Here is a 60948-nt window from a genome sequence, read left to right as displayed (position 1 = left end):
CTCTATTTGTAGAACACACAGCGGGGAGCAGCGCCAAAGGAGATTTTGGGGAATAGGATGGCACGAACTTGGGCCGGCAAACGAAATCCTCCCGCGCGCAACGGATCCTGGTCTCCGGCGCCTCCCCGCAGCGCTTCCTCCAACGGGCGGCAAGTCGTTGCTCCGGCCTGGGAGCACGCGCTCGGCTCGTAGACGAATGAGACACCGAGGCTGCAGTAACTCCACTTGCGCAGGGGTGTTTCTGCAAATTTGCCCTGCATGTCTACGGGTCGGCGTGCTCGTAGGTTTCAGCATCCAATTCATTGCGTGCAGATCAATAATCAGCTTCTCACCGCGGCATAAGGGCGTATACAACAGTGCAGACAGCTGTTGTCTTTTTGTCACAAACAAATAGCTGAACAGACAGCTTGTACAACGAGCTGTCTATTTAGCTGGCTGCAGAATGATTAATTCTTTCTTTAACACACAAACTCATGGTGATCTAGTGCATACTTGATCTTTGTAGCTATTTTGTTACATACATGAGAAAATGCATAATACATTCAAATAATTCGCATGACTCTTACAACAAGCATGTATAATATTGGCCTTCAATTTGTCGCCAATCAAGGCTTCTAGTTTTTCATCCTTGGCAATAAAGTCATCAAATGTATATACCTCCGTTGGATCAATTTCTTCTAGTTTATCGACACAGGCTGCAAATCAGAGGAATGCAAATAAATAATGCAGCCACCGCCACCGTTTCAGTTTACAGCTACAGATTCTCTTAAGTTGTCCGGAAAAGTAAAATAATCAAGAAAAGAAGAATCTTATGGCACATTTATCAACTGGAGTAACTGAAGATCAAACTAAGCCACACTGGGACAGTGTAAACAAGAGCAATAGAAAGGGGTGTCTTACACAGAAATGTTCAGTCTCAGGATTCCATGCTGCCACAGGTAAAATTATGAACAGCCATGCTCATAATGGAACCACCATTTTAGTTCACTAATGCTTGCATCACTATTTTAGTTCAGTTTTCACTAGACAAAATAAAATTTCGGAAAAAAGTGTGATGCTCAGTTTTCAGTTCTCAGTTTTCAGTAATGACATCTTCAGTTTTCAGTCGACAACATCTGATCAACCTCAAAACCTTCAAAGATATTCACCTGATCATGAGACTGGTTATGCTACAATCAGTGCTACACTACAACACGACTGAATTAATCAAGAACAAAATGCTATGCAAGCTAACACAGCCCATGGGGAGAAGAAATCCCTGACACACAATGAAGATACACTCCTATCATGCAGGGTTGTTTGCATCAATCTCCTTTAGGGGACAGCTCGTCGCCCCAAGAATCAGCTCTAGGACACCCTATGGGTTGTACACCCAATCAAAACTTTATAATCTGCTATACATGACATCTGGCTCGTGTCTAAGCTTAGAACCACAGGTCACCTCATCAATGAACTACAGAATTGCAGAGTAGTCTATCTGAATCTCAGACTCAGGATGAACTAATTATCGATAATCTAGGTGGACAGGTTAAATTGAGATTACTGCAGTCAGCAAGTCAATATGCACTAACCTTTGTGTCAATTGTGCGAGGAAATTTTTTTTATCAGAATGTCATCACCAGCAAGGAATTTTATCTGAACTAATCAATAATAACAGACCAGCTGAAATAAAAAAATGGCAGTCTTGATCTTTACTAGAAAATGAAGTTGCCACAACAAACTGAAAATTTGGTTACATGAATTAATTAGAAATATCAGTGGCCACAGCTGTTTGAAAAAAAGATAACTACAGTGAATTAATTAGAAATGTCATCTGAAAAATTGGCTATAGTGGATTATTCAGAAATGTGAGCTCCAATCTAGAGAGCTCATCAATCATCAGAACCGTATGCTAGTCATTTATGTCAGTTTTACTATAACATGCTGAAATATCGAAAGCTAAAGTGTGCTGAAATGAATCAGATCGGAATCAAGTCTGAAGATAACCTTGGATTTCCACACCCTAGTGTGCTGCTTCACGAAATCAAATGGGAAATAGGAAAGCTATCCTGCAACTCCATGATTGCAAAAATCCACAGCCAAAATTCATGTACTATCTGCATAAATCATTGGCACCACCACGAGAAATCAATCAAATTCAAATGAAATCAGACGGCAAAAGGACACAGGGCACCTTCCGCACTGGTGGGGAGAATCAGACATCATCCATTCGAGCTCTTCCCTGTGCCTTCCGCATCGGCGCTGCCGCATCCTTCCGCGATTGCGCCGCAGCTGCCTTGCGCATCCGAGCCTCATCCACCTGCAGTCCGCGGCGGCGCCGAAATCCTTTGCTCCGCCACTCTGCTTGAGCTCGTCTGCTTCTTGGCCACCGCCGTAGATCCCCCTGATGGCGCCGTGAGTCCGTCGATGCAGATGCCCCCGGGGCCTTCCGCGAGTGCGCCGCCGCAGCCTGCCGCTCCCGAGTTGCATCCGCCTTGAGCAAATCTCGCGCCGCCTGATCTGCGCACCGCGACATGGTGGCCGTGAGGAGCTGGATGGGCGGGCGGAGGGAAGGGAGGAGGGGATTTTATCGGGCAAGATGCTTGGCGCGAACTTTTGGCGGCAAAACGAATTCCCACGAGCGCGCGCACAGCGGATCCATGCCCCCGTCGCCGAACTGCAGCAACTCCTACAACGCCTCGGCAACTCGTCGTCTCGCCTCGGACCACGCGCGAGTGCCGTCGACGAACGAGCCGACGGCCGTGCCGTCTCTCCTCTCCGTCGGGGGGTTTTTTGCAAAAAGGAGCTGCATGTCGACGGGAGTCGACGCCCCGTTGTACCTGCCCTAAGTTTCGCATCATCTCAACAGCACGTAATAAAGCAAAAGTTCATGCGCCAGCTATAGTAGGTCGATCGCTTTTATATATATATATATATATATATATATATATATATATATGCGCGCGCGGGGCTTGGCAGCGTCACCAAGGTAAGCATCGGTCGACCGGCCACTACTACAAAAACGTTAATTTGTTTTGGTTGGAAAACCCCTGTTGTCCCGGTTTTCCAATCGGGAATGTCAATCTGGGACAAAAATGGGTGTCATTTTGTTCCGGGTCTGACAAAACAGGGACAAAAGGGTGCGCCAGACCTTTTGTCCCGCTTGGTAACACCAACCGGGACAAAAGATCTTTTTTTTCCTGCTTTACTTTTCTCAATTATTTTTCTATTTCAATTATACTTTTGCATTTCAATTAAACTTATGTATTGGAATTCAGTGTGTATGATCTTCACTAATATATACAAAAATATATAGTTACTTATATAATATTTTTCCTAGAAAGTTTTCATATATGAATTAATTCACTTATATATATATATACACACACATATATATTATTGGAGTGCTTATATATATAATACATACATACTCATAAATAGAAATTTAATACATACACACATATATATTTACATAGGTATATTCGTTCTTAATTACATATATACGCGTATATTATCATATTTGCTGCGATTGTCAATATTAGATAGTCCATCATAGTAGAATTCGCCTTTTGGATCGAGGACTTGCTCAACAATAAATCCAGACATTTGTTCTTGAATCGCCATAATCTTTTCCTCCGGTATGAGTTTATCGCGCATCTCCTCAACCTATGGAAAAAAGGGATAATTAATTTTGACTAATTAAAATACGAGTTCAAATATTAACAAGTTTTTTAATTACTTCCTCCTCCCAATCTGTCCAGCCCTTTGGAGGACCTACCAAACCATGGATGTTCTCGCATACATAGTATGCGCATAATATAGTGCCTTGTTTCTGCCTCATACACTTTAAGAGAGAAGAAATTATCAGGTATTTACATGAATATATAATAAAACTAATAAATCGTGCAACGAATCATCCAAGTGCGTACCGCAAAATCTGTCTTGATCTTCAATTTCTTGTCAAATTTGCCTAGATGATTTTTAGCGAATTTTTTCCAAATCCTGTGCATGATTAGAACAATTATAGTCAAGTAACAAAGTGATTCAAATTATCGGTCATCGACGGAGTAGTGGTAGAATTACTTTTTCATCATATTAAGAAGATTTTCGTATTGTTCTGAAGGTCTCCTCGATGAGTCCATAACCACGAGTAGGCTCTTCTCGGGAATTATGACAATTAGGACCCAGTGTTCACTACAAGATTATACGGAGGCAGTTCTTGGTAGTAAAAGTTTAAACAATTCGATTACAGAATAGAAAGAGTTAGACGGAAATAATCACTCACGCAAAGTTGTAAGGAAACAATATCATTTGCAAACCGGGGGTTCCCGACTAGTACTAATGAGAGATTTTCTAGCAGTGGCAGCTGGGTGCCGCGGAGCCACTCCTATGGCCCGTGCTCGGTGGCGGCGGTGGGAAGTTGGTCGCCGGCGCCGGCGCCGGCCGACGTGCTGCTGCAGGACCAACAACGCGCGGTCTACATCCAGAGGAAGCTCGCCGGCGGCACCCCCCAGGACGACGACGGCAGCGACCTGCCGGAGTCGGACACCAAGAGCGGCCAGCACGCTCCCACCATTGGACCCAACATTGGCCAAGACAGTGACCCCACGTCAGAGGCAAGAACACATTTACATATATATTAATAATTATGTCTCTCTCTGTCTCTCTTTATATATATACCCGTGTCTGATGACTAGCTAAGCTACTGTTCGCTGATGATGCAATGCAATGCAACTAGAACTCCGAGGCGGTGACCATCTTCGAACCTGCGGCGGGCGGCGGGTGCCGGGCGTGAAGCAGACGATGGTGCGGGACACCGCCAGCGACGTGGCCTGGGTGCAGTGCGCCCCCTGCCCCAGGCCCCAGTGCCACCCTCAGACGGACACCCTCTACGACCCCTCGCAGTCGTCGACGTACGCGCCCTTCGCCTGCGGCTCCCCCATCTGCCGGCAGCTCGGCCCCTACGGCAACGGCTGCGCCGGCGGGTCCCGGCAGTGCCAGTACCGCGTCCAGTATCCCGATTCCCGACGGGTGGTCCACCGCGGGCACCTTCATCTCCGACGTGCTCCGGCTCAACCCCACCTCGGTGATCGGCGGGTTCCAGTTCGGGTGCAGCCACGCCGTGCGCGGCCACTTCCCCAACGACACCGCCGGGATCATGGCGCTCGGCGGCGGCGCGCAGTCGCTGGCGTCGCAGACCCGGCTCACCTACGGCGGCGTCTTCTCCTACTGCCTCCCGCGGACGCCGAGCTACAGCGGCTTCTTCGTCCTCGGCGTGCCCGGGGTCGCCGCCTCCCGGTACGCCCTCACGCCCATGTTCGCCGTCCCGCAGGCGCCGATGCTCTACCTCGTCCGCCTCCAGGCCATCGTCGTCGCCGGCCAGGCCCTCGCCGTGCCGCCGGCGGTGTTCGCGCCCGGCTCCGTCGTGGACTCGCGCTCGGTGATCACGCGCCTCCCGCCGACGGCGTACGGGGCGCTGCGCGCCGCCTTCCGGGCCAGGATGGGGATGTACCGCGCGGCGCCGCCCAAGTACCAGCTCGACACCTGCTACGACTTGAGGGGGGTCCGCCGCGTCACGCTGCCAACCATCACGCTGGTGTTCGACCACAGCGCCGCTGTGGAGCTCGACCCGTCGGGGATCCTCTACGACAACTGCCTCGCCTTTGCCCCCGGCAGCGACGACCGGGCGATCGGGGTCATCGGCAACGGCCAGCTGCAGACATACGAGGTGCTGTACAATGTCGCCGGCGCCACCATGGGGTTCCGCCGTGCCGCCTGCTGATGCGATGAGTGCACCACCAATAATTCACCATGAGTCCAATCCACCATCAAGATGACAAGTCCAATCAGTCATAGAGGTGTCAAAGTATAGTGGAAATCCAGAGATAGAATATATTTCAAGAATCCAAATGTTTGCCGGGACGAAATGGACGTTGCACCAGTTAAACCGATGCATCACCATCGGTGCATCCGATGGTTGCCGGATACACCGACGCCCTAGCATCGGTGTAATTGGACGTGCGTACCCAAGTGAGGAAAACTCAGTAGCACCGGTTTAACCGACGGGTCAAAGAGAGGCATCGGTGAAATCAGCATACTATTGTCCAGAGACGATGTCAAGTGCCCAGGAGCCAAGCCTTCAGCACCGGTTTAACCGATGCCCCATCGGAGCATAGCGTCGGTGCAATGACGTCAGCAAGAAAGGAAGAGTGTAACGGCTACATGAAGATCAAGTGTCACCGGAAGAACCAACGCTTAAGCATCGGTTTAACCGATGGTCCCTGGAGTTGCTGCAGCTATGTCAATGAAGCCAACGACTAGTTTCAGTCTGTGAGTGACCGGAAGTACCGATGCTCTTTGCACCGGAAGTTCCGATGCCTACGCAGAAAAGTGTCCAACGGCTCTAAACGGCTAGTTCAAGTTGGAGGCATATATATATATATATATATATATATATATATATATATATATATATGTGTGTGTGTGTGTGTGTGTGTGTGTGTGTTCTCCCGACTATTTGAATCTTGCTGGAGTTCCAAAACATCACACACACACATCCAAGAACACCTCCAAACCATCCAAGAACATAGAGATCAAATCCTTAGTCCTTAGCACAAACTTTGTAAGTGTTAGTTCTAGGTTAGCTCTTGAGTGAGTGATCAAGCAAGGTTTAGATCCTTGTGCTGTGGTTCTAGAGTGAACCAAACTTGTATCTCGGTGCGCCAGCCTCCTTAGAGCATTGGTGGCTCGCCGGCAATTCAATGACCCTCTGGCTTGGTGTGGAAAGGCGTCGACAACATTGTGCGGGGGATGGAGACCCCTCCTTCGTGGGCAATCTCCCTTAGTGGATATCGGGATCAAGGTGACCGTGACTGTGTTCACGGAAGAGACTTGATTGCCGGAAAGCGATACTCTTCGTGAGTGCTTCAACAACGTGGATGTAGGGGCGTCTTTGTGGCAATCCGAACCACGGGATAAATTCTCGCATCAAGAGTTTGCTTCCTCTAATCCCTCTCTTTAAGCTTTCGTATTTCATATTGCAATCTTTGTGCTTTTACTTTCATAGAATAGTTTCTTGATAGGATTGGCTATATGTTGCTAAACTCTTTTGGGATGAGGGTTTCACACTAAGGTAAACTGTAGCTGCACATCTAGATAGCATGTTTTAGTTTAAGTTTTTGTGCAAACTAGTTGGAGCCATAGGTTAAGGTTTTTATAGTGCCTAATTCACCCTCCCCCTCTTAGGTTAGAGCACTCGATCGCTTTTAGAATCTAATGAACCTAATTAGGCTGTGAATAGACACTAAATTGCTACAGTAAATCTACAGTAAACATGCTCTAATGATGGATTAATTAGACTCATTAGATTCGTCTCGTAGTTTACAGACGAGTTCTGTAATTAGTTTTATGATTAGTCTATGTTTAATACTTCAAATATGAAAAGATTCTCTTTCAAAATTCAAAATGAATGGAACTAAACACGGCCTATATATGTTGGCTGTTTTGTTAATTGTATATAATGTGGCATTTGCATTTAGCCAGCAGCAGATTAAATCATAAACCTTACTCTCAGAACTAAAGCATTTAAGATAGTATTTTTTTAGGGCGAAAAAGTTGCGGCGCGGTGTTCAAAGCTCAAACTGAATGACCTTCTCATGAATGCATTTCCTTGTCGGAGTCAGAAAATTTATGAAATCCCACGTTGAATTAGATGATCCATCTGGCGTCACAATCCAGTAGCATGTGCGGTGCACTACTGGAGTTGGGAAGCAACCATGTAACAAACGCCTGTCGTGGCTGAAGGGAGATGGATGAACGGAGATGGATGGATAGGGGCTCAGCGTGGAGTCCGAAATCCAGTTCTCCAGGATGAACGGAGATGGATGGATAGGGGCTCAGGGTGGAGTCCGGAATCCGGTTGCAACGATGTCAGGGGCTAGGTGGAGTCCGGATTAGACCCTCAATCAATAGTTGAATCACACTCGGATTCAGAGCGGCACGAAGAGGACCAATGCATGGGGAAAACGGTCTCACCTGTCAACCACATAAGATGGACCAAACTAAAATTTTGGGTGGAAACCTTACTCCGGCGGATTCGCATCTATGTCTCTTTGAGAAGAATGCCTTGACAAGTCAATAATCAATCACTAGATTTAGGATCACAAGCCGATGCTTCACGTCGAAATGGGTATACATAGGAAAATTTCGTTCTACACTTGCAGCTACTCCCACATATATATCTCATGATGTACAACGTATCTTACCCAATGAAGAATAGGTACATAAAGTATGTGATGGTATATACATTGGGTATGTGACCGTTTTTTTTAGAAAATGGAAACGAGTTCCAAACTCTACAAAGTCTATATGGCCAAAAGATTATTACAAAACAAAACCGTCCATTGGCTAATTGGGAGGAAAATAAAGGAAAAATGATCTAAACCAATCCATAGGTTATGCTTCCACCCCCGATTGGCTATTTCCAAGGCGACGGTCTCCAAAGCAAGACTTGCCCTTCGGAATAGCACCTTCGTCATATCTTCATGCTATAGGTGCGCCCACATGTGCAACTAGTAGGTCCCCCTGAAAACAGCCAGCATAAATGAAGAATACTTGATTTTGTTAAAAATAATATCATTACGACATCTCCAAATAGCCCAACACAATGCAGTTGCCCCCACCAACATGACACACCTCTCCTTGTCACCAAAATTTGAGAGCCAATTCCCTAGCATATGGGAAATCGATCTTAGCAGGGTTAACCCTGTAGCTAAATAGACTATCCTCCAAATCTCCTTTCTATGGTGACAGTCAAAGCGGAGATGTGTAATCGATTCATTACAATTACAGCAGCAACACTTCAAACTCACATTCCAATTTTTTCTCACTAGATTATATTTTGTTAGGATAACTCCTCTTTGGAGATACCAAAAGAAAATCTTTATCTTGAGAGAGATTTTTAGTTTCCAAATTAATTTGTGGCAAAAGGGAGTATGCTGGTTCATCTTGTGGAGGCACATAGATCTAACAGTAAAGATCCCATATTTATTTAAATGCCATTTGAAGTGATCTCTCCCGTCAACTAAATTGATGTTGGTTATCTTAGCTACCAGGTCAAGCCATTCTTGGAGTTTTTCATCCACCAATGCCCTTCTAAACGAAATGTTTAGGGGTTCTGAACTTAACACACTCGCTACTGATGCATGTGGTTGGCGAGCTATGTTGTAAATTGTTGGATACTAATATTTGAATGGCCTTTGGCCCACCCAAGTATCCTCCCAAAATCTCGTTTGTTTCTCATCTTTAATCTCAAAGGATCTATAGGCCAAGACCTCTTCTGTAATCTTTATTAACCCTCTCCAAAAATGAGTCGTTTGGTTTAGCTTGCACTTGTAGAGATTTTGAGCTCAAATATTTGTTTCTGAGCATAGATTGCCATGTGCCTTCTCTGTTAAGCAGGTTAACTATCCATTTGCTTAGAAGGCACTTATTCTGAACCTTGAGATCAATGACTCCAAGGCCACCTTGATCTTTAGGGCAGCAGAGAATGTCCCATTTAGCTAAGCGGTATTTTTTCTTATCTGAGCCACCTTGCCAAAAGAAACTCGATCTGTATTGATTAAGTTTCTTAAGAACCCCTTTGGGTATCTCAAAAAAGGACAACATGAACATGGGTATGCTGCTAAGCACTGAGTTTGGAAGAACTAATCTAGCTCCATATGACAAATGCTTAGCTTTCCAACGTGTTAACTTCTTTTCAAAACGATCTTCGACTTTCCTCCAATCAATATTACAGAGCTGTCGATGATGCATTGGAATACCCAAATATCTGAAAGGATACTCCCCAGCATTGCATCCAAAGAGTTCGATATACTCATCTTCAAACTTTTTCGCTCACTTTTGTGAAAGTTTATCTTAAGACCAGACATCTGTTCGAAAACACTTAGCAGAAGTTTCATATTTTTTGCTTGTTCGATGTCATGGTCCAGGAAAATGATGGTATCATCTGCATATTGCAAAATCGACAAGCCATCATCCACTAGGTGTGGTATAACACCACTGATTTGTCCATCATCCTTAGCTCTTTTAATCACAATTGCTAGCATATCTGCAACTATATTGAATAGGACAGGAGACATAGGGTCGTCTTGTCTAAGCCCCCTCTTAGTTTGGAAGTAATGACCAATGTCACCATTGACCTTAACCCCAACACTACCCCCCTTAACCATTCCTTCAACCCAGCTACACCATTTGAGTGAGAACCCTTTCATACTTAGTGTTTGTTGAAGGAACGACTATTTAACTTTATCATAGGCTTTTGCAAAGTCAATTTTGAAAATGACCCCATCTCGCTTCTTATTGTGTAGCTCGTGAATGGTTTCGTGGAGTATAACTACCCCCTCCATGATATTTCTACCTGGCATAAAGGCAATTTGGGAGGGACTAACCACTGTTTGAGCTACCTTATTCAACCTGTTGGTGCCAACTTTTGTGAAAATATTGAAGCTGACATTAAGAACATAGATTGGCCTATATTGTTGTATTTGTTTCGCATCCACTGTCTTTGGAAGTAGTGTAATCACTCCAAAGTTGAGACTATAAAGAGGTAGGCGTTCTTCATGGAAATCTTTGAAGAGTACCATAAGGTCCTCCTTTATTATTTCCCAGAATACTTGAAATTTTTCTGCTAGAAAACCATCAGGGTTAGGGGCTTTATTGTGTTCCATTTGAAACACCCCCTCCTTCACCTCTATCTCAGTGAAAGCAGAAATCAGGATCTCATTCTCTGTTTCTGTTACTTGAGGAATGTCATCTATTCGACTTTCCACAAGTGAGATGTCATTCTCATCTGGTTGACCAAACAAGTTCTTGTAATAATTTGTGATATACTTTTTGAGTTCAATGTTTCCCACAATTATGCCATCTTCTTGTTCTAATCTGAAGATGTGTTGTTTGCGGTGCTTGCCATTGGCCACTAGATGAAAGAAGCGAGTGTTGTCATCTCCATGAAGAAGGGTTTTCACCTTCGCCCTCTCATACCATTTAATCTCTTCTTCTCTCAGAAGGAAAATTAATCTCTCCTTTATATGATGCTTTAAATTGATCTCATTATCTGTCAGGATGTTGGTTTCTGCCTTTTTATCTAACTTGTCTAACCAAGCGATAAGTCTTTTCTTTTCTTTTTTATACACTCCAGCTGTATGCCTGGCCCACCCTCTTAGGTATTGCCTGAGGCGCCTAATCTTATTTTGCCATCTTTGTAGCGACGTGGTGCCATGGCATTCCTGTCTCAAATTTGAAGGACAATTGCCCATTCTGGTGAGTAGAAGAGTCAGTGTTTAAGACAAGGGGAGTGTGATTAGAAATGTTTCTATCCCTAGCCTCAACCGTTGATAAAGGGTATTTATCCTCCCATTCAGTACTAACAAGTACTCTATCAAATTTCTCAAAAGTCAGCTCATCTCCTGGACCAGCCCAAGTGTATTGACGACCCGACATAATGATCTCTTTGAGGTCCAGGGTTTCGATTACCGCATTAAAGATGTTGGGCCATTTACTATCAAAGTTATCTGTGCTCTTGTCATCTGGATGTCTCATAATATTAAAGTCCCCACCTATGATATAAGGTAGAGACTCCCGCGAGCAGGTGTGAGTCATCTCCACTAAAAAGGCCTCTTTATTATTAAGTTGAGCCGGTCCATAGACAACATATAGTGCAAACTTGAAGCCATCAGACTTATCTCGAAGGATGAACTTAACATAAAAGTCACCCTCGTCGATGGCACCAATGTCAAAATAGTTCAGGTCAGCCCCCAAAAGGATGCGCTTGAACGACCGTGTGGGGCCAAACTATGTCAAATAAAATCTCAGCCCCCACAAAAGTTTTTCAAAGTAGCATCTGAGAAGTCATCGCTACCTGTCTCTGAAAGAGCAATAAAATTAATTTGCTCCTCTTTGACCATCTCTGATAAATATATGTGTTTAGCCAAGTCTGCAAGACATCTGCTGTTCCAGAAGACTCCTTTCATTGGAGACGAAGCTTAGAAGGGGTTCTTGGCTTTTTGGGAGGCTTGCCATTTTCAATCTTAGTGGCAGAGTTAGACTTTTTCTTTCTAGGAACAGGATTGAGATCACTAAATACGTGGTCAAAATTCTGCTCAAGCGAGTCCTCATTTATATCTCCACAAACGTGGTTAAGGACCGCCTCAAGTCTCTCCTCCCCCTCATCATCACTGAAATCTGTGATGTTGGAGGTACTGTTTTTTTAACATTTCTCTTATTTTTATTCTCTACTTTCTTCTTAGCAGCCACTACTAGCCTATCAATTTCTATGTTTTTTATAGCTATGGTGGAAGATTTAATGACATTATCATCTCTACCCAAAGAAACGCCTAGCTTATCTAAGTTAGAAGAAATGCGAGAATCGGAAAAAGACGCAAAGGATTGGTTACCTTCTAGGTTACGTATCTCTGCCAAGCGGGCGGTCTTTTTTAGTGTGTGTTCATCATTTCTTGCCTGCCCACGGTTGCTGCACCTCAGGGTTGTATTTGTAGCATGCACAAGCTTCTTTATCTTCTCTGACGTCTTGGACATGCCTGTGTTGATCTTAGTTGCAGGGAGCTGGGACCCTGCTGCTTCTGTAGCCAGAGAGGCAGCGAGTACTCCCTGCTCGAGTTGACTCCCCGCCTCGGTCGCTAGCGCGACCCCTTCAGCTTCTACAGGTGGCGAGGCAGCGAACACTTCCTACTCGAGCTGCCTCTCTCGGTTCCAGTGCTCGCCTCGGTCGTGGCGACATCACCTGCCACGTCTATAGAGCCCATCTTGGTCTCAGCGGTAGCGCCCACCACGGGCTTGGTGATAGCGTCCATCTCGGCCATGGCGGCATCGCCCATCTCGGCCAAGGTGACAGTGCCCGTCCCAGCAGCAGGTGAAAGTATAGGCACCACCTCGCCCCTAAGGTCGACTTCCAGTAAGGAGCCCTCAAATGCTCCTTCCGTCGAAATGGGTGCGCCATCATCCGCTTCGTTCATAATCTTGAAGCTGGCCTCCTCAATCACTTGTGCACACGCAATGTCAAGAATTTCTTTTAACAATGCAGCCTGCTTGTGAGGTAGCATCGTGCTGGACTCAAGTGTAGTATGAGGCTCCTGTGCATCTCTCTTTGGCTTGTCACCTCCTTTATCACCAGAATCATCGGCCTCTTCCATCTCTTGATCCCCAGCACGGTCATCCTCATCGTCCAGAAGGTCATCATCATCTTGGTTAAAATCCTCCTCATCTCTTAAGACCTCATCCACCTTGAAGAAGATCCTATACATGCATGTTTCTGTTCACCACAATATCTGCATCGGTTGGCACAGCAGTGCCATCTAGCACAGCCACCAACAGCCTCACCACACAAGTCCTCCTCAGGTAAGTAATATCTACCTTTTGAGTAGCCCCAAGTATGGTCCCAACTCCCAACTGCCCACAATGGGAGGAAGGATCTGATCTCATATCCCCAAACACACGTACCCAAACTTGTTTTAGTTTCCTCGTTGGTTTAATCTCAGTGTTGTATTCCTCAAACAGCAAGACCTCTTCCTTATGCTTTGTTATGATTGACCCGATTGCCACCATCCGATCCAACTCGACTTTGCACGGAAAAGGGACAACAAATGCCTTGTCCCCATCTTCATGGACCTCCCAATCCCACTTCACTGGTAGGATTCTAGCTAGCTCAGATTTTAGCAACTCAATACAGACATCGCCTTCCAAAATGGTGACCAAGGTTGTTGCGGACACATGATCTGGACCTCCCAATCCCACATGATGTGGATGAAATCTGCCTAGTACAAGGTTATGTGAAACTTAATTTTGAATTTTGGAGGTAATATGTATCATGATCATAATTAGGTCGTGCAAACTTTTATCAGTTTATATCTAAGTGTCTCTGAATTCCTATGCACAAATTGTTCTTGTGATTTGTGAAGCATTCAAATACTCTTTTAAAGAATTTATGGCTTCTAGCACTACTACAAAAATGATTTGTAAGAATGCCGCAATTTTTTTAGGGGCGGATCGAAATTTCACCCTTTCCTACAAGTGGAGCAGATGTACTGTAGCAATTGACGTACCCAAAATAAATTTGTAGGGACGGGTCACCTTCACACGGCTCTAAAGATAGCTGTGAAAAGCTCATGCAAATTTCCTTACTTCAAGTCTTCTTCCGCATGCAAATAATGCACACAATCCATAGGGGAAGCACATGCAAATTAATTGGAAAAAAAAGTGACCGTTGCCACTCCAAAGGTTCACGGTTTGTCACTATTCTTAAAAGTGGATCCGAACGCAACTAAGACTCGTCAGTAAATAATTATATTAGTTTCAAATTTGGACGTGAGCAAGATACTAGCGCAGTCAGTGCCACACTACTTAAATAACTTGTGTGACGATGTGACTTTAAAATTTACTCCCTCCATCCTCAAATATAAGGTATTTTGTTTTGTTCTAAATTAAAATAGTTTAAGTTTGATCAAATTTATAGAGAAAAATATTAGCATCTGAAACATCAAATAAGTAAATTATGAAATTATATTTCATAATAGATCTATTTATTATCAAAATTCAAATATTATTATTCTGTTCTATAAACTTGGTCAAACTTTGGACAGTATGATTTAGAGCAAACCAAAATATCTTACATTTCAGACAAGTTGTAGGTACACTACTATAGAACTGGTCATAGCAAACGAGCTATTACCAACGGTTCGAAACGAACCGGCGGTGATGCCTCATCACCGCCGAGTCCAAAGTTGGTGGCTGTAGTGGCCGTTGGAACCGGCGGTGATGTCCATCATCACCGCCGTTTGGTAACACGGACCGGCAGTGATGAGGTCGCCTATCATCACCGTCGATTCCATCCACGAGTCGGCGGTGATCAAGAACATTACCGCCAGTTCTTGTTACGAACCGACGAAAATGAAGCTATACAGTACAAAACCCCAACTCCTCCTTCCTTCCACCGGTCTTCTTCTGCAACCCGACGACCACACCTCTTTCCTTTTTCCCCAGCCCATGTTTTCCTTTTTCGCCAGCCCGCGCATGCCCAAATCCCCGACTGCCAAGCTCGTCCAGTCCATTCCCCCGCGCGCCCCAATCCCCGGTGCCGCCGTCCCCGAGGTCCGGCCGCCGCACCTGCTTGCGCCGTCCCCCCGCCCCGGGCTCCAGACGCGGCGCCGTCCCCGAGCCCCGGCCGCCGCCCCTGCTTGCGCCATCCCCCGCCCCAGCGGCCAGCGCTCGCGGCGCTCGAGCGCGGCCAGGCGAACGGGTGGCCAATCGCGGTGCCCAGCGCGGGGAATAGGTGCGCACGCCGCGTGCTCGCGGCTGAGCACGCAGCGCCGCAGCAGGCCTGGGCCAGCAACGGCACTCAGCCCAAGGCGACCAGAAGCTTGGGGGTGCTGCGGCCAGGCCGGCGGTGCGAGCAGGAGCAGGTCAGCAGCAGCAGCTGGGCCAATTCGGTTTGAATCCTCTCTTTGCACTTGCCAATTAATTCCTGCTCATTTATTTAAGCTAATTGACGGCCACAAGCTGCAAGGTCTGAGGATCGACTACTGCACAATTTGTGGTTTGGAAAGATACAGGACATAGATGGGAGAGGGCTTATGAAGGTATACATACATGTCTTTCTCACGCGCAGGACATGATGCAAGAGTATAGAATTGGTGCAAGAGTATTGAAATGATGCAGGACATGATCTCTAATCTTGTCGTTCTTTATGCTTAATGCTCACTTTTTTAATAGGACATGATGCAAGAGTATAGAAATAGATCATGGGATGAAACCTGCAAATTAACGGCATACAACACATACTATCTGACATTGTTGACATCTTATCGTATTCTATGATTTATGATTTCTAAATCTTTTTTTTACTTTCATTATCAATTTATCATGCTCCGTTGTTTAGGCCTTTTGATTTTACGACTCATAGCCTAGCGCCGTGCGTCCTCCTGGTCAACTTGTTCCAGCGCTGATGGTGTCCAGCTCCTCCCCGAGCTTCCCATTCTCCTTCTGCAGCGTGGAGACCTTCAGCTGCAGGTGCTGCTCCTCATGACAGAAGAGGGAGGCAGCTCATCTAAGAACCTGACATTGTTTTGACAATCTGGTAGGAAACCAATTTATTAGTGCACAAAACAATATGGTCATGAAGAAGCAGAGGATAGCAAAAATTATGAATTCCTAATCTGTGTCTTTAAGATTTTAGCTGCGGCCATCAGCACTAAAGGTATCATTAGAGTTCACTTCCCTGTCAGGTTTCATTGTTTGTGATAGTGTATTCAGAGCACGTCGAGGGCTCTATCTGTTGATGCAGTGAGTACTGTGGGCAGAATATGTGCAGAAGTATGCACATCAAAGTAGGATAGAGCAGCAGGTTATAGCTAATTGACCTGGGAATGAACCAACGCCCTAAAGCACTCTGTTGCTCTGTAGGAAAATAACTACCACCACTGTCAGCTATAATTACTCAAAAGTCTAATTATTGATACTGAAAATGGAAATTATATGACAAGAAAATGCAAAACCTAGAGGAATTGTTCTAACCATGGTTTTAAAGCGGCAAGGCGAGGCGAGGCGACACGCCACCGCTCAGCCGCCTTGGCGCTTAAGGCGCGAGGCGAGGCGACGCCTTACATACTAACTAATCTAGACTTTTTATTTTTAAATTTTACAAATAACTATGCAAATATTCAAGTTTACATCCATAAAGCATGCAACAAGCAAATAATCACTAATCAGTATAGTGAAATACTGAAAACAACCCATGGAACAGCCCAGCCCATGAAACAGCCCAGCCCATGTAAGCCCAACTTCTCCCCTCTCTCTCTCTCCCCCCTTATCTCTTCCGCTGGCGTGCGTGCTCTGCACCGAGTCCCAGCCTCCCAATCCCCTCTCTCCTGACGCCCCATCTCTCTTCCCCCTCGGATGGAAAAGCCGGTGCGCGCAGGGCGGAGGACGGCGGCCGGAGGCCAGCACACGGTCGAGGACGGCGGCCGGCGCGGGAGGAGGCGGTGACGCCGGCACGAGCGCGGCGGAGGACGGCGGCCGGCGCAGGAGGAGGCGGTGACGCCGGCGCGGGCCCAGCGTCTCTCCCTTCCCTCTCTCCCCTCCAGGTGAGCTATTGCCACCCGCAGCTTCCTCTATGCCGCTTCCCCTCCCTTCCCTCTCTGCTCTGCGGGCTCAAATCGACCCCATCGATGTCCAAGGCGGATGCTGGTTAAGCGACCCCGATGCCTAGCTTTTTCTACCGCCTGGACGCCTAGGCGACGCCTTGAAAACAGAGGTTCTAACCTAACAGATGCATGCTCTGAACTAATTCTTGTTGCCCCTCTGCTACTCGTGATCAGTTTATTTTTTCAGGATATGGACAAGAGCTATCTGATGTGCTGCCGATTTAAAAGAAGCCTAAGGTTGAGGGTACACATTTGAGTTGATCAGGTTTTGGAGAAGAAAAAGCTTCAGGTAAAGTTTTTTCTGGTTTCTGCTTGATCGAGATAGAAGATGGTAGCAGTAAGCAGTATGCTACTAGATAAGAACAGAGCCAAGCAAAGAGCCAAGTTGCTTCTTGCTGTGTGCGTTGCTTGAGAGAGTTCCTAAGTTGCCAGCAATGCCCATGTGTTGCCCCGACACTGAATTTTGGCTAATTTATGCATGTGGTTGTGTAATCAACATAATAACTGTCCTTTGTGTGAAACAAATATTTCTCAGTTTGGACTATGGATCATGTGTTGTTTGATGTACATCTGAAATTTACCCGTGGCGTTAGCACGGGCACCTTACTAGTCTAGGTGTAATGCATAGATCATATCGTTCTTGTCAAGCATTGTAATATATTTGGTGTATGGACTAGATGTTCTTAAACTTGATGTGTGGACTCTATGTTTTTAATTAGGATGTATGAACTCTTTCATTTAATTTCAATGTATAATATCTTATGGTTCAATTCTGCTGCAATAGTTATCTATATGGGACTGTCTACGTATCTGTCGACAGATTTCCTCTGACTGCATCTGTCAATTTTTTGGTCCAATAAAAAATAGGCACATCAGCAATAAAAAATTGACAGATTTACAGACAACAAATCTGTCAGATTTTTGCTAACGGAGATAACAAGTATTAACGGGTATTGAAACAACCCAAAATCTGCTAAGAATAAATTCTGCTGTCAACACAATCTGCACATACTTTTCTATTCTCATTTTCTTCAAATTGTCAAAGGACAGCTCTGTCGTAATATCATTAGGAAGAACACAGATAACATAAATGTCAAAAGCAACACAAATGACAATAGAACTTTGACCATCAACAAATTCCTTTGAGTACATCTTTGATTTGTTTGCGGAATAGATGGAGACAGCAAGCAGTGTGACAAATATAAACAACAGAACTGTGCTCTGCAGGTAACGAACTGTATAAATACAACAGAAAAGAAGAACGTATAACCAAATCGCATAAAAAAATTAGTTCAAGGACAGAGACAAAAAATATTCCAGGAAGAAAGCTCGGATCTGAGTGGAAAATCAATGGGTAAGTTCGACTAGCGGCTAACACGGCTGCGTAGCTTGGGGAAAGGAGGGAGACGTGAGTGACAACTGAGAATGAACCAGAGATTTCTCGAGTTACAGGTAGAGGAGAGAAACTGGGAGCCTGGGAGGTGCAGAGTCGTGGGTTTAGCCGTGCGAAGATGAGACCCGTTGAGCACAACGCATCCGAGGGGACTACTAAAACAGGACGAATCCCGAAAACATCCGGTGTACAGAAATCTGACAGATTTTTTTCTAAAAAATTGACGACAGATATCTAGCAAAACTCTATATTATATATGCTATACAAATACTGCAATAATAATAAATGGATATATTTTTTTAATGGGAAAAAAGTCATCACCATCGGTTCGAAACAACAGTTTTCGAACCGGCGGTGATGCACCCCCATCACCGCCGGTCGGTGGTGATAGCCCCTCCCATCACCATCGACATAAATTCAACGCTCCCTCCCTCCCGAATCGTTGGTGATGCTCATTTCGAACCGGCGGTGATGGGGGGCGCCGGAGTAGTGGTAGTAGTACTGCATGAAAAATTGTTTCCGATGGCTAATAATCTGCTGGTTTGTTCTATATATGCACAAGGAAAGAAGCAACAACGGGAGAAGAAAAGGAAAACAAATGAGCATTCAGAAACAACTGGTTTGTGACGTGAGTGAGAATATATCAGTCATGGCCACAAGAAAAATCGAATCATTTTGTATTGTACATCTTGCATTGGTGGATGCATGCACGGAATTGGCGACCATGCCCAGAACGGCGACCATCGCTCGTGCGCGGTTTGCAACGAATCCGCAGCGCTATTTAATTTTTTTTTACTAGGCGCAATGCTAAAGTCGTCGCGTCCAAACTCCAACCACGACATCATGATCATCATCATCATCTTTTTTTAGAAGGATCATCATCATCATCTCATCACCCAAATAAACAACGCGCGTATGGTATAGTCGCCCGCACAAACCAACGAACTCTTCTTCCTCCTCCAGACTATCTTACGGCCAGCCGTTATTATGCACTTCCGTACGGCCTATCTATATTAGGAAAAAAATCTGAACTGGCTAATTCCTGTTTTGTCGCCAGCAACAAACGTTTGGTCCGCGTCTCTCTGTAGCCCAAACCAAATCAACACAGGCCCACATACCTTTGTGCGGCCCATTTTCTCTACCCCTGTCGTGTGCTAAGTTGCTTAGAACTTCCTCATCCCCTTTCGCCGGCGCCGACCAAACTGCCCGCCGCCAGCAAAAAAAGAAGCAAGAAATAAAAAGAAGTGCCTCTCGCCTGATGAAGGCAACAACAACAAGAATCAGAATTGCTCAAGTGCCTTGAGTGCTGCATCAACATCACAGAAAGGTATGTGTTGCCTTGAGATCTGTATGAACATTATTCAGCAGATTCACCCAGAAAAGTTTGGTTTAGGGTTGCCCCCCAGGTAGATCTGAATTATCTCCAAATCGAGGGGTAGCTATCATGTTTTAGTCCATTCACAAACTAAAAAAGGACTGCATGGTTCTAAATTGCCTCTCCAGCCTGCATCCATCATCAGTTTGCAGTGCTGCTCATGCCTTCTCTTTACCTGTAGGAAAAACAATGAATCTTTTTAGTTTTTTGTGGTTGAAAAGTTGCCATACAAAAGTAGTCTATTATGCATTTTTGTTATGACTTTGTTGCCTGATGTTTTACAAAAAAAATGCATTTGTAGGGGAAAAAGACCATGGATTTGAATCAGTTTCCTTCAGAAGTTGATTTTGATTTCCTGGATGCTGTTAATACAAGTCCTTCCTACTGCACTCAAGTACCTTTGGTTGATGCAAGTTTAGAAGGTGATGAGCACAATGGCGTTGACAATCCATCAAATGCTGACGCTACAACCCAAAATGCAGATGGTTGTCCGCTTAACAACCAAGAATCTACTGTTGTTACAGAAGAGGTTGTGGAAGATATTTGGTTGACACCACCAGTGCCATACATAGGGCAAGCATTTTCCACTAAACAGGAAGCAAGAGAGTTCTACAATTCATATGCAAAGAGGATTGGTTTTTCTGTTCATACTAGTACTACACGGCTATCAGGGGTGACCAGAGAGCAGAACAAGGTTCAGTTCGTCTGCAACAAAGAGGGGCGATAGAGGAAAACGAAGGAAGAGCAACCAGTTGCTGAAACTGATGATAGCAATTTTGATGAAGATTCAGATCCTAATGATTGCGATGAGGGAGCAGAAAAGAAGAAGAAGTTGGATGGCGGCAAAAAGAGAAAGAGGGAAAAGATGATGCATACAGACTGTAAAGCCAAAATGGTTGTCAAACTGATTGCTGGCAAATGGCATGTGATAAACTTTGTGCCAGATCACAACCATGACCTTGTTTTGAAGCCATCACTGAAAAAGTTCCTAAGGTCTCACAAGGGGATACCTAAAGAGAAGGATTTCATTGCATTGTTGCATGGGTCCAACTTGCCCACTGGTCGTATAATGCAACTTATGAACGAGTTTTATGGCTCTGCGCCGCTAGTTCCGTATGAAGAAAAAGATGTTAGCAACTTTCGTTCCACCATTAGGAAAGCTGAAAAGTACAAAGATGTTCAGGATACCTTGGACTAATTTAAGGAGCTAGAAGATCAAGATGCTGAATTCTTTTACAAGATAAAGCTTGACGAAGATAACAGAGTTGAATGCCTGTTTTGGGTTGATGGAGCTGTAAGGCGTGCCTACATTGAATTGTACAATGATTTGGTGTCTTTTGATGCTACCTATATGACAAACATGTATGATATGCCCTTTGCTCCATTTATTGGGATCAACAAGCATGGGCAGTCGTTCCTGATGGGGTGTGGCTTCATAAGAGATGAAAAAACCCCTAGCTATGTGTGGCTGTTTGAAACATTCCTAGAAGCAATGCAGGGCAAAGTGCCTGTGAGCATAATAACTAACCAAGATGGTGCTATGAGGTGTGCAATCGCGCAGACATTTCCAAATACAAATCACAGGAACTGTCGGTGGCACATAATGGACAAATTTACTGGAACAATAGGCCCTATCCTTGATAAAGATGAAAAACTGGAAGATGACTTCAAGGAATGCATGAACTACACTGTTAGTCCAGATGAATTTGAAGCAAAGTGGTCTGCTATGATCAGCAAATATAATTTGCAAGAGAATGTTCATTTCCAAAGTCTTTATGCAATCCGGAGCAGTTTTGTCCCAGCTTACTACATGCATTGTTTTTACCTGTTCTTGCAATCGACTCAGAGGAGTGAGGGGTTTAATGCTGTGCTGAAAAGTATGTGAACCCAAACATGTCGATTCTGCACTTTGTTAGGCAGTACCAAAAGATTCAAGACAAGTGTTTGGTGGCTCAAGATGGGCAGGACTTCAGAACTGATGATAAGGAGAGGAGAAGGTGGTCTAGATACCCAATTGAGAAACACGCGTCAACTGTGTACACTAAGAACCTATTCTACAGATTCTCAAAAGAATTTGAGAAAACTGCTGAATATGATGTGACGCATGAAGGCCAGTTCCAATATTTGCTTGTGCCGAACAACAATTTTGTCTACGGCTATGGAAAAAGGACATATCTTGTGACAACCGTGGTGGTGGAAGAAAGTTACTACTGTGAGTGCAGCAAGTTTGATAGGGATGGGATGCTTTGTTGCCATATAATGAAGATCTTAACAAGATTGGGAGTGAAGAATATACCACAGCGCTACATATTGAAGAGATGGACGCAAGAAGCAATTCAAGGGGGTAAGAATGCTGAGCCTAATGCACATGTGCCTGCTGAATTCATAGCCCGTGGCATGCCCCTCAACACCAAAAGGACTTTGTGGTTCACCAATCTATCTACAGCTTTTGCAAGTTTAGCAGTTGAGGGGTGTGTTTCGAAGGAGACCTACACTGTTATGGACAATCACATAAAGTTGATGCAAGCTGAAATTGCTGAGATCAAATAGAGGAAAAAAAGCAATGCTCGAAAGGTACGGGGCGCTAATCGAGCAAGGTCTATCAATGCAGATGGGTCTAATGGTGCTGCTAATATGGGTATAATTGGTTCAACTGATACACAAGTTGTGTTTGATCCTATGGTGCAAAATATTTCAACGCACCATGAAGCAGGTGTGACTGAAGACACAGGTGGTTTGGCCCCTCTCCCAGCAGGTGCATTTTTTGCTGCAGCAAAAAAGACATTTTTTATGTCTGCTATCCTGTTAAAAAGGGGAGTTTATATCTGTTAATGGAAACCTTGTTTTTATTTTCAGGTGATGCCCCTGTTACCATCTATGGTGATTTCAATGGCGCTAGTGCAATGACTACAGGTGTCGGCAACCCCCCAAGATCAAAAGTCAAAGGGCGCAAGAAGGAGAAAAGGTTTAAAAAAGGGATGAATGCTGGATCAAAAAGAAAGAACAAGTGCAGCCTTTGCAAAAGCACTAACCATAATGCTGCAAAGTGCCCAACAAAAGAGGGAAAAGGTGTGGTGTTAGGATCTGTTGCTGTGGAATAGGCTTTTTTTTTAAGAGAATGGAATCAAACAATAGCTTGGTGGTGCCTAAAATAGTTGCTTAAAATATGGCTTCAGTACAGCCCTGATACTATTACGGCATTATGTATTTTTTTCATATGCTAAAAAAGGACTGGGGGAATGTGTTCAATTGCCTAGTGCTTACAACTGAAATGCTATTGATAATGTGAGAAACTGCATACATACCCTTGAGTGTCATTTCCAGGTTTAGCATCTCTTCCCAGTCTGTGTCGTTTTCATCATAGGTCACCCACTTGTGTGTCAAAATCTTTCGAATCCTGGGCATGTCACCCTCTTGGATATTGCACACTGTGCGCCCATCACAATACTCTGCGTTCATCAGCATGTGGAACCCGCAGTCGTGGCTGAGTGTTGTCGTCAAAAAAAATGACAAGAGGGAGCATGTAAGTTTTGCGTGTGTTGGGAGGGGGGTGTGGGGTACATGTACAACAGGCATGAAAAGGAGAAAAAAAGAGTTGCTTACTTGTTTGTCTGTTTTGGGATTGGAATATCCACAATTTCGTATTTGTCGATTGGGTTTTTTGTGTCAGGATAATATATCTTTCACAGAGATTTTATTGCATTGGTGATCTTGTTACAACATTCAGCCAGCTTCCCGTTTTCCAGATTCCTCATAGAGTCCAACACTTCAAACCTTTTATTGCGCAAATTAAGCACAATCAGAAAGTAATGCCCGGAATGTTCATCAGACTGTACTAGCTTTTGTAGAACTGGGAAGAGAATCTGTAAAAAAAATGTGTCCAGCATCATGCAGAAAATTCACCATTGCAGAGAAGGGAAGGTGTGGCAAAAAAAGGAAATAATGTGTAGAAAAAAGCAAAACACATAGATGATTTAGCTAAACACATAGATAATAGTGTGCAGTGTTATATATCAGTTGTCTGTGGTCCAGGTGGTTTGTCTCCTTCTTAAACACTTGTGTTACGGCTGCCATCCCACTTTGGTTGTGCTGCAGAAATGTCTGCATTGGCATGTGATATTGCAAATAAGTTGACTTCCTAGAGAAACAAAAATGCCTTCAGAACATTACTAAATTACTCGGGTGGGAGGGGGGGCTCACTGAAACGTGAAGTGGTAGAACCTGTCTTGTGGCTCCCCTTTTCTTCTTGCCATTAATGACATAGATGCCGATCTCTGCGATAGTATTCTTTAGTTTCCCACCTGGTTTAACTGAGTCCGCAAGATGGCCCAATGAAGCGAAGTTGAAAATGTAGTTTATTATGGGTTGCCTGTAAAAAAAATGTTGTAGATCATATTTTGTGGGCTATAAAAACTCTGTAAATAGGGATCAGAAAGGGGAGTTTACATACTCGCTGCTCTTAGACCTGGTGGACCTTCTAGCAAACATGCAAACAGCATCATATACCTTGCACACTTCCTTGCTGCACTTGAAGGGCATTCTCCTTGGCTCAATCAGAATGTACGGGGATTGCAATGCTGCACCCAGTTTGAATGCTCTTCTCGGTGGAGGAACACACAAAGGTGTGATAGAAGAATCACCCTCTACTGATGCAGCAGCAGTTATCCCCGTTGCTTGTGGGGTTGGTGCTGCATGCATTGTTAGCTTGTTGCTTGGTGCTGAAATTGGATTGTAGCACTTGTTGTTTGTAGGGTCTTCTATGCTTTGTGAGTTTGATGTTGAGCCTTTGTGTTGCTTTGGTTTTGCTTGTTCATGAACCCGAATAGCTTCCGCTTCCCATAATAAATATTCCTCGTTAGGTAAGCCGTCCAGTGTCCATCTAGAATCTGAAAAACAAATAAAAAAGGGAGGGCAAAATATGTTAGCTGTGTTACAACATTGTTGCCTACTAACTTTAATTAGTTTATCTACATATATAATCACAATAATTGCCCCCCACCCGACCAAACAAGTGTTAATCATTTTGCTTTCCTCCAATGTTTCCTACGGTGTCTCTACTCTTATTTGCAGGCAACTTAAACTAATCTAACAAGCAAATTGGTCAGTTAGGTTCAGCATTTTTGTGTTTAAACTTTAGCAATAACAGTATGAGGATCCATCAAAAAATGGGAATTCATCATGCTACTTAGTGCATTTATCGAGGCGATAATGTGTTAAGAACATGGCAAATTCAGTGTATTTGTCTAGATAAATTTTTTGAATTTTCAAATATGCAACTCAATATGTATTAACAGTCCATAAAAAATTGAGTGTGTTGCTTGACCAGAACTTACCGGTCTTGCCGGTAGGAGGTGTGGGTGGGCAAGTCTCAAGGGGTGTGGCCTCTTCAATTGACTTCATGATATCAAACTCAGGGACGTCGATAGGGAAGTCCCAGGGGCGGACCTTGGAGTTGCTTGCTGACTCTAGTACAACATTAGCTCTCGCTTTATCCATCCCAGGTGTGCTGCTGGATTGTTTTGTGGTGTTATTGTTCTTGTCATCTTGAACTGCATTAGTTCTTGGAGTGGCAATGTGATGCTTGCTGACTGTTGGCACACTCTCCTTGGAGTTGCAACCTTTGTCAGTTGCAACATTGTTCTTGTCAGCTTTAGCTGCACTAGTTGGGATGTCTAGCAGCTTTAGTCTTGCATGTCTGGCATCAATGTTGCCTAGTTTCTGCACTACTGGAGACTTCTCTGGTGGTAAACATTCATCTATTCCTTGAGGTGCTGCTGCAGAACTTCCTTGTACATTTTTTGTTGCAATGGACTGAAACCTTTTTAGCCTTGTGCTGAGTGGAACGAGATCTTCATTTTCTTCTATATATGGGGCATCCCTAGGTGCATCTACACCAGCAGGTTCATCCTCAGGGGGCGGTCCTGTGCTTCCATCATCGCTGTTGTCCTCCATACCATCTTCTTCACTGTAGTATGAATCCTCAGATTCTTCCTCTGTCTCATCTTCTTTGTAGTCTGGATCCTCAGATTCTTCTTCTTCATCATCGTGTTTCAATACCCTCATGCGCTTGGGTCTACTAGTACTTGCTCTAGCAGTTTCTTCTGCGGCACACAAATCTTGGATGAATGTGCCTAGAATCTCTGTGACACCGCTGAGGGCTTTGCTTACAGCTTCGCAGATTTTCCTTTTCTTCTGCAAAAAAAGAAAAGGTTGGATGAAATCATCAAGCTGCGTTCCCGTGCTGCATTAACCTACATAGACCATGAGCTTGGGGGTGTGGGGATGCTGCATTCCATTCTAAAATAATTGCTTCACTTGTAGCATTAACCTACATAGACCTTGACATGTAACAAAAAATAGATAGATATTGGCTTGTCACACATACCGCTGCTGCTAGCTGTCTTGGCACTTTTGAAGTTACAAATCTGCTAATGTCATCCATCTGCAGACTGAAACCTGCCCCCACTGAATGATGAGATTGTTTCAACTGAACAAGAAAAGAAAAGGTGATTATTCAGTTTGGCACGTAATGCAGTGGTGTGTGTGGAAAAAAAGAGTGATGGAAGGCCGCCCAATATTGCTGTTATTCTTTTGGTATACCTTCAGTTTGCCGAAAGAGCCATTGCGATTTCTGTACAGCTTGATGACCTAATCAATAAGTGTCCTCGTCCAAACAGAGACCCTTGGAGTACCAGTGGGGACTTATATATTAGGAAGATCTAGTGAGTCTGCATACAAAATCTGAAAGAGAAAAAGAAAAAAAATAGATACAATGAGACTGCGTGCATGTATTAACTACAATAAATCTAGTGAATCAGGGAAACACGTATTACTGCAGGTGGAAAACAAAGTGAAACTTACAACAAGTAGAAGAATGCAACCCCTCACAGAATTTTTTTTGTTGATCTTTATAGCTGCATCCTTCAGCTGATTCACCACGAACTCACACCAGTTCAATTTCTTCACAGCTGAGAGGTCGACTAAGGCAGGGTAGCATCGAGGGCTTATTCCCAAGCTGGTCGGTGGGCACAAGAATGCTGAAATAGCTATCATCAGCCAGCCTCTCATGTAATCTTCGTCTGCAGTCTTGCTATTTTTCAGCATCTCCATTATTTGTTCAATCTTTGGTGCTGATCCTTGAATGGTGTCATACTTGCTCTGTATGGAGTTTATTGCGTCAACATCAAGCTCATACATCACCTTCCCCCCTTTATTTGGCAAATTGAAAATACGAGCAACCGAATCTGGTGTGATGAGAATTCTACCACGTCCTGGAAACACTAACTCTGAAGCTTTGGGATCAAAACACTCAACAAAAAGCCAGTTTGCAAACTCAGCTGGTATTGTGGGGCATGGGATGTTAAGTAGTCCACCAAAATTGATATCGCGTATCATCTTACGCTGGGGTTCACTCATCCATACATCTAGTTTGACGAGTCTAGCGGGTGATGCCCTGTTCCTTGGAACCTTCACATAAATAGATAATGTTTTAATGTTTATGAGAGACATATTCAATGAACTTTGCCCCTCCCCCCGCTAAAAATGAAAAAGGTTTAGAGACGTATTCAGTAGATTTTGCCAAAATCTAATGAACAAAAAAGCCTCTGCTGAAAAGTATTTTTCCTAATGAAACACATGAATGTGACTCATGCTGAAGTGCTAAAAGAATTGGTATTGAAAACACAGTGCTAAATTGGAGTTGAATAATTACAAAACTACTTGTACGTCAACTTAAAAATGATAGAACTATAGAAGAATACAACTGCTGGTAGTTTGTATGTGCATGAATATGAATAATGATGAAAAAACAGTTGAGAGATATATTAAATGGATTTTTGATTAATCTAATGAACAAAGATGCCTTTGCTGAAAAGGTATTTTGCCTAATGAAATTAATGAATATGCCTCCTGCTGAAAAAAAAGTAGTGAATTGGTATTGAGTAATCACAGAACTGCTTGCATATTAAACTTAAGAAAAAGATGCTGGGAAAAATACAAGTGATGTTAGTTGTATATTACCTAGTACTTTGCATGGTTCAGAAAATCATATTATTGCATAAGTCGGGATCATGTTATTGCCTAGTGGTGGAGATTATTTTTACCTAATCAAAGTGCCTGAAAATGGATATTGCTGATAAAAACAACATGAAAACAGAAAATGCGAGGGGCATACAGTGTCAGATGATGGCGCGCGACCTTGTTTCTTCCTTGGTATTGTGATTGTCTTGGAAAAATAAGAGTTCCCTAGGGGTTCTGTACTTTACAAAGGAAAATGGGGGTTAGTAGCTGAATCTATGATTTATTTTTACAAACATGATATACAGATATGTGAATCATACAGACATGATATGCAGATATGTGAATCATACAGATATGAAGAACAAAATATAGCTGCGTCTATGATTTCTTTTCACCAACACCACAAAACACACAACCGCAACAAAAGGGAAGGCCTGATTCAGGTGAGAATATCTACCTAATCCAGAAACCAACAGAACTGGATCCCCTCCCCCTACCCCGAAAAAAGCCCCCATGCCGAATGCTACTCATTCACCTATCTGATTTTACTACATCCCCTCCTCCTATAGGAATCTAATAAAAAACGTTGCATCATGAACTTGATTCCTATCTAAGCAAAAAAACAGAGTCAAACTCGATTCCTATCTGATTATGAACTTGATGATTTTCATATGGGGGAGGGGGCACACGCGTTTGCCTGACTCTGAACCAGCACAAACTAGCCTAGATCTCCCCCCAAAAAAGCCCCCACACCAAAATGTTACTCCGTGGATGACATCCACCAACAAAAAATAGAGGTGAACTCCATCCCCACCCCAGAAGCCCTCCCCTGATCTTATCCCCTACAACAGATGCTGCTATATCCCGTGGATGCGCTCACCTATCTGATCTACACTTCCGCAAGTTCGTGAAGCCCGTGCGGAAAAATCAAATGCAAAAACAGAGACGACACCACGCTCCTCCGCTCCATCCCATACCAAAATGCTACAGATCAGAGATGCAATCGCTAAGGAGAGATGCTCCCCTTGATTCTAATTAGTCTCCTCCCTCCCCCGCGTGGATTCCCATTTGCTTGGCTTGATAATCTCCACCAAAAACAGCCATGCAATCCCCGAAAAATCGCCTCGTCATGAAATCGAAAATGATGCGACGATAGCTGAAGAACAAGAGGGAAACTGACCTGAGATTTGTCTCCGATTGAGAATCCTGCTGATTCCCCACTGAGGATCTGAGCTTGCTCTGCGATGGGTAGGTGAATCGAGCGGTGATTCGAGAGGATAGAGGGGATAGAGAGGAACCCTAGAGAGAGAATGAGGAAGACGAAATGACCGGCGCGAGACCCGATGTTTTGAATAAAATTCCTCGCCGGTTGTATAAGGTGGGGCCAGCCTGTCAGGGGCACGTGTGTAACACCCGGTTTATAAAAGAACATAAACCGAGCAATCATATACGTGCCAGGATCAAGTCACACGTATATACAACAGAATGAACAGTATATCATAGCACATATCACGTAAAAAGATATAATAAAACGAATACGAATGTTATTTATTACAATAATGACATAAATGTCTGATACAGTGGAAGCGAAGTACAAAATACGAAAAAGCTCTCCGAAGCTGAAGCAGGGCGCCACAGGGACGTCGACTGGGAGATGAAGCACCTAGAAGTCCTCGTAGTCCTGGTAGCGCTGGACGAACTCCCTCGTGTCGGCAGGAACTGAGCAGCAGTAGCGTAGCCAAGAGGAAAAAGTAGAGAAGAGGCAAGGGTGAGTACACAACTTGTACTCAACAAGTATAACACAAACTATGAGGCTCTAGGCTGGCTGACTCAACTGCATTAGCTTTTAAGTGTTGGCAAAATTTTATTAAAACTATTTACTACGAGTTGATGAATTACCATTAACCCAGTTACATAGTAATTAATCAAGTTTAATCATATCACTAATGAGAAACCAAACCAAAACCAAGCCACCAAGGTAAACCCCGAGAAGCACCTCCCTCGTCGGAAGGAGATAACTTCACTAATCAAAAGGAGGATCTGGGCCGCTCATAACCGTGAGCACGGCTAGTATACCAGTTTTACACTCTGCAGAGGTTGCACATCTTTACCCACAAGTCGTGAGCTACGCCAGTTGTTCATCACACTTCCTTAGGTGAGATGGCCAGCGACTCACTACGAGGCCTTTACAAAGAATCTCGTTGGTAAGGCGTAACCGCGAGAGTTAGGTCGGCGACGATGGGGCCCACCTCACGGGGGTACAAGCACAGGTACGCAAACCAAGCATAGACCAGCCGGAGGAGCAGGGACCATTGAAGCTTACTACTCTTGCCCCGCAGGTAAGTTACTCCAAACCAAAAAGATCTAATTATTACGCCAAATCTATCTCATTCTAGCCTTGTGGTAGCGCTGTTGTCCCAGGTTGTCACTCTATGAACCGGTCCTTATGGAGAGTGGCCAACCAAGCACTAAGCACCGTGCTGGCCCCCTAAACCATGTTTCTAACAAAAGCCAATTTTAACGAGACGTGAGCCACTCAAGCCACACAGAGTGCCACTCTCAGAATTAAATTCAAGTAAACCATTAATCAAATTAATTAAAAAGGACCAAAGTGTGTTATAGCGCAGCAACCTAGCACAACTAACCAAAATGCAACCCAAAGGTATATATAAAGGATATAAAGTGGCTAGAAATCCTTATAAGCATACAGTATTAAAATGCAGTATGAAAATGTATTTAAAAGTGATGGGTTGTTCATGTTATACTTGCCTTCCTCGTACTGCTCTGGCTGCTGCTCAAACTGCTCCGAAGATGGCTGCTCCGGGTACTGGTACTGGGGCTCCTCAGGTAGCTCAGCGTCTACTCACGAACACATGGCCAAAACAAAGCATGATAATAAGCAGACAAGCAAACTCTAACAAAAGCTAAAGAACAGTACATCAATACATAAAAACAGCAAGAAAAACTAAGCTAAAACTATTCTACGCGTTACAACGATCGCGTGGACATAAAAAACGCTAAAAACGGAGCTAAAACGCATTTTCTAGGCCAAAAACAAGTCCTAGGGGCTTATTTGTAAGAAAACTGAAGTTCCAGGGGCTTTTCTGCTAAAACCGAGGGCCTGGACGTAATTAAACCTTATTCCTGGGGTCTAACTCGCAAAAAGATAGGGGCTGGACGGCGGGTTCAAAATCTACAAAGCTCAGGGGTTAAAGTGTTAAAGCAGGGACCTAACTGGAATTAGTTTTGAACTGAGAAGGATGGCGGGTTGATTCCAAGAAAAAGGAGGGGCTCATATGCAAAACTGACAGGCGCTGACCGGTACGCGTCTGTTTGACTCGGCTCGGGTTTGTTCTGGGCCGTTGGATCTTCATCGGGCGGTCCAGGGAGAAGGGGGCGCTGGGGCGGCGGCGTAGAGCGCCGGAGACGCGTGCCCGCGGCGGGGCTTCGCCGGCGTTGAGCAATCCGGCGTTCCAGGGGGCTATTCGTGCCGGGACTTGGCCGTGGAGCAACGGCGTGGTACGTGTAATCCACCCGTGCACTCAGGTCGAGGGATTCGGGCACGGGTCGGGCCCGCCGTGGCGAGGGGCGGCTCGGGGTCGCCGGCGAACTGCGTTAACGCAGTTCCGGCCTCGATTCGGTTCGGGTTCAGCTGCTGGGGCTTCTACATGGTAAGGCCAAGCTACACAAGGTGCAGCTCGGGGCTACGGCGCAGCAGGGTGAAGCCTGGCCATGGCGTGGTGGCGGCGCAGTGCCGGCGGCCAGTAACCGGCCTTCTAGGGGACCTACGGACTACGGGAGCGCGCGTTAAAAGGAAAAGGAGGTCCGGGCGAGGCTCACCGGGGGTGGAATCGGACAGGGCACGACGCAGACGAGACGTCGGCGGCGAGGTCGTTCCGCGGGTCGCGGCGGCGCTTGAGGGAGAAGCTGCTGCAGTGGAGCTCCGGCCCTTCTGACCTTCGGGGAAGATCGACTCGGCCCTGTGGAAGGACTACGGGGGTCAGGGGGCTCTAGAGTCGCCGGCGGCGAGGAAAACCGGTGGCGGCGCTTGCTCACCTGCGGGTGGATGAGACACGGCACGGCGGGGTGGGCGGCGCTGCTTCTCTGGATCTCGGCTGCGGAATGGGAGGCGCAGGGCCGTGGGAGGCTAATTAAGGACCCGCGGGGATCCTGGGGAGGCGTGCCCGGCGGGGAAACCGCGGTGATTGCGGCCGGGCGTGGCTCTGCGGGGAAAGCGGATCGCCCCAACAACTTGGCTTGATCCGGTCCTAGGGCGGGGCTTCTAGAAGGAGGAGGGATCTGGATGGCCGGCCAGTGGGCCTAGGGCGCGCGCAAAGCGGAGCGGGGCCACGGGCAGCGAGGAAACGCGGCGAGCGCGGAACAGGGGAGCTCGGCCCGGGGAAGGAGATGACCCTGGCGAGTGGGTCCGGGCGGTCAGTGGCGGGGCGGAGCGCGTGCGGGCGACGCGGGCGCTGCGCGAGCGCGCTGGCAGGTGGGCCGAGGGAGGGGCGACGCGCGCTGCGGAGCGGGGCGTGCGAGGCTGGGCCGGCGCGGGGAGGTGCGAGTGTGGGCCGTAGGGGAAGGGAAAAGAGGAGGATGGGCCGGCCGGGGAAAAGGAGAGGGAAGAGGGGTCCGGGCCTGGGTTTGGTTTGGGCCGGGATCTTGGGTTGAGCTGGGTTTTGGTTGTGGGTTTGGGTTTGTTTTCTATTTTCCTTTCTATTTCTATTTACTCTCTCAATTCAAAACTAAGTCAAACAAAGGTTGAATTCAAATATGAATTTTGAATTCAAACCACAATCAATTAAAAGTATGCACCAGCATGAATGCAACAACAAAATTTAAACCTATGATAAATTTTAATTACTTAAGGAACAAAAATTAGATTAAATGCCAACTAAACACAATAAACCTTAGAAAATTAAATAAAGCCAATTTAATTTATTAAAACATACTGAAATTTAAATTAGGGTGTTACAGACCCTACCCCCTTAAAGAAATCTCGTCCCGAGATTTAGCTGGGCTGGCTAGCAAAGAGATCTGGATATGTCTTCTTCAACTCATCTTCTCGCTCCCATGTAGCCTCAGCTTCACTGTGATGACTCCACTGAACTCTGCACATCTTGATGCGCTTGTTCCGAGTAACCCTCTCTGATGTCTCCAGAATCTTCACCGGATGCTCAGTATATGTCAGATCTTCCTGGACATCTACTCCATCCAGGGGTGCCTGCTCCTCGGGTACTCGCAGACACCTCTTCAGCTGAGATATATGGAAGACATCATGAACTCCCGAGAGGCTGAGAGGTAACTCCAGGCGATAAGCAACTTCGCCTTTCCGCTCTAGCACCTTGAATGGCCCCACATAACGAGGTGCTAACTTCCCCTTGACGTTGAATCTGCGGATCCCTCTCATCGGAGACACCTTCAGATACACATAATCACCGACACTGAAGGTCAGATCTCTCCGTTTGCCATCAGCATAGCTCTTCTGTCTGCTCTGTGCAATCCTCAGATTTTCTCGCACAGCCTGAACCATCTGCTCTGCATCATCTATGATCTCAGGGCCAAAGAGCTGCTTTTCACCAATCTGATCCCAATAGAGAGGAGTCCTTCACTTTCTGCCATACAATGCCTCGAATGGGGACTTCTTTAGACTGGCCTGATAGCTGTTGTTATATGAGAACTCAGCAAATGACAGGCACTTATCCCAACTAGTACCATACTGAATAGCACAAGCTCTCAGCATATCCTCCAACACTTGGTTGGTTCTCTCTGTCTGCCCATCTGTCTGAGGGTGATAAGCCGTACTGAAGCGCAGCTTCGTATCCAACGAATCATGGAGCTGCTCCCAGAAACGGGAAGTGAACTGAGACCCTCTGTCAGATATAATCTTCTTCGGCACACCATGCAAGCAGACAATCCGAGAGATGTACAACTCCGCAAGTCTGACACCGAAGTAAGTAGTGTTCACTGGTATGAAGTGAGCAACCTTCGTCAGACGATCCACTACTACCCAAATGGAGTTGTACCCTTTCTGAGTACGAGGCAATCCAACAATGAAGTCCATAGTGATTTCCTCCCATTTCCACTCTGGAATCTTCAAAGGCTGTAATAGACCTGCTGGCCTCTGATGCTCAGCCTTGACACGCTGACAGGTGTCACAAATAGCCACGTACTCTGCCACTGAACGCTTCATCCCATACCACCAGAAACGTTCCTTCAGATCATAGTACATCTTCGTGCTGCCCGGATGAATAGAGTAAGCTGTATCATGGGCCTCACTCAGAATCAACTTCCGGAGATCCTTCACATCTGGCACACAGATCCGGTTCTTGTACCACAAAGTACCCTGATCATCCTCTCTGAAATGAGGAGCCTTGCCCTTCTTGAGCAACTCACGAATCTCCTGCAGCTTCTCATCATCTTTCTGATGCTGCCTGATCTCTGACTCTAGAGTCGGTACTGCCTCAAATGCTGCACTGGAGGTATGATGCAAGAAGCCCAGACTCAACTGCTCGAACTCCTCGCATAACTCTGGAGGCATCTGGAAAGCCACGGCCATGTTGACATAACTCCTTCTGCTCAAAGCATCTGCTACAACATTGGCCTTGCCCGGATGGTAGTGAATCTCCAGATCATAATCCTTGACCAACTCTAGCCATCTTCTCTACCGCATATTCAGCTCATTCTGCGTGAAAATGTACTTGAGGCTCTTGTGGTCAGTGTAGATATCACACCGCTGCCCATACAAGTAATGCCTCCAAATCTTCAGAGCATGCACAACTGCGGCTAACTCAAGATCATGAGTAGGATAATTCAGCTCATGCCGACGTAACTGCCGTGAAGCATAAGCTATCACTCTGCCCTCCTGCATCAGAACACACCCAAGACCATCCTTCGAAGCATCACAATATACCGTGAACCTCTTCGTCTGGTCTGGCAGAGTCAGGACTGGCGCCGTAGTCAACCTTTTCTTCAGCTCATCAAAGGCCATCTGACGCTCATCAGTCCATACAAAAGCCACATTCTTCTCTAGCAAAGAAGTCAAAGGCTTCGCGATCTTGGAGAAATTCTCAATGAACCTCCGATAATATCCTGCTAAGCCCAAGAAAGACCTGACTTCCTTCACTGTCTGCGGTGTCTCCCACTCAAGCACATCCTTCACCTTGCTCGGATCAACAGCAATGCCTCCCTGAGAGATAACATGACCGAGGAATGGAACCTCGTCAATCCAGAACTCGCACTTGCTGAACTTGGCATACAACTGATGCTCTCTCAGCCTCTGCAATACGAGTCTCAGATGCTCCTCATGCTCTTCTTCTGTCTTGGAGAAGATCAGAATATCATCAATGAAAATCACCACGAAGACATCCAGATAGTCCATGAAAACCATGTTCATCAGATGCATGAAGAAAGCCGGGGCATTAGTCAAGCCGAAGGACATGACTGTATACTCATATAGCCCGTACTTGCAGGTGAATGCCGTCTTCGGAATATCCCCAGGACGGATCCTCAGCTGAAAATAGCCCGAACGAAGATCAATCTTCGAGAATATACGAGCACCTCGAAGCAAATCGAAGAGATCCTCAATACGGGGCAGTGGATGCTTGTTCTTGATAGTAACTGCATTCAGCTCCCGATAATCCACACACATCCTCTTCGAGCCATCCTTCTTATCTACCAGCAACAACGGAAAGGCCCAAGGAGAGAAGCTGCGACGGATATAGCCCTTGGCTAGCAACTCATCAATAGTCTTCTTGACTTCCTCATGCTCTATAGGTGCCATACGATAGGGCCGCTTTGCAATAGGAGCTGTGCCAGGCAAGAGATCAATACAAAACTCAATGGCGCGTTCAGGCGGCATACCTGGCAAATCATCCGGAAAGACATCCGGGAATTCAGACACCACGCGAATACCGTCCGTGGGTCTAGCCTCCATCTGATGAAGAAATCCAGAAGGCTCTACTGCACTGATAACAACCTCTTGGCCACTGGAAGCTGATAGCAAGACTGTCCTCTGAGCACAATCTATCCGGACTCCCCATTTGGCCAGAGTCTCCATTCCCAGAATGACATCAATGCCCTTGGTGTCTAGCACCATCAGATCAGTACAGAACTCTACTCTCCTCAAAGAAACACTGACTCTCGGGCAGTAAGTGTGAGACCTCAACTGTCCTCCCGGTGAAGATACTAACAGGCACCTCTTTAATGTGCTAGTATGAATACCATGATGCTCGACAAAAGACTGAGTAATGAAGGAATGCGTAGCACCAGTATCAAAAAGCACTGTAGCTGGATATGAATTAACCATGAACGTACCAATAACCACGTTGGGAGCCTCGGCCGCTGACTCGGCCGTCACGTGGTTCACCCTGCCCTGTGCTGGCGCCCTGGGCTGAGCTGGGCGCCCCTGCTGTCCCGCCTGCGCCTTCCGGGGGCAAGCGTTGGCGTAGTGCCCCGGCTGGCCGCAGTGAAAGCAGGTGCGAGGAGGTCCCTGAGCCTGCTGTCCGGTAGGAGCTGCCGGACGTGGAGCCTGTGGTGCCGGTGGAGCCGGTGGAGCACGAGCCGGAGGTGCCGGTAACCTCGGGCCCTGACCTGCCTGCTGCTGTCGAGGCGGGTACTGCTGCGGTGGCCTCTGCTGGTACTGCTGAGGAGGCCGGTACTGCTGCTGGTACTACTGGGGCTGCTGGAGTCGAGGACGAGTGTTGCTGCCGGAAGCAACGGGGACAACCTTCCTCTTCATGTCCTCCATCTCCAAGTGCTTGCGCTCAGTGTTGAGCGCGCTGTCAACCAGATGGTTGAAGTCGTCGAAGCGGAGGTTGAGCAGCGCGTACTGGAGGTAGTCCTCAAGACCCTCCATGAAGTGCTCCTGCTTCTTGCGGTCATCTGCAACCTCGGCAGGGGCGTAGCGAGCCAGCTGAAGAAAGCGATCACGATACTCCGTGACCGACATAGTCCCCTGAATTCACAAAGACAGATAGATATCGGAAGATTAACTCAAGATTCACAAGGATAGAACAAGGGGCATTAGCTCAAAAGAAACCGCTGAGTGATTATATTTAAGATTACCTGCTTCAGTGCAAGGAACTCCTTCTGCTTCATCTTCATAACGCCCGCGGGGATGTTGTGGCTACGGAAACGCTCCCTGAACTGGAGCCAGGTGAGAGCCTCGCGGTCGTGAACTGGGTGGGACTCCCACCAGTCCAAAGCTGCCCCTCGTAGCTGTCCTGCTGCGTACAAGACGCGCTCACGGTCATCGCACTGGGCGATGTCCAGCTGACGCTCCACTGCACGGAGCCAGTCGTCGGCCTAAAGAGGGTCGGACGTGTGAGAAAACGTCGGCGGGTGACCCCTCAGGAACTCTGCATGCCTGTCGCGTGGCTGCGGCGGTGGAGGAGGCGGAGGCTGAGTGTGAGCGTGCTGAAGAGCCTGAACGGTGTTGTTCAGGGTAGCCATCATCTGCATCTGGAGCTGGAAGTACTGCTCCGGAGTCAAGGGCGGAGGCATCGGGATCCCGGTACCCTGGTTGTTCTGACCCTGCTGCTGGCCAGAACTGGAACCGGTGCTCCTGGTGTTCACCATCTGATTTGAATAAAAGATTTCACGAGTAAGGATATTGCAGGAATAAATTCAGATGGATATGATAACTCTTTGCGGAAAAAGACTCAGCCATGATAAAGTAGACAGGATAGAGTTGACTGTTTTACCCCCAACGATCTAACTCATTTTATTAATTAGTTAACTTTAACATCAGAGTGATTTTCTTTGAACAAATTTAAACTGCTAAGCTATGCAATCAGTCAAAAATCCAAATCAAACATGTAGCATAATAACAAGCAGACAATTTTCACGACTTAGCCGAGTTTAGCAAAAGACTCGACTAACACAACGCGTCGCAGAACGTGCTATCGTATTATTATAAAAAGGTCACCTAGCTATGCTCATGGTGGTCAGATGACTGATTCAGGCCAAAATCTACGAAACTATTCTTCAGAGAGACAAATCAAGGCAAGAAAGGTAAAAGTCATAGAAGTCAAGGGGTATAATAGTAAAATAGTTTCAGCAGATAAGGATTGGTGAGGAGAAGTCCTAAAACTCGACCAGTTCTATCTAGGCTTCGTCCTACAGTCGATATGGCTCTGATACCACTCTGTAACACCCGGTTTATAAAAGAACATAAACCGAGCAATCATATACGTGCCAGGATCAAGTCACACGTATATACAACAGAATGAACAGTATATCATAGCACATATCACGTAAAAAGATATAATAAAACGAATACGAATGTTATTTATTACAATAATGACATAAATGTCTGATACAGCGGAAGCGAAGTACAAAATACGAAAAAGATCTCCGAAGCTGAAGCAGGGCGCCACAGGGACGTCGACTGGGAGACGAAGCACCTAGAAGTCCTCGTAGTCCTGGTAGCACTGGACGAACTCCCTCGTGTCGGCAGGAACTGAGCAGCAGTAGCGTAGACAAGAGGAAAAAGTAGAGAAGAGGCAAGGGTGAGTACACAACTTGTACTCAACAAGTATAACACAAACTATGAGGCTCTAGGCTGGCTGACTCAACTACATTAGCTTTTAAGTGTTGGCAAAATTTTATTAAAACTATTTACTACGAGTTGATGAATTACCATTAACCCAGTTACATAGTAATTAATCAAGTTTAATCATATCACTAATGAGAAACCAAACCAAAACCAAGCCACCAAGGTAAACCCCGAGAAGCACCTCCCTCGTCGGAAGGAGATAACTTCACTAATCAAAAGGAGGATCTGGGCCGCTCATAACCGTGAGCACGGCTAGTATACCAGTTTTACACTCTGCAGAGGTTGCACATCTTTACCCACAAGTCGTGAGCTACGCCAGTTGTTCATCACACTTCCTTAGGTGAGATGGCCAGCGACTCACTACGAGGCCTTTACAAAGAATCTCGTTGGTAAGGCGTAACCGCGAGAGTTAGGTCGGCGACGATGGGGCCCACCTCACGGGGGTACAAGCACAGGTACGCAAACCAAGCACAGACCAGCCGGAGGAGCAGGGACCATTGAAGCTTACTACTCTTGCCCCGCAGGTAAGTTACTCCAAACCAAAAAGATCTAATTATTACGCCAAGTCTATCCCATTCTAGCCTTGTGGTAGCGCTGTTGTCCCAGGTTGTCGCTCTATGAACCGGTCCTTATGGAGAGTGGCCAACCAAGCACTAAGCACCATGCTGGCCCCCTAAACCATGTTTCTAACAAAAGCCAATTTTAACGAGACGTGAGCCACTCAAGCCACACAGAGTGCCACTCTCAGAATTAAATTCAAGTAAACCATTAATCAAATTAATTAAAAAGGACCAAAGTGTGTTATAGCGCAGCAACCTAGCACAACTAACCAAAATGCAACCCAAAGGTATATATAAAGGATATAAAGTGGCTAGGAAATCCTTATAAGCATACAGTATTAAAATGCAGTATGAAAATGTATTTAAAAGTGATGGGTTGTTCATGTTATACTTGCCTTCCTCGTACTGCTCTGGCTGCTGCTCAAACTGCTCCGAAGATGGCTGCTCCGGGTACTGGTACTGGGGCTCCTCAGGTAGCTCAGCGTCTACTCACGAACACATGGCCAAAACAAAGCATGATAATAAGCAGACAAGCAAACTCTAACAAAAGCTAAAGAACAGTACATCAATACATAAAAACAGCAAGAAAAACTAAGCTAAAACTATTCTACGTGTTACAACGATCGCGTGGACATAAAGAACGCTAAAAACGGAGCTAAAACGCATTTTCTAGGCCAAAAACAAGTCCTAGGGGCTTATTTGTAAGAAAACTGAAGTTCCAGGGGCTTTTCTGCTAAAACCAAGGGCCTGGACGTAATTAAACCTTATTCCTGGGGTCTAACTCGCAAAAAGACAGGGGCTGGACGGCGGGTTCAAAATCTACAAAGCTCAGGGGTTAAAGTGTTAAAGCAGGGACCTAACTGGAATTAGTTTTGAACTGAGAAGGATGGCGGGTTGATTCCAAGAAAAAGGAGGGGCTCATATGCAAAACTGATAGGCGCTGACCGGTACGCGTCTGTTTGACTCGGCTCGGGTTTGTTCTGGGCCGTTGGATCTTCATCGGGCGGTCCAGGGAGAAGGGGGCGCTGGGGCGGCGGCGTAGAGCGCCGGAGACGCGTGCCCGCGGCGGGGCTTCGCCGGCGTTGAGCAATCCGGCGTTCCAGGGGGCTATTCGTGCCGGGACTTGGCCGTGGAGCAACGGCGTGGTACGTGTAATCCACCCGTGCACTCAGGTCGAGGGATTCGGGCACGGGTCGGGCCCGCCGTGGCGAGGGGCGGCTCGGGGTCGCCGGCGAACTGCGTTAACGCAGTTCCGGCCTCGATTCGGTTTGGGTTCAGCTGCTGGGGCTTCTACATGGTAAGGCCAAGCTATACAAGGTGCAGCTCGGGGCTACGGCGCAGCAGGGTGAAGCCTGGCCATGGCGTGGTGGCGGCGCAGTGCCGGCGGCCAGTAACCGGCCTTCTAGGGGACCTACGGACTACGGGAGCGCACGTTAAAAGGAAAAGGAGGTCCGGGCGAGGCTCACCGGGGGTGGAATCGGACAGGGCGCGACGCAGACGAGACGTCGGCGGCGAGGTCGTTCCGCGGGTCGCGGCGGCGCTTGAGGGAGAAGCTGCTGCAGTGGAGCTCCGGCCCTTCTGACCTTCGGGGAAGATCGACTCGGCCCTGTGGAAGGACTACGGGGGTCAGGGGGGCTCTAGAGTCGCCGGCGGCGAGGAAAACCGGTGGCGGCGCTTGCTCACCTGCGGGTGGATGAGACACGGCACGGCGGGGTGGGCGGCGCTGCTTCTCTGGATCTCGGCTGCGGAATGGGAGGCGCAGGGCCGTGGGAGGCTAATTAAGGACCCGCGGGGATCCTGGGGAGGCGTGCCCGGCGGGGAAACCGCGGTGATTGCGGCCGGGCGTGGCTCTGCGGGGAAAGCGGATCGCCCCAACAACTTGGCTTGATCCGGTCCTAGGGCGGGGCTTCTAGAAGGAGGAGGGATCTGGATGGCCGGCTAGTGGGCCTAGGGCGCGCGCACGGCGGAGCGGGGCCACGGGCAGCGAGGAAACGCGGCGAGCGCGGAACAGGGGAGCTCGGCCCGGGGAAGGAGATGACCCTGGCGAGTGGGTCCGGGCGGTCAGTGGCGGGGCGGAGCGCGTGCGGGCGACGCGGGCGCTGCGCGAGCGCGCTGGCAGGTGGGCCGAGGGAGGGGCGACGCGCGCTGCGGAGCGGGGCGTGCGAGGCTGGGCCGGCGCGGGGAGGTGCGAGTGTGGGCCGTAGGGGAAGGGAAAAGAGGAGGATGGGCCGGCCGGGGAAAAGGAGAGGGAAGAGGGGTCCGGGCCTGGGTTTGGTTTGGGCCGGGATCTTGGGTTGAGCTGGGTTTTGGTTGTGGGTTTGGGTTTGTTTTCTATTTTCCTTTCTATTTCTATTTACTCTCTCAATTCAAAACTAAGTCAAACAAAGGTTGAATTCAAATATGAATTTTGAATTCAAACCACAATCAATTAAAAGTATGCACCAGCATGAATGCAACAACAAAATTTAAACCTATGATAAATTTTAATTACTTAAGGAACAAAAATTAGATTAAATGCCAACTAAACACAATAAACCTTAGAAAATTAAATAAAGCCAATTTAATTTATTAAAACATACTGAAATTTAAATTAGGGTGTTACAACGTGTGGTACGCGCGACGCGTGATCGTTGGATGGCGACTGGGCGGTGGATTAAACCGGCCGTCCGAGCGGACGAAAAAACAGCCAGTCGGTATGAAATCATTACCTTGTTTGTATGTATGTACGTACGCATGTATGTATGATGTGTTCCAGAGGAAACCCAAAGGACTATTTTTTTTAGGGGAAATGCTAAGATCCGAGCGTCCGGACGGAGGTAAAATATCGGACGCTTTCTCGTCCACTCATTTCCCGTCAAATCTCTCCACTCATTCTCATCCACAATTCTCATCCACAAATCTCTCTCGCCCTCCCTCTCTCATACGCGCTCGTCCCAGGGGCGCCCCGCGCCGTCCGCCGTGCAGGCTCGAGCGCCAGCGCGCCCTACGCCCGCCGCCGCTCCCCGCGCCCGCCGCCGCTCCCAAGCACCACCGCCACCCTTCCCGCATGGACTAGCCGCTGTTCGCCCGGCGGCAGCGCACGAGGCCATGCTCTGGGGCTCTGTCACATCTGATTTTTAGAACAAAACCGAATGCATCTCATATGTGCGCTAGTATCAAGTTTACACACATATTATAGACATTATAAGTAAATATATCAAAAAATAGTGTTCAAAACATAAGCAAGAGAGAGTAAATAACTTTATTACACTCCGATAAATAGACACGAAGGTCTTTAATCGTTTCACCGATACCCTAAACGAGTACTGCAGTGGCTTCCTCCACATGCAGTTGACTGGTGAACGCACGCCTAGAACTCCTCAGAGTTGTCATAGTTCTCCACTTCAACATTCACTTCTAAACAGTATTTAGGCAAGGATGAGTACTCTTATGGTTGGTACTCAGCAAGTGGGGTAAGAATGCATGGTCATCAAGAGAGGCTAGGGTTTATAACGGTTAGCATTTTTAGTTGGTCATATTTTATTAGCGAGCACCTATTAATTAGGTATAAGTTTATACCAACCCACTTAAGCATAAAGATATATCATCAAATCAAAACCATAGGTTAAATTATTCTTCCAGTTTGGTTATCATTTGAGGGTCCAAGCTGCTCATGACCGTGAGTACGGCTGATATATCAGTTTTACACTCTGCAGAGGTTGTACACTTTCCCCACAATTCGTGTTTCCCTTTTTGCCCGAGGTAGCTAGCCTCTTAAACACTTTCTTTGGTGAGTAGCGATGGATTCACTACGAAGCCTTTAGAAAGACACGCAGATAACTAATGGCCCGCTAGGGTTTTAGTAGCAGTGAGGTCTATAGCCCTCCCTAATGGTCCGCACCTTAGCAAAGGCTGCTACCCCAAGAGGACCGGGCTATAACCCCTACACCGGCCCCCTTCTTGCCCTTACGGTAAGGCCACCAGTTTACCACATGCCTAATTAATTGGCTAAGGTCAGAGCCATGTGGCATTGTGGTTGTACTATTTTTTTGGGTGGTTCTCCATGTTCCAATTAAACATCATGATCTTGAAAATTAACCAAGATAACAACAAATAAAGCATTTTTAACATTTCTCAAAAGTTTATTATATCACCAACCCAAGATAAAGCAACTAAGAATTTATACCCAACAAGATTTATTAAACCCGGTGTTCATGGTTTCAGAGTAAAATACTAGGTAAATTCTTAATAGGTGTCCCATCAAGTTTATGCAATATAGAAATAAAGTAAAGTGTATCATCATGATATTATTGGGACAAAATAGAATATGCAGGGTGAGAAGTCCACTTGCCTTCCTTGCTAAACTGTTGATTCTCTTCCTCGAACTGTTGTGCTTGACTTCCCTCGAACGGCGCGTTATCTACACGATCACACAAACAAAGACATACAACAAATAAGAAACAACACAACAAAGAGTTTAAACAGAGAAAGATATGGTGATAAAGATGTTGGATGCGTCACAAGGATCGCGTGAGCGCAAGAATCGTTGAAAACGGAGTTAAGACGAGAAAGATATGGCTAAAACAAGGTTCCAGGGGCTTAACTGCGAAGAAACAGAACTTCCAGGGACTAGACTTGAAGAAACTGAGGGCTAGAATGTAATTAAACCTCAAGAATAGGGGCTAGACTTGTAAAAAGAGAGGGCTAGATGGTGGCTTCTATTTTTAGAAAGCTTAGGAGCTAAAACAGAAACAAAATGACCTTCCTGGAATTACTTTTGAACTGAGATGTACTGCGGGTTGATTTATTTCTATAAAACTGAGGGGCTTTTTTTGCAAAAAAAACTAGGGCTGACCGGTATTGACTTCGGTTAGATTTGTTTCGATCCATTGGATCAAGATCTAACGGCTCAGAACGCACAGGGCGGCTCGCGGGCGAACGGCTCGGCTCTACGGCTGCACCCGACGGCTTGGCTCGGCGGCTAGCGGCTCGGCTGGGCGAGCGGATGGCTCGGCAACGGTGAAAGGCGCCGGCGGTGAGCGGGCGTGGCGGCGAACGACCAGACTCGGCCGAAATCGGCCGTCCGGGCTCCATTTCGGCACGAGGAAAGGCCGAGGAGGGAGAGAAGAGCATGGGGAAGACGATGGCGTGCTCGTATAGGTGGTGCGGCGGCCGGAGAGAGGCACACGGCGGTGAGGGTGAAAGTGCATTTGGCCCCCTAAGTGGGTTTTGGTGTTAATGACACTCACAATTAAGGAGCTAATGTGTTTATTGAGAAATGTACAGGTTCAAATATCATTAAAATGAAAAAGAGCAATTAACGACGCCATATTTGCTTAAGAGACAGTGTTTGAGCTTCATTGAAGATCTTTTATAAATTTCTATTTTGAATTTGAGTATAGGAAACACCGTACTATTAAGAGGGATACGAAAAGATGGTGTGGAGATGCTAAAGTGACTAACTGAAATGCTAACAACCCATGAGAGACACAAAGCACTCACTTGAACACTTAATCTTGTTTTGACAGTAGGGGTCGGAAGTTCCGACCAGGGGAAGGAAGTTCCGACCCCCATCGGAACTCTCTCAAGAGTGTCGATCTGGGGTCCTCGGTTTGGCTGAATTTAATTCATCCGGAGTTCCGACCTAGTGTTGGAAGTTCCGACAAATACATAACCAACACTGTAACGGCTAGTTTTTGGAGCTCGCCTATATATACCCCTTCGCCCCTACTTCGCTGGCCGCTGCTTCTCCCTGACTCAAACACACTCTCAAGCTTCCAAAACTCCTCCCCACTCCCTACAAGAGCCAATCCCTTGAGAGATTCAATCTAGGGCTTGGCTGAGAGCTAGATTTGAGTGTGAGGCTTGAGATTTTGACTTATGTGAGCAGCCACCACCCTCTCATGATCACTTGAAGCATCTCCATTCTTCGATTCGCATTCGTTACTCTTGAAGCTTACTTCTAGATGGTTCGGTGTCACCCGTGGAGCGTCCTCTCGTGTGTGTGTGTGCCCCGGGAAGTTCGTATTACCCCAATCCTTCGTGGATTTGCATAGTAAGTACTCAATCCTCCTTGGGTGGTTGATTGGGTGAGGAAAAGGGTTATAGGGCAACCCTGCTCTTTGTGAGCTCCTCAACGGAGACGTAGCTTTCTTTGTGGGAGTGAACTTTGAGAACATTTCTTGTGTCACTTGTTCTTCACGTTCATATCTTGTTCTTGTTGACCTAGAGTTTGTTTTAGCCCGATCTACTTTTGTGTGTTGTTCCATTGTACAAGTTCACTTGCAGGTTACTCTAGGACATATTAGCGAACTTTTGATTCAAACACTTTTCCCAGGTACATCTGAAATCTTGTACTTCGTTCAAATTCTTAACTTTCATCGGAACTTTCTTCACAGGGTCGGAAGTTCCGTCAGCCTAATCCGCTGCGAAGAATTTTTAAGATTTTTTTCAGGTTCGCCTATTCACCCCCCCCCCCTCTAGGCATCACCAAGATCCTTTCAATTGGTATCAGAGCCTAATCTCTTGATTAAGGCTCAACCGCTAATGGATTCAACGATGTCTCAAGATGGGAAAGGGGCCAAAGACACCGAAATTGCCGCTGCACAAGCCGACATGGATGCCGGGGCTGATGGGAGTTCTCGAAACCCCTTTGGCCACGCTACTCCTCCACCCTCCATTCATGATTTGTCAAGCAAAGAATCAAGCTCAAGTGAAGAGGATGAGGGTGAGATGTCCGAAGCAAGGAGAAGAAGAAAAGAAAAGATGAATGCCAAGATTGAGAAGAGGGCAAGGAAGTTGATGAAGAAGAGAGTCAAGGAAGAAAAGGAGAAACATCCTTACTACGGGATGCATCAAGTTCCTCCCAACTACGCCCAATCACAATATCCTTCTTCTCAATTTCAATCTGTCAACTTGGGACAACCCCCTCACTTTGATGGGACAACCCCCTCACTTTGATGGGATGGATTATCCCAAGTGGCAATTTGATATGAAGGTTGTTGACGCTCCTTAGCGCCCCCGATTTGTATACCACAAGCGCACGGTTCGTGTAGCTTTTCCCTTAGAGTATTCCCCCAAGGTTTATCAATCCACAGAACCAAAGATACAAGAAACAATCTACTAGCATAGAGATTCCTTTGTGTTGAGATGGTGAAAAACGAATCTAATCTATTAAAAACGACAAACACCGAAGGTAGCAAGAGAAAGTTAGAGATAACCAATCTAGATCACCTAGATCATGCATATGTTGTAGTTCCAGCTAGACGTAGTGAAGTAAGATAGATGTGAATCTCAATGAAAAGCATCTTTAAACTCAAAATCTCCAATCCGATCCCTCGATACCCCACCTACTCAGTGGCAACGCCCTGTCACGACGCCACCCCTTTGGACAAAGGTACCCTGAAGCAAGTCGAACCCCCTTTGGTAGTTCCGCCATGAACCTCTAGCCACCATGACTACAAGATCATGCTAAGCGATCTATCTCGATAATAGATCTAGGATGAAGCAAACCCAAAGAAAAGAACAAAATCGAAAGAGAGAACATGGTCGCTAAACATTCGGAATCACAAATAACTTCACCATGAATGATTGTACATCACAAGATCACAACCGGGGCCCTACCTTGATCTTGATGATCCTAGCTCCAGAACTCCGATGTGGTCTTCCTTGCAAGGTTCCCACGTCGGCTAGGGAAGCCCCTAGACAACTAGCACGACCCTCGGCTCTCCGAGAGGTGTCCCTCTATCTTCTCTGCTCCTTTGCGTCGTCTCCCGAATTGATCTCTGCGTGAACCTTGGGGAGGGGTCTTTAAATAGCCTCAGGAAACCCTAGGTCAAAGGGGAGGCCGAACCGCCTCAAAAAAGGGCTGGGCCGGCCGTCCAATGGACCCTGATCGGCCGGCCTGGCCCATTTCTTCGCCGCCTCGTGTCCTCCTTTCTCCCCAAGTCTCCTGGAGTCTTCTAGAGTTTATGCCTTTCACGATTGCACCCCACTAGACGTCGTTATCTTCAAGATTTCTTAGAGGAAAAGGATAGGATGGAAAATCCTTCCTTAAATCTCTCTTTGCTTTGCTTAGCCCCGAAGTATCTTGATCTTATCTTGTGGGCTTTGTCCTTTGGGCTTCATTGGAGGGTGGATGTGCACGAACGGGCCTCTAAACATCATGGCCATCGGTCCTTTGTTCGGGCTTTGGCCTTCGTCTTTCTTCGTGTCATCGCGTGATCGTGGGCCTCGTCATTTCATGCTCCAAAATTGGTCAAAAACCTGCAAAAACGAAGTACCTCCAAAATATATGTGCAAACGCGAAAACGACCAATAATTGGGCCGAGGTTAGGATGGTTAGTGATTTTGATATTAAATTCATGCCATTATCAAAGTTAAACAGGGGATAAAATGGATACTTAAGGAGCGCCAACAAAGGTTCACCTCAACAGGCTTCACCCCTCTTTTTGGGAAGTTGTTGTTGTAGGTGTGACTCCACCACCCAAGAGTGGCATACCAACGGCCGAGCAAGCTCAAGACTACTATCGCAATGCTCAAGCCGTGAGGGTCATAACAAGCTCTCTTTGTGTTCGGGAGTTCAACAAAGTCCATGGGATTGAAGTTGCCTAGAAAATTTGGGACACATTGAAGGAAGCTCAAGAAGGAACCGATGAAGTCCGTGAAGGGAAACTGGATTTGTTACAAGGAGAATTGGAACACTTTGTCATGAATGATGGAGAAACCGCGACCGATATGTATGAGAGGCTCATGGTTCTTGTGTCCGATATTACCGCTCTTGGATGTGAGGAGTGGAATGATCATAAGGTTACAAAGAAGTTGCTTAGAGCCTTCACTCCAAGAAACCCCACTCTTGCAACAATGATTAGAAGAGATCCCAAGTTCAAGACAAAGACACCAAACCAACTTCTTGGTGAAATTCTCCATCAAGAGCTAGTTGAGAGAGATGTGGCTAAATCACTTAGTCACAAAGCCAACACAAATGTAGCATTCAATGTCACTCCATGCTTGAGAGGTGATTCAAGTTCCAAAGCTCCAAAGCCAACAAAGGCTGAATCAAGTGATGAAGGTTCAACCGATGAAGAGATGGCATTAGTTATGAGAAACTTCAAGAACTTCATGAAGAAGTATTACAAGAAGGTTGGCAATGACAAAAAGAAGTCATCACAAAGAAGATGATATAAGTGCAAGGAATTGAGTCACTATATTGCCGATTGCCCAAAATTGAAGAACAAAAACAATGAAGAGAAGAAATACAAGGAGAAGAGCAAGGAATTCAAGAAGAAATATCAAAGTTGTGCTCATGTTAGTGAAGAGTGGGATTCCGATGATGAGAACTCCAAAGAAGAGGGTATGGCAACCGTAGCCATGCCCAAGTCAACAAGGAAGCTCTTCAACAACCTCTCCGATGATGAAGATGACACTCATTTTTGCCTCATGGCAAAAGGGTCTAAGGTACAAGAATCATCCATCACCCCTTCTCTTTCTTCCTCTACATCTAGTAGTACTCAAAATGATTTTGAGAATGAAGAAAAGCATCATGAAGCCTACATGATAAAAGAATTTGGAAAGAAAGGTTTTAAAGAAATTAAAAAGCTTATGAAGAAGTTGGAGAAAAAGAAAGAGATTCTTGATAGGCAAGAAGACTTGCTCATCCTTGAGAAGGAGAAAAACCTTGCCTTAGAGAAATCTCTTGCCGAGGAGAAAGCTAATGTTGAGAAGTTGGCCATAGACTTGTCTTTGGCTAATGACTCAAACAAGAGGTTGCTAAAAGAGAACACAATGGCTAGTAATTCTCTTGCTTCCCTAAAGGCCACAAATAGTGAACTTCAAGAGAGCTTTTCATGCTTGACGGTCAAATACAACGATCTTGAAGTCAACTATAGTGCTCTTTGGGAAAGCACAAAAACCAACTCCAAGGCAACTCTTGACTCCAATGCCTCCACAAGTGAAGGTTGCTCCAAATGCTATAAAATTGATGTTCAAACTTGTGTTGCTAACGTGGAAAAGCTAGAGAAGTTGATCAAAGACAAGAATTTATTCACATCAATTCAATATGACAACATTCCAAAAGAAACAATTGTCTTTGGAGACAATAGCAAGGGTGAAGTAATTGGATTGGGTAAAATTGATCTCTCTCATGACAATTCAATTACTAATGTTTATTTGGTTGAAACTTTGGGATACAATTTTTTGTCGGTCTCACAACTTTGTGGGATGGGCTACAATTGTCTCTTTACTAACGAGGGTGTGACCGTCACAAGAAGGGATAATTCCTCAATTGCTTTTACCGGTGTGTTGAAGGGCAAAGTCTAAATTCTAGATTTTTCAACGGAAAAGATTGAGCCCAAGACATGCTTGGTGGCAAAGTCTGACATGGGTTGGCTATGGCATCGCCGACTAGCTCATGTTGGAATTAGGAATCTAGCCACACTTCAAAAAGGCGAGTACATCCTAGGACTAACCAATGTTATTTTTGAGAAAGATAGGTTGTGTAGCGCATGCCAAGCCGGGAAGCAAGTTGGTGCTCCACATCCGGCCAAGAACATCATGACTTCAAATAGGCCATTGAAACTTCTACACATAGATTTGTTTGGACCCATTGCCTACATTAGCATTGGCGGTAACAAATATAGTCTTGTAATTGTTGATGATTTTTCTCGTTTCACTTGGGTATTCTTTTTGCAAGATAAAAGTGAAGTCCAAGGAATTGTCAAGAAATTCATTAGAAGAGCCCAAAATGAATATGAGCTGAAAATCAAGAATGTAAGAAGTGATAATGGCTCGGAATTCTAGAATACCAATGTTGAAGAATTTCTTGATGAAGAAGGGATCAAGCATGAATTCTCCGCTCCATACACTCCTCAACAAAATGGTATTGTGGAGAGGAAGAATAGGACTTTAATTGAAGCCGCAAGAACCATGCTTGATGAGTACAAGACACCGGATAGCTATTGGGCCGAAGCAATTAACACCGCTTGCCATGCAATCAATCGTCTCTACCTCCACAAGTATTTGGGCAAGACACCCTACGAAATAATCACCGGTAACAAACCCAAGGTGCATTACTTTAGAGTTTTTGGATGTAAGTGTTTCATACTTAACAAGAAAACCAAAAGCTCAAAGTTTGCACCAAAGGTAGATGAAGGTTTTCTTCTTGGTTATGGTACTAACGAACATGCCTATCGTGTTTTCAACAAAACCACCGGTTGTGTTGAGATCACGGTAGATGTGACTTTTGATGAATCCAACGGCTCTCAAGTAGAGCAAGTTAATAAAAGTTTTGTAGATCAAGAAGAGCCTCCAAGTGTTTCAATCATGAGAATGGGCTTGGGTGAAGTAAGACCACGTGAAGAGAACACTCAAGCTCCTGTTGAAGTAAATGTCAATGATCAACTATCATCATCAACAAGAGTAGAGCCACCAAGTTCTCAAGTCCCTCAAGATCAAAGTCAAGCTCATGGTGACGATCATGATCATGGCATGGATCAAGGGGGAGCACAAGGTGAAGAAGCTCAAGAGCAAGCACCTCAAGCTGAAAATGATGATGATGGTGGACCAATTCAACCTCAACGTCAAATAACTCATCCAAGAGTGCATCAATGTATACAACGGGATCATCCCGTTGACAACATCCTTGGGAGTATTCGAAGAGGGGTAACTACTCGTTCATGTTTAGCAAGTTTTTGTGAACATTACTCTTTTGTCTCCTCTTTGGAACCTCTTAAGGTAGATGAAGCACTTGATGATCCGGATTGGATAATTGCCATGCAAGAACAATTAAACAACTTCACAAGAAATGAGGTATGGGAGTTGGTTGAGCGCCCAAAGCAAAATGTGATTGGCACCAAGTGGGTTTTCCGCAACAAATAAGATGAACATGGTGTTGTCACAAGAAACAAGGCAAGGTTAGTTGCACAAGGTTTCACCCAAATAGAAGGTTTGGATTTTGGTGAAACCTATGCACCCGTAGCTAGGCTTGAGTCAATTCGAATATTATTAGCCTATGCTACTCATCATGATTTCAAGCTTTATCAAATGGACGTGAAAATGCATTTTTGAATGGCCCCCTATCCGAGTTGGTGTATGTGGAACAACCGCCGGGCTTTGAAGATCCCAAGCATCCAAACCATGTGTACAAGCTCCATAAGGCGCTCTATGGGCTCAAGCAAGCTCCTAAAGCATGGTATGAATGCATTAAGGATTTTCTTCTCAAGAACGGTTTTGAAATGGGCAAGGCCGATTCTACTCTCTTTACTCACAAAGTCGATAAAGATATTTTTGTGTGTCAAATATATGTTGATGACATTATATTTGGCTCAACTGATCAAAAGTTTTGTGAGGAATTTAGTAGGATCATGACCAAGAGATTTGAGATGTCTATGATGGGTGAATTGAAGTTCTTCCTTGGGTTTCAAATCAAGCAAATGAAGGAAGGAACTTTCATATGTCAAACCAAGTATGTGAAGGATATGCTCAAGAAGTTTGACATAGCCGATGCAAAGCCCATCAAGACACCCATGGTACTAAATGGTCATCTTGATCTAAATGAAGAAGGGAAGTCGGTCGATCAAAAGGTATATCGCTCCATGATTGGCTCCCTCCTTTATCTTTGTGCATCTAGGCCCGATATTATACTTAATGTGTGCATGTGTGCAAGATTTCAAGCCAATCCTAAGGAATGCCATTTAATGGTTGTTAAGAGAATTTTGAGATATTTGGTACATACTCCTAACCTTGGCTTGTGGTATCCCAAAGGCTCCACTTTCGATCTACTTGGCTATTCCGATTCGGATTATGCCGGTTGCAAAGTAGATAGGAAGAGTACAACGGGGACGTGTCAATTTCTTGGCCGTTCTCTAGTATCTTGGAGTTCCAAGAAACAGAATTCAGTTGCTTTGTCCACCGCCGAAGCCGAATATGTGGCAGCGGGTGCATGTTGTGCCCAACTTTTGTGGATGAAGCGTACCTTGAGTGACTTTGGTTGTGAGTTTAGTAAGATTCCACTCTTATGTGACAATGAGAGTGCTATCAAGCTAGCTAATAATCCGGTGCAACACTCTAGAACAAAGCACATAGATATAAGACATCATTTCTTGCGGGATCATGAGGCTAAGGGAGATATCTCTCTACGTCATGTGAGCACCGAATGGCAACTTGCCGATATCTTCACTAAGCCACTAGATGAGCAAAGGTTTTGTACTTTGAGGAGTAAACTGAATATTTTGGATTCTCGTAACTTGGCTTGACTTATTGCACATACTTGCTTGTTGCCTAGATAGGTAAAAATGAATTTATTTGTGTGAGTTATCTTGAAAAAAAAATTGGATTTTGATCTTTGTAGCCTTTGAGGAGTAAACTGAATATTTTGGATTCTCGTAACTTGGCTTGACTTATTGCACATACTTGCTTGTTGCCTAGATAGGTAAAAATGAATTTATTTGTGTGAGTTATCTTGAAAAAAAAATTGGATTTTGATCTTTGTATCAAAGCTTGATTCGTGTGATCATTGCTATGTAATGTTGTTTGTGCCTGATCACATTGAATTAAGTTGTCTTATATGTCTACAAACAATATCTATCAAAATCTCCAAATCGTTCTCCATCAAAATCTGTCCTTTTTGGTGCTGTTTTGGCACTTGTCGGAACTTCCGACCAGGGGACGGAACTTTGGACCCGGGTCAGAACTCTCTGACGAGTGCCGACCTTACCCTCTCGGCCGATTGATTTTATTTCACCAGAACTTCCGACCCCCCAACGGAACTTCCGACGACTATCGAGCCTATATATACCCGTTGGACCTGTTCCCAAACCCTAGGTTCTTTTTCCCTCTCTCCACCGCCACCCCTCACTCTCCACTCTTAAACCCATGAGGGGAACTCAAGTTTGGACCGTGGAACTTCTCTCCCAAGGTGTGCATTGGATTCCCCTTCATCGGAAGCTCGATTCCCCTCAATTTCTCTTTTGTTTCGCGCGGGAACATCTCAAAGGTATCCATTCAAAACTTCACGTCACCCGATCTATCAATGTAGATGGAGTTAGTTTGATTCCTTTAAGGGAAAGCTTCTTGGTACTTCCTAGAACTAGTGTCTAAAATCTTGTAGAGTTTAGTTGGTTAAATCTCTCGCTCCATGGATTGTTGGGCCGCCTCGGGCCCTGTTGGAACTTCGGTCCTGGGGACAGAACTTCCGACAGGTGCCTGAGTTGTGCACTCTGGTCCGTTTTTCCTCACGTTTTCGATCCATCCATTCATTTCAAATGTTTCTATCGTTCAGATGGCACGTGATAGGATTGATAGGAGAGGCAAGCAGAGGGAAACCATTCCAGAGATTGAATCCGACCCCTCATCAAATTCAAAGGAAACTCATGATGCACGCCCCCCCAGTTCAAAAAAAAAGAGAAAGGCAGTGGCTTCTAAGGTTCCCAAGCATGCTCAGGGCCGTGGGAAGCCTTCGACTCAAGAGGGTTCCTCTAGACCTCGCATAAAACGAGCTGCTCCTCATGGTTCACATGGTGGGTCTTTGGCATATTTGGAGCATTCCATCCTCCGCATGGAGAAGTCCTCTAGGACTATTCATCATGCATACAATGGTCATAGGACAGTGAACTACATGAAAGGGAAGAACAACTTCTATAATCTCAGATATGATGACCCAAGGTAGTATCCCAACAAGGAAATGCAAGGAGATATTCGTTTCTCGACTTGGTTTCAAACTGATTGGTATGAGACCGTGATCATGACCAAGACAAATCCAATCACAGACATGAAGTCTATCAGTTGGGATTACTTGGATGATCTTGACATGCCAGTGGTGCATCAGGCTGTAAGTGCCTGTAGTAGGATGAAGTTGAAAACTATTATGAACTTCAATTGTGACTGGAATGAGGAAGTAGTAGCATAGTTCTTTGCTACTCTATATGTTGATCGAGAGGCAAAGCAATTTCATTGGTCGCTTCAAGGTAAACCATTCTCAGTGGGTTACCGTGAGTTTGTAGAGCTTCTTGAGTTTGAAGCTGCAGATCTTGACAAGCCAAAGATCCATGGTGAGAATGTACTTGAGGATGGAGAAATGCATTACATGTATGATAGGGCTTATGGAAAGATTGAGTTTGGGAAGACCAAGAGAATGATTCCATACTACAAGATGCTCAATCAATTGTTTAGGTACACTCTCACTCCCAAGATTGGTGATTCCGATAATGTGTCAAACATGTCAAAGAATCTTCTTGCTAGGACGGCTCCAAATTCAGTTGAGTTTAGTGTTTTTTATTTCATTTGGGAAGAGATCATCATTACCTCAGTTTCGCCAAAGAAGGGTTGTAACTATGCTCCTTATATTTTCTACATGATCAAGGCTGTGACAGGTTTAAACATCTTGACTGATCATGGACACTCAGTTTACAAGCCAACAAAAGGAGGGTTTGAAAGGCTTTTCAAGACTGGATCTCATACCATCCCTCCTCCAGCTAGTTGTGATCCTAGTTCTCAGGCTCCTCCCAGTACTCAGGGACCTTCACTTGCTAGTCCTTCTAGTTCTCATGGGCCTCCTCCTTGTGCTCCCAAGAAGAAAGGCATTCTCAACTTTCTAGCCCAAGGCCTCTTTGCATGTTTCAATGTGAACAAGCATATGGTTGAGAGGAGTCATGCACATGAGGCACAGATGATCAAACTTGAGAATAGGCAAAAGGAAATTATGGCTAAGTTGGATTTGCCTCACTCACCGCCTCGGGATCCATCGGATCTTCCTCCACCGCCGACTTTCTACAACCCTTGGGAGGAAATGGGTGGTCCCTCCATGATGTTTGGTGCCCCCACAGTTTGATGATGACATAGAACATGATTTTGGAGGTCACGAGGAATCACACACTCCCACCGAGATAGCCACCGATGAGGACGACGACAATGGCAATGACGACAAGTAGTGGCTGTGATTGGGCCTCTCCTTTTTGGTGCTTGACGCCAAAGGGGGAGTGAAGCTCACCATGGTCATGGTCTTCATGTTTATCTATCGATCTCGTTGAGTAGTTTGTTGATCTATCTATCTATCTATCTATCTTAGGCTTGTGGACATGTAAGACTTTATTGTGTTATGGTTGTGATGTGTGGAGTGCCAAGTGACACTTTTAATTTGTAAGACTTATTTGTGCTAGTGTGGTCTGAACCTTAATGTCTATGTGTTGCTCATGACTTTGGTGTAATGTTTATTTTCACTTTATTGTTGCGATATATCATGTCATATGCATCACGGCTTTATTCATGACACTTTGCACCCCACAAATGCAATGATATAGGGGGAGCTCTTTCAAACTTGTGTAGATGGCATTTGAGGCCATTTTTGAATTTATCTTTATCAATGCACAAATTGAGGGCGAGCTCAACTATATCATTGGATTTAAATGATTCTTTGAATATCTTGTAAGCCCTAATTGTGTTGTCATCAATCGCCAAAAAGGGGGAGATTGAAAGTGCATTTGGCCCCCTTAGTGGGTTTTGGTGTTAATGACACTCACAATTAAGGAGCTAATGCGTTTATTGAGAAATGTACAGGTTCAAAAATCATTGAAATGAAAAAGAGCAATTAACGACACCATATTTGCTTAAGAGATGGTGTTTGAGCTTCATTGAAGATCTTTTATAAATTTCTATTTTGAATTTGAGTATAGGAAACACCGTACTATTAAGAGGGATGCGAAAAGATGGTGTGGAGATGCTAAAGTGACTAACTGAAACGCTAACAACCCATGAGAGACACAAAGCACTCACTTGAACACTTAATCCTGTTTTGACAACAGGGGTCGGAAGTTCCGACCAGGGGAAGGAAGTTCCGACCCCCATCGGAACTCTATCAAGAGTGTCGATCTGGGGTCCTCGGTTTGGCTGAATTTAATTCGTCGGGAGTTCCAACCCAGTGTCGGAAGTTTCGACAAGTACATAACTAGCACTGTAATGGCTAGTTTTTGGAGCTCGCCTATATATACCCCTTCGCTCCCACTTCGCTGGCTGCTGCTTCTCTGTAACATCCCAAAATTCACTAAAATAAATCGTGTGCTAAATCCGTTTTTCATCGTTGAGCTCAATTAACCCAAACCCTAATCTTCTCCCAGTTTTCCCGCGGTACTGTCATCCTATTTCAAAACACCGACCCAACCCTTCCTCTTTTTACCCGCCGTCGTCGCGCTTGCCCCACCGCCGCCCGCGCCGCGCTCGCCACGCTGAGCCGCCACACTCGGCACGACACGCCGCGACACGTGCTGCCCGTACGCGCGCGCCACCACTGCACCTAGCCCACGCGAACGCGCGCGTCCGCCCTGCCGGCCGCCTGCTGCTCCCTTGTCCCCACGCGCACGCACGGCACGCCGCGACGCGACGTCGCTCAACCGTGCATGCCACGACACTGGCCGACCGCCGTTGACGCCGCACAGTGCCGGCGACCTCGGCACAGCGCCGCTTGAGACAGTCGCCGCCTGGCCGAGGCGTCGTGTCACCTCGCCGTACGCGCCCCGCCCGCCGTTGACGCCCGCACAGCACCGAGCCGGCCCCCACCTCCATTAACTCGGTCGCCGGCCTCCGCCCACGTCCCGCCAAGCCGCCACTGCCTTGGCCGCCTATAAAAGGGGCCGCAGAGCACCCCCGAGCTCCACAGCCACCCCTCTGACCTCCTAGCGCCGCCACTCGCCATTGCTGCCGCTCCCGAACGACAGCCTCCGCGGAGCTCCCCTCCCCGCAGCACCACGGCCCGAGCCAAGGTCGGCTTCGGGATCCCCGAGATCCCCTCTTCCTCCCCCCCCCCAGGACCGGCCCGCTGACGAGCTCCGTGATGCCGCCCCACGCTCGCCACCGCCTGCTGCCACCCGCCGCCGTAGAACCGCCCCTCCAGGCCACCATTTCCTCAAATTAAGGGAGGGGATCGACCTCCCACGTCGCCTTCCCCCTTTTCCCCACTACTCCGGCTGTTCCCGAGGCCCAGGGCCACCGGCCGAGCGCCGCCGACGCCCCCCGGGCCGCCTCCCCTGTTTTCCCGTGGAGAGAGGAGGAAGAAAGGGCCAATTAGCCCAAAACCCCCTCCCCTTTTCTATATTCAGTAAAGGGACCTCCCACCTTTTGACCATTTTGCAAAAGAAACCCCTTCTTTTATTATATTTCAAAACAGACCCTCCCACCTTATGAAAACATTTATAAATAAGCCCTGACCCTTTTTAAAATAACCCAAACCTTTCTGAAAATTTCTAATTAAGCCCTTTCTTTAATTACAACCAAGCCCCTGGACCCTGTTTTAAACCCTAAACACCCCGTTAACCTATCATTTCATGCACCAAATGAACTCTGATCAACCCGAAACTCTACCACACCTCTCATAACATAATTTTGACCATGTCATTAGGAATCCACCCAAAAATATTACTCCGTACCCCATATCTTATGTGTTTCCGATTCGAGCTCAACGATAGATCTTTGTTTTCTGTGTATTGATTGTGTGCTTGTTTGTGTGCGCTGTAGACCACGGAGTGAACGAAGGAGGGCCCGTCAACGAGCAGTACTGTGAGCAAGTGAACGAGGACCCGTTCCGCGACCCCGAACCCGAAGGACAGGACATCCCAGAAGGCTTTGAAGATGGCAAGTTCAATCCCATCCTTTGATGCATGTCTCTGTCCTAGTTTTTATAAACACAACCCAATGACCTGCTTTATAAAATTGCATATGTTTTGCTTGCATGAAAACACGGTTGGATAGCCACCCCTTGATTTGTTATAACCATTCCTTGACCACCTAGATTAATGTCTGATCTTGCTTGGACGTTAATCGATACTAGAATGCTTAGGACTTTACTCATAATACGATTTATTTTATAAAGAAAATGTGTGCGTATTTGGGATGGGATAAATGTGGTGTTTTTTGTAAAGAAAGTTTAGACGGGATGGATGGCATTTCTACGGATTTGCCTTCTGGTGTGCTCGTGCCGTTGTGGTAGGGCAAGGAAGGGAGATATCCATCTTGTCACCCCTAAGGACCGAGTTGGTATTACATCTCACCTAACTCCACTATCGTGCAAACCACTCGACCGTTGAATGGGCAACGGCTTAGCATGAATCCCACTAGTTGATGTGATAGCCATCAGGAGGGCTGAGAGCAACGGGTGACCAAGGAAATGGGATATGTTCAGTGTGGCTTATACCCCGGTCGTGCCTCAGAGATAGGTCGATGACCCCTTGGTGAATCCCGTGATGGCGAATCAGGTCTAGCTAAGGTGGGTAATGGCTATGTCGGGATCTACACCGACACTTCGGTGCTCGTGTTGTGGTACCCGCTTTTGGGTAAAGTTGCACACCTCTGCAGAGTTAAGAATCTATTAGAATAGTCCGTGCCCACGGTACTGGGCGAGTTATGGTGTGGTCTCACTACTAGTGTTTACCTTGGGATGGGCTAGCGTGAGTTGTTTTGAAAATGTGTCCGGCAGTTGTGCCGTGTGCCACGACGGGCGGGGAGTCCGGTAGCAGTTCAAAACTTAAACCCCGTGTTATTCATTACAAAAACTGTTTTTTCCGAAATGTTTTGGTTAAACGAACCCCTGCATAAAATTTAGCTTTTAGCAAATTAAAGCCATAACCTTATCCTTGTTTTACCTGTGCATGTTATTCTGATATAACCCCCCTCCGTGGGTGTGGTTGGACTTGCTGAGTACGTTTGTACTCACCCCATTCTTACTTTTTACAGAAGAAGACCCAGACTTCGTACCAGACGACGCCGAGTAGGGTTATCATTCTACACCCAACCTTGCCTATGGAACCGGCCCTGTTCGAGATGTTTTCGCTGACGCAGACTCTGAGCCCGAGCTAGACCCCATGTGGGTTGCGGTCTGGTGTTATGTTGTAGCATGGTTACTTATTATTATTATCTGTATCGAGTGTCCTCCTCGGAGGTTTGTACGGTAATGAACCATCTGATGTAATAAATGTGGCATCAGCCTCCTGGGACTGATGTTTGTATCACATTTAAGTTCTCTCTTATGAGGGGACGCTTCATTCTCCCCGACTCAAACACACTCTCAAGCTTCCAAAACTCCTCCCCACTCCCTCCAAGAGCCAATCTCTTGAGAGATTCAAGCTAGGGCTTGGGTGAGAGCTAGCTTGGAGTGTGAGGCCTGAGATTTTGACTTATGTGAGCAGCCACCTCCCTCTCATGAGCACTTGAAGCATCTCCATTCTTCGATTCGCGTTCGTTACTCTTGAAGCTTGCTTCGAGACGGTACGGCATTGCCCGTGGAGCGTCCTCTCGTGTGTGTGCGCCCCGGGAAGTTTGTATTACCCCAATCCTTCGTGGATTTGCATAGTAAGTACTCAGTCCTCCTTGGGTGGTTGATTGGGTGAGGAAAGGGGTTATAGGGCAACCCTGCACTTTGTGAGCTCCTCAACGGAGACGTAGCTTCCTTTGTGGGAGTGAACTTTGGGAACATTTCTTGTGTCACTTGTTCTTCACGTTCATATCTTGTTCTTGTTGACTTAGAGTTTGTTTTAGCCCGATCTACTTTTGTGTGTTGTTCCGTTGTACAAGTTCACTTGCAGGTTACTCTAGGACATATTAGCGAACTTTTGATTCAAACACTTTTCCCAGGTTCATCTGAAATCTTGTACTTCGTTCAAATTCTTAACTTTTGTCGGAACTTCCTTCACAGGGTCAGAAGTTCCGTCAGACTAATCCGTTGCGAAGAATTTTTAAGATTTTTTTCAGGTTCACCTATTCACCCCCCCCCCCCTCTAGGCATCACCCAGATCCTTTCAGAGGGGCCAACGGCGTCGCAGGTGGTGGCCGAACGGCTGTCCGAAGCTCGGCCTTGCGCGTAGGAAAGCCGAGGAGGACAAGGGGACGACGACGCATGTGATGAAGGGGTCGACGAGGGCGCACGGGGTCGGCGAGGTGGTGCACCAGCCTCAACGGCGAGCGGCGGCGGCGTCCTGCTCCAGTGAGCAATTGCCATCGCGAGGAGGCAAGGGAGAGAGGGAAAACAAGTCCGAGAGACTCCCTACCACAGTGCGAAGCTCCGAAGGTGGTCCAGGACGGCGAGGGCGTGGCGGAGCGGGAGATCGACGAAGGCGGCAGTCCGGACCCAGTGGCGGCGGTGCTGTAGAGCACAACAGCGAATGGCAAGAGCGAGGAGAGGGGGCAAAAGGAGGTAGGTGTAACACCCCTGTGTTAATCCTAGCGCTAATCACATGTTTAATTGCTAACTATGGTTAAGTAATGTCATTAGCTTCCTAATGACCATTGTTATTACTTAAACCTAGCAGGAATTTGAGCACGTTTTTCTCCCTAATTCACGCTCCAAATCAAATTTCGCCCAAAACAAAAGTTGTAGATCTTCTCTTCCTCTACAATTTCTATATGAAATTTTGAGTTCGGGATGGTCAAAATCGGGTAAAAAATCGGTCAAAATGTTCACTGTGTTTTCAGTGTGCGACACTGTGCTCGCTGACGCCCATACTGCGACCGACACCGGCAACTCCACGCGTCGTTTTCCCCTCCCCTTCTTCTCCTTCTTCGAGCTCGTGCCGAGCAGAGTGAGCAGAGCCCGCCACCGGCATTGATCTAGCCACCCCTCGCCGCCCCCGCTCGAATCCTTCGCGCCCCGAGCTCCCTAGCTTCGCCCCGCACCTGTCCCGCCCCTCCACGAGCTCGATTGAGCCGTTCCCCAGCCGAATCGCGCTCACCATCACCGGCCGCCATTTGTGCTCGCCGGAGCTCGTACAGCCGCCACTTCCGGCCGTCCCAACCCGCGCCAAGGCCACCCCGAGGTAGAGCACGACCTACTCTAGCCTCTCCACCCCTCCCTCGCCGCCGGCGAGCCTCACTGTCGCCGGGAAAAGGCGGCGCCGCCC

General features: G+C 46.2%; 1 protein-coding gene, 2 long non-coding RNA genes and 1 pseudogene across 3 annotated transcripts; 3 read left to right on the top strand and 1 right to left on the bottom strand.

Annotated features, from left to right (window-relative positions):
* Nucleotides 1-471: 471 nt before the first annotated feature.
* Nucleotides 472-2819, bottom strand: LOC120699533. Its single transcript, XR_005685478.1, has 3 exons — nucleotides 2594-2819; nucleotides 1987-2499; nucleotides 472-695 (listed from the first exon to the last, which is right to left on the bottom strand). It is a non-coding gene; the product is annotated as an uncharacterized LOC120699533 (long non-coding RNA).
* Nucleotides 2820-4707: 1888 nt separating this feature from the next.
* On the top strand, nucleotides 4708-5764 carry LOC120701020 (annotated as a pseudogene).
* A 10338-nt stretch (nucleotides 5765-16102) lies between these two features.
* LOC120699532 lies at nucleotides 16103-17759 on the top strand. The gene is made up of 2 exons (XR_005685477.1): nucleotides 16103-16555; nucleotides 17303-17759. It is a non-coding gene; the product is annotated as an uncharacterized LOC120699532 (long non-coding RNA).
* A 3561-nt stretch (nucleotides 17760-21320) lies between these two features.
* On the top strand, nucleotides 21321-22510 carry LOC120701019 (protein FAR1-RELATED SEQUENCE 3-like). The gene is made up of 2 exons (XM_039985193.1): nucleotides 21321-21679; nucleotides 21877-22510. The coding sequence occupies exons 1-2, from the start codon at nucleotides 21321-21323 to the stop codon at nucleotides 22508-22510; spliced, it is 993 nt and encodes a 330-aa protein (XP_039841127.1).
* The last annotated feature ends 38438 nt before the right edge of the window (nucleotides 22511-60948 follow it).

The sequence above is a fragment of the Panicum virgatum genome, chromosome 3K, assembly GCF_016808335.1.
Source record: "Panicum virgatum strain AP13 chromosome 3K, P.virgatum_v5, whole genome shotgun sequence".
NCBI lineage: Eukaryota > Viridiplantae > Streptophyta > Magnoliopsida > Poales > Poaceae > Panicum > Panicum virgatum.
The sequence above is the reverse complement of the archived record's forward strand: the minus strand, read 5'-3'. Positions and strand labels throughout refer to the sequence as shown.

Coding starts and splice junctions, on each gene's coding strand:
- LOC120701019 (XM_039985193.1), top strand. CDS start 21,321: ATGTATGATATGCCCTTTGCTCCATTTATTGGGATCAACAAGCATGGG. Junction 21,680..21,876: donor GATGAATTTGAAGCAAAGTG/GTCTGCTATGAT, acceptor GCACTTTGTTAG/GCAGTACCAAAAGATTCAAG.